The 72,089-nt window shown below is 35.9% G+C and overlaps 1 pseudogene; it reads right to left on the reverse strand.

Moving 5' to 3' along the window:
• Positions 1–16,266: 16,266 nt before the first annotated feature.
• On the reverse strand, positions 16,267–23,424 carry LOC139844223 (benzyl alcohol O-benzoyltransferase-like; annotated as a pseudogene).
• Between the last annotated feature and the right edge of the window lie 48,665 nt (positions 23,425–72,089).

Raw genomic sequence — 72,089 nt, forward strand, 5'->3', positions numbered from 1 at the left:
GAATCCTCTCTTCATCCTCTTCAATTTGATACCAACTTCATCTCATTTGGGTAACTTTCTAAAATCACTAATTTTATGTGTTCTTGAGATTTTTGAGTTATAAAGTTGTTAATTAGTGTCTATGGCTCATTGTGATGTCGTGTATGTAATTTGTATGCTCGATTCGTTGTTTTTGGTGTAACTAGTTCAATATGAAAATTACTTGCTAAATCCTTGATTTTGGATGATCAAATGTTGTTAGATTGTTAAAGTGCATGTTTTAAAAGTGTTACTAGTATCATTAGCTTCGTTTTGATGTATAGGTTGATTAAGGAAACTCCAAGAACATGATTAATGATTTTGTGAATTTTGGTTAGGGTTTGATAGACTTTGAAATGAACTTTTGTTGCGTTGAATGCTTGTTAATGTTGTTAGTAAGTGTTTAGACACATTGTATGCTTAATTACCTTCGGAACGGCATATCGTATGTGTAAATTGGATTCCCGAATCATAAAATACGTTTTACGAACTTGAAACTTTGAAAATGGACTTTTATTGATCACTTGATGAGATTTCGGCTATTGTAAATGATGTTTGTGATTGATGAATTGTGTTTAGTTGTATTCCTTGTAAAAATACCTTTCCGATGATGTAAGATACATGTTCTAATTGTTTGCGGATCATAAAATGTGATTGTTTGCATTTTGGTTCGTGACTTGGACCATTTTTCTGCAACTGCATGTTTCCCAGGTATTGCGCGCCGCGCATATACCCGCGCGCCGCGCAAAACAGAAATCCCAAATATTTACCCCCTTTGGTTAAGTTCTGACCAGAAATTGCACTGGGTGCGCGCCGCGCAACCCATTGCGCGCCGCGCATATGCCCAGCTCATTTTTTTTGTTTTATTTTTCCTTTCACAAAATGTTTCCCGCTTAACCGTAACTCCGATTAACATGAAACTTGGCCATTCTGCTCATAAATGATTTCTCATCATGGGAAAATTGTCGGATACCCGACCCGACCCCGTTGACTTTGACTTTGACCAAGTTTGACTTTTAGTCAAACTTAACCAAACAATTATACGATCGTTCTAACATGCTTAGTTACTTCTATCGTGCATGAAACTTGACTAATTGATTCGCATGCTATATTAATCAAGTCGTAACGAGCCATAGGACTAATTGAACATCTTTGACCGTTTGTGTTTACCGTTATTGATACCACCTATTTGTTTAGGTCAAGACTAGCATTGTTCTTTGCACACATTTACTTGTTGAAGTACTTTACTACTCGTGCATTCAAGGTGAGATCATAGTCCCACTTTTACTCTTTTTGAACTTATATTGGGATGAGAAAACATAAACGATTCTTTTGAACTAAGTGAACACAAGAACGGGAAAACAAACATTCTACATACGAGTTTAGAACAAAAATCCTCAATTCGATTATCATTAGTTACACTTGCCGGGTGTAAGCGAGAACTTATGTTATATGGCCATATGGGTTGACAACCCTCATCTCTGACGGTTCGCTACCGTCTACGGATGAAATATATTTTCGAGAATCAGTGTTTGTTCTAGCACTAAGTGATGGGGTATACAATGGAAGGAATGTTAAGCTTTGATAATTGGGTGCTCGTGAAACAAACTTTTGGAATGTATTACTATTATTTCATTGATTCAAATCTTGTGGTTCACTTGTACTTACTTACTTAAACCTATGATTTGACCAACGTTTTCGTTGACAGATTTCTATGTTTTTCTCAGGTCCTTGAACGATACATGATACATGCTTCCGCTCATTATTTGATACTTGCATTGGATGTCGAGTATATGTGCATTTCATGGAGCGTCTTTTGACTTTACTTTAAACCGTGTCGCCTAGATTTTCATTCGTATTATAACGTTGTAACTTAACTATTGGTTGAACAATTCTTGTAAACTTTGGGAACAATCTTTATTTTGAAATGAAGGCGACATATTTTGGTCAAACTTTGTCTTAAAGACTTATGACCACGTAACGGGACCTAAGTAGACGGCGCCGTCAAACATGATTTGGTCGGGTCGCTACAGATGGTATCAGAGCGTTGGTTGTAGGGATTTAGAGTTCATTTGTGTCCACCCCGAGTCATAGGGTACATAGGTGAATCTAGACTACAACCGGCATATAGACTGAAGTAGGAATTATTTGACTAATTGTGCATTTATACTCGAACTCTTCTATCATATCTAACTCGTATTCGATCTTGATATTACGTTGATAAATTTTGTTGATACGCCACCTTGACTTTATGAAGTAATGTTAAATGCACATGAGAATCAGGATAATATAATTTCCGGGATTATATTACGGTGATTCACATGGACGTTCCGACATTATGACATAGAGAATTTAAGGCGAGTCAAGGAAAATTTTCTCTCTATCCTTATTCCATGCCACGGTTAGTATTGTTGAAAATACTAACCAACGATATTCTTGTCTCATGAAGGAACAATGGCTCACCAAGGTCAACACAACACTCCTCTCGAAACTCTAGAACAAGCTCTTCAACGAATGATAACCACCGCCGTGGGTACGGCCGTGGCCAATCACTTTTCTAACAACAACAATCATGGAGCCGGTAATTCAATCGAAGGTTGCTCCTACAAGAACTTCATGAAGTACAATCCTCCCACTTTCGATGGAACCGGGGGACCGGTTACTCTCACCCGATGGTTTGAACAAATGGAGACCGTCTTTGACACAAGCGGTTGTCGAGACCTAGACAAGGTCAAGTTTTCCACCCTCACTTTCACCGGTATTGCTCTCTCATGGTGGAACACGTATGTACAATTAGTGGGAAGCGATGAAGCCCACACACTCTCTTGGACCGAATTAAGAGAAAGAATGATCACCGAATACTTCCCGCGCGACGAGACTCGAAGGCTCGAACAGGGTCTAAGGAATTTAAAAACGGTCGGAAATGACCTCGAAGCTTATAATCAACGGTTTACCGAACTAGTCTCGATGTGTCCAAATCTCATGACTCCCGAATCCCTAAGAGTCGAACTTTACATGGATGGCCTCCCTAAGAGCATTCAACACAAGGTAATGACATCTCAACCCACTAACCTACAAGAGACTTTAACAATGACCCGCCAAGCCTTAGAAACGGTGAATGAAATGGAAGCACCGGCACCAATGGTCGAGAACCACCCGAGTAACAATAAAAGAACATGGGAAGCCTCTCAATCAAGCAACCACAACAATAACAACAACCCCGCCAAGAAGCCTCTTACCTCCAACGACAAGAAACGCTATGCCGGAAAACTACCTTTTTGCAACAAATGCCACAAGCATCATTTTGGTGAATGTGGCAAGCTAATTTGCCATCGGTGCCAAGGTAGTGGTCATATTGCCAAGTATTGTGGAAGTACCGCCCCCATCACTCAAAAGGGGCCCGACACACCAAAGCCGAGTATTTGCTACAAATGTGGCCAATCGGGTCATTTTAGGAATGAATGCCCAAAGAATAAAGCAAAAACCAACACACGCCGTTGAACTTACAACATCGACACCTAGGATGCCCGAGACGATGATGGACTAGTCACGGGTACGTTTATTCACAACAAACCGTATATTTCATACTTATTCGATTCGAGTACCGTTAGACGTTTTATAACCAAGGATTTGACTCGTGCTCTTTATATTCCACCTCTTTCCCCCAGATACTACTTAGACGATTTAAGTGACCGACGGAAAATATTGTGTGCCTATAAATTTTATCAGAGGATATACGTTAAGAATTATGACTTGACACCTATAGAACTAAGGAACTCAAAACCTATTCATTAAGGAGAAATTGTTGCCCTACATTTATGTATAGATTATTGTGAACAAAGAAATTTTCGGTTGGAAACCGATACCCTCTCCCTCGCATCCATGACCTCATGATTATTTGCACGAATCCCGTATGTTCCAAATCGACCTCCGTTCCGGTTATCATCAATTGGGGGTTAAGGGAGACGATGTCTCCTAAGCCATTTCCGAACTCGCAACGTTAGTTGTAAATCTCTCTTAGTACCGTTTGATTTATTTAGGACTCCGTCCGTATTCATGCACCTCCTAAACCGCGTATGCAAATTCATATAGACTAATCTGTTATCGTATTTATAGATGACATCTTAACTTATTCAAGTAAAGAAGGAAAACGAACAACATCACCATCTTAAGCTCGAACTTTTGAGAAAAGAGCAACTCTATACCAAATTCTCCGAGTGAGAATTTCTGTTGAACGAAGTCCAATTTTCTAGACCATGATGTTAATGGTCAAGGCATTACAATCAATCTCGAAATCAAGCCACATGTAATCAGGAAACTCTCCCAACTCAGACTTATATTCGTAAAAATATTAGATCTCACCGGTTGTTACCGAAGATTAATTTCTGACTTTTCTCGTGTGTTATCGCCAAGAAAAAGCCGTGCGCCTGCGGGCAAAGCGGACAATATTGTGGTCATGTTAAGCTGGGGTGTTACAGAATGGTATCACACGGTGTCACACGACTTTTAAACTCGTTAACTCACTAAGGAAAACTCTAAACCTCTCCGTGTTCGAACCTTGAGCGTGATTCTTCACACCAACATTTCTAGTTAAAATCGTATAGCAACAGATGGAACTCAAACATGGAAATATTTCTACATGAACGCCGAAAGGCATACTCTCTCGACTCGAAATCAACGTAACTAAAAATTCGTTATTTTGCACGAAGAATTTGAATACTAAATTGTGGATCCGATCAATTATCTCGTCATCTCATACCACACTACATACCTCTGATATTTCACCGTTACCGTCTGATATTACGGGAATTTAAGATAACACACACTCCCAGGGATACCTCATTCTTCTTTGACTTAACGTCCTTGTGTTGCTGATAATTGGCCAACTACTATTCAACCCCGAACTATACAACTATGTGTACTATCTCGTTTCCTTTTTCAAACCTCAACTTTTGACAACTAGATGCACGATATGGCAACCTCGAGATGTAAACTCACTCTACTCTAAGTTCTCATTTCACTCCTATCTTTATCGCTCGCACTTCCGTATAAGGAAACTTTTGTAACATTTCTCAATGGATAGAGAAACTCTTCATATTACATTAGTATTCGCCACGAGGGTGAATAGTCCTAACGAACATTTTTGAGCCCTAACTAACTTGTTCAAACATATCTTAAGGAATTCTTTTTCTAATATGGTGTACCATTGCCAATGCCAATTACCTCGGATCAAAATACTCGTATCGCTTCTAGTTTTGCAAGAAACCTTGGGAACCCGCTTAGACATGAGTACCGCGTATCTCTCACAAACCGACGAACCGAGCAAACGAACGATTTACATCCTGGAAAGACATGTTTCAAACTCGCATTATCGCTTTTAGTTGATCCCTCATACTACGATAGTTACCGTTCTTGTACAAACGCCGCACTTCCGAAACCCTATATGACCGCAAATGTCATACCCCTATTCGTTGGACCAACGATGTGGCAAACAAACACCGAAATCTGAACTACATCAGGAAACAACAATTGAGATCATTCAAGTCCGAGAAGGGCCCGAGATGACCCGTAGTCGCCAAAAGAGTTATACCAAACTTAGATGAAAACCTCACAAAATCCCAGTGTGTAACCGCGAAATATTGAGAAACCGCACCTTGGAAAGGTGTAATCCATTTTGGGAAATCGAGGAGGGTTATATTCGCAATATTTAACCTTTTGAAACTTTGGGGCGTATTGGAACCGCTCCCTACCATTTAGAACTGCCGACTCAATTAAGTTTCCGTTTACCTTACATTTTGTGTAACAAACTTAGAAACGTGTCCTGCAGAACAGGAACGTGCAATCATTCTAAATGCACCAACTATTGATGACAAACTCCGCTTCATAGGAAAACCGGCTGAACATGTGGATCGTAGAACCAAACCTTACTACAACGTAACACCCCGACTATCCGGATTCGTGGAATGTCCAAGAAAGTACCTTCAATCATTCGTAGAGTTACTACACTAGGTCTCGAGTAAGAGACATCGACTATTACTTCCAACTAAATTTCGGGACGAAATTTCTTTTGAGGTGTGGATAATGTAACATCCCGCGTTTTTCCGTTAAATTTATTTTAACACCGTCTTTTTTTTTTTTATAATATCTTTCGTCATTTAATTTGGTATCTTTCGTTAACTAACGTTCATAATATCCTCGTTATTTAATTATAACGTCACCCGTTTACTCGAGCGTTTTAAAATATTCGTTTGGTTATTTCCCGCACCCGCTTTGAAACTAGAGGGACCAAACTTGCCAAGGGACCAAACCTTTGACTAGGTCAAAGAGGTCAAACCTCCCTCATCCATTCATTTATCTTTTCCTTTTTCCATTTTTGTTTAATACTTCCACAAATCCTCTCAAAACCCAATTCATAAATTCATCATCCAAATTCAATCAAGGAAGCTTACAACTAAACAAAATACATATTTGGAATCCTCTCTTCATCCTCTTCAATTTGATACCAACTTCATCTCATTTGGGTAACTTTCTAAAATCACTAATTTTATGTGTTCTTGAGATTTTTGAGTTATAAAGTTGTTAATTAGTGTCTATGGCTCATTGTGATGTCGTGTATGTAATTTGTATGCTCGATTCGTTGTTTTTGGTGTAACTAGTTCAATATGAAAATTACTTGCTAAATCCTTGATTTTGGATGATCAAATGTTGTTAGATTGTTAAAGTGCATGTTTTAAAAGTGTTACTAGTATCATTAGCTTCGTTTTGATGTATAGGTTGATTAAGGAAACTCCAAGAACATGATTAATGATTTTGTGAATTTTGGTTAGGGTTTGATAGACTTTGAAATGAACTTTTGTTGCGTTGAATGCTTGTTAATGTTGTTAGTAAGTGTTTAGACACATTGTATGCTTAATTACCTTCGGAACGGCATATCGTATGTGTAAATTGGATTCCCGAATCATAAAATACGTTTTACGAACTTGAAACTTTGAAAATGGACTTTTATTGATCACTTGATGAGATTTCGGCTATTGTAAATGATGTTTGTGATTGATGAATTGTGTTTAGTTGTATTCCTTGTAAAAATACCTTTCCGATGATGTAAGATACATGTTCTAATTGTTTGCGGATCATAAAATGTGATTGTTTGCATTTTGGTTCGTGACTTGGACCATTTTTCTGCAACTGCATGTTTCCCAGGTATTGCGCGCCGCGCATATACCCGCGCGCCGCGCAAAACAGAAATCCCAGATATTTACCCCCTTTGGTTAAGTTCTGACCAGAAATTGCACTGGGTGCGCGCCGCGCAACCCATTGCGCGCCGCGCATATGCCCAGCTCATTTTTTTTGTTTTATTTTTCCTTTCACAAAATGTTTCCCGCTTAACCGTAACTCCGATTAACATGAAACTTGGCCATTCTGCTCATAAATGATTTCTCATCATGGGAAAATTGTCGGATACCCGACCCGACCCCGTTGACTTTGACTTTGACCAAGTTTGACTTTTAGTCAAACTTAACCAAACAATTATACGATCGTTCTAACATGCTTAGTTACTTCTATCGTGCATGAAACTTGACTAATTGATTCGCATGCTATATTAATCGAGTCGTAACGAGCCATAGGACTAATTGAACATCTTTGACCGTTTGTGTTTACCGTTATTGATACCACCTATTTGTTTAGGTCAAGACTAGCATTGTTCTTTGCACACATTTACTTGTTGAAGTACTTTACTACTCGTGCATTCAAGGTGAGATCATAGTCCCACTTTTACTCTTTTTGAACTTATATTGGGATGAGAAAACATAAACGATTCTTTTGAACTAAGTGAACACAAGAACGGGAAAACAAACATTCTACATACGAGTTTAGAACAAAAATCCTCAATTCGATTATCATTAGTTATACTTGCCGGGTGTAAGCGAGAACTTATGTTATATGGCCATATGGGTTGACAACCCTCATCTCTGACGGTTCGCTACCGTCTACGGATGAAATATATTTTCGAGAATCAGTGTTTGTTCTAGCACTAAGTGATGGGGTATACAATGGAAGGAATGTTAAGCTTTGATAATTGGGTGCTCGTGAAACAAACTTTTGGAATGTATTACTATTATTTCATTGATGCAAATCTTGTGGTTCACTTGTACTTACTTACTTAAACCTATGATTTCACCAACGTTTTCGTTGACAGATTTCTATGTTTTTCTCAGGTCCTTGAACGATACATGATACATGCTTCCGCTCATTATTTGATACTTGCATTGGATGTCGAGTATATGTGCATTTCATGGAGCGTCTTTTGACTTTACTTTAAACCGTGTCGCCTAGATTTTCATTCGTATTATAACGTTGTAACTTAACTATTGGTTGAACAATTCTTGTAAACTTTGGGAACAATCTTTATTTTGAAATGAAGGCGACATATTTTGGTCAAACTTTGTCTTAAAGACTTATGACCACGTAACGGGACCTAAGTAGACGGCGCCGTCAAACATGATTTGGTCGGGTCGCTACACTGGTTTGGTCGATTTGTGGTAGAGTACAATTTCGGATAAATTATACTTATGGTTTGGATTTGAATCATCACCGAGGTGGTAACGTGGTAAATCTCGTTGAGAGATAATGGACGTGTTTGGCGAGCAAGGTGAAATCCTCCGGTTAAGGGAGGTGTGTGTCGGGTTCTCTTGTGGAGAATTATTGTTTGGTACCTATGTTTGGTATAGGTGGTTCTTGCTCGATTATGGTATGGTTATTTGATGAAGCATGATCTTTAGGGTCCGCTGACTTCATCATGGGAATACGTGATTGGTGGAGCATGACTTTCGGGGTTCGCTGACTTCATCATGATCGTGGTGTTATATCGGTGAAGCATGATCTTCAGGTCCGCTGACTTCATCCGGTGTTGAGATTGGTGGAGTATGACCTTCGGGGTCCGCTGACTTCATCAAGGGAGTAGTGTTATGTCGGTATGGTGTAACACTATCGGGAAATGCGAGTACCGGTGGGAAATGCGAGTACCATTCCTATGTTGATATTGTGAATCGCGTGTGGTTTCGGATTCACGATGACGCGTGTGGTTTCGGTCATCTTAACTAAATGAATCTCGTGTAGTTCGGATTCATGGTGACTCGTGTAGTTCGGTCATCTTATCGAGGTAGTAATCTCGTGTGGTTTCGGATTACTAAGGCTCGTGTAGTTCGGCCAACCTCGATGTTGTGGAAGTGAATCTCGTGTAGTTCGGATTCACAAATGACTCGTGCGGTTTCGGTCATTGTATTGAGGAGTGAGTCTCGTGTAGTTCGGATTCACAAATGACTCGTGTAGTTCGGTCATTCCTCCGGGATAGTGACTCTCGTGTAGTTCGGATTCACTATGGCGCGTGTAGTTCGGCCATTCCCGATTGTTGTTGTGGTGAAGGTAGTGAGTCGCGTGTAGTTCGGATTCACTAGGGCGCGTGTGTTTTCGGCTAGCCTTCGTGTCGTGTGATCTATTGGTTGTTTGATACACCAATGGTAGGGTCGTAAGGACCATGTTGTGGGAACTATCGGTCGTTTTATACGTCGATGGTGGGGTAGTGAGGACCATGTTGTGGGATTAGTGAGGCGATAGCCGTGTTTCGCTCACATGTTTGTTACGGGTTTGAAGATGGTTGATTTCGTACACCTTGGGTTTTGCGTTTCCATAGTCGTTTTGGGCGCTATCGGTTCTAGCCGTTGGATTATGATGTTACGGTAGTCGTGTATTGGTCGTATGGCGCACTACAAGGGATGTTTAGTGATTGGTGTAATCCGTAAGGGTTCGTTTGGTTCGGTCTTCATCGTTTCGGGTTGTTGACCTTAGGTTGAGACCTTGTTGCTTTTGGCGTTATACTCGGTAATAGTACGCTAAGGGATTGATATCTCGGTACGAGATTAGTTGAGTTTTTCCCGATGTTAGGGAAGGAGCATAGTTTTAGTGCTCGGATTGTGGATTTGTGAAAATCGTGGGTGACAGTTTTAGTTGTTGTAGGCGATTCGTTGGGAGAAATTGCTTAGGAAAGTCGGATTTGGACGTATGTTGAGGACCGTTGAGTGGGGTCCATTTGGTTAAGTGACGAGGATCACGAGGACGTGATCGAGTTTAAGTGGGGGAGAGTTGTAAGACCCGAATATTTATCTTGTATACTTGTGTACTTATGACATTCGAGAACGGGCTTTGTTGAATATTGTTATGTAATTAAAAAGGTAAAAGAATCTGAAACTGGCTACTTGCGCGCCGCGCGGGTCAGGGGCGCGCCGCGCCAAATCACGCAGACAGCTCTCTTCTTCTTTTTAATTGTTTTAAATGAAGGGCAATTGGGTAATTTCACTTGGGGCCGGATTTGTGAGCCATATTAGCTGGTTTGGATCAGTTTTGGATCATTTTCACATCCATTCATCATTCTCAAACTATTTTAGAGAGAGAGATTCTAGAGAGAGATTTAGGGTTTTGGTGAAGAAGGAGGCCGAATTGATCAAAAGCTCGAGTTCTAAAGTTGTTCCTTTCGTTCCTAGCTACGTTGTGGTGGTATTGGTAAGCTCAAACTCTGAATTTCATCTATTTGATTTGATATTCAAGTTAGGGTTTGAGTTAGTTTGATGAAAAACCCTTTTTGATGATGAAATGGGTTTAGTGATGCTAGTAATTGGGTTTATTGTTAATTGTTGGTGGATTTTGGGTTGGTGAACTAATTGGCCATGTTTAGGACTTGAAATTGAGGTTAATCACTTAAGTTAGTGATTATGGAAGTATTGAAACCCATTTAAGGTTATCCGGTTGACTAATTGTGACTTTGGGTCAAATTAGGGTTTGGTGGTGATTATGACCCATTTGGCGATTTAATGAGGTTTATAAACTTGAAATGGATTAAGTTGAAGTATAAAACCAAGTTAAATGTGTTTTGGTGTCAAAACTTGTAAATGGTGAGATTTTGACCTTATGGGTCAAAATTAGGGTTTAAGTGTCAAAATGGGTATGACACGTGTTTAACACTTGAGTTCGGGTTTAATTGGCGTATTAGGACCATTCTCACTTGTGTTAGTGATTATTGGTTAGTTTTGGGCACGGTTTGTGCTTGGAAGTGCATTTGGGTCGAAATTGCACTAAGTGACGAATTGGGTTGATTTGTAAATCCACTCTAAGTGTATTGTTGTAATTGTGATAATGGAATAGGTATTTTCCATTGGCGAGTTGCGGTTTACTTGGAAGCTTTCTTCAAGACTTCAAGGTGAGTGATAATATCCTATGTGCATATGTATGTGTAGGATGAGTGTGGGTCGGGTGAAGTGATTCTCGGCTATAGAGCTCACTTCACATGTAGGTGGACTTGATGGACTTTTGCATGAGTCCAATTGGCACGATTGTGCGTTTTGGTTGACCATCTTTGGCGAGGTACACGTTCGCGTGTACATTATCACACGTGGTTGTGATGTGGTTGATATAACCCCAATGGCGAAGGGTTTAATGTTGAGAAGTGAATCGCGTGTGTATTCGGATTCACGATGGCTCGTGTAGTTCGGTCATCTTATTGAGGTGGTAATCTCGTGTGGTTTCGGATTACTAAGGCTCGTGTAGTTCGGCCAACCTCGATGTTGTGAAGATAGTAATCTAGTGTGGTTTCGGATTACTAAGGCTCGTGTAGTTCGGCCAATCTTCATTGTGGTATTTGGTTCTCGGTATTGGGTTAAGGTGTTAACCTTGTTCGTTTATATTGTTATATATTAATGTATTGTTGTGTTGTAGCTAACCCTTCGGGTGTAGCTATTTGGCGTGGTTCACATCGTCGTTGGTGAACTTATATTTTGTTGTTGTATCTTAGCTCGTGCTTAGTGTTTGTACGGTACGCCTAGACTAGCTTGCCTTTATGCTTGGTTGTTCGGTATGCGGTATTTGATATTTGTGTGGCGTATTCATTTTATACATATATATGTATGTAGTATATTATCATTCACTAAGCGTTAGCTTACCCTCTCGTTGTTGACTCTTTTTATAGATTGCATGGATGCGGAGGTTCGGGTAAGCGGGGACTAGTGGACTCGCGTAGTTGCTTTAGAAGGCTTGCTTTTGGATTGATTAGGATGGGGTAGCGTATCCCCAATCGCCATGCTCGGCTTTATTTTGTGTTAATAGTCATGTGGTTGAAAACTTGTATTTTCGTACGAAAGTCGTAAAGCGGCCAATGTGGGCCCGGTCTTCGTAAAACAAATTTTATTAATGGAACGTGTTAGTTCTACATATATTAATGTATGGTTAAAAGCGTTTTGTCTAAATACGTCGGGAAGTGGTCAAACATTTTCGCATTTCATGACTTTTTGGACAGTCCACTTTGGCGCGCCGTGTGGCCTATATGGCGCGCCGCGCCATGTGCTGTACCAGCGAAATTTTTTTTTTTCCTGCCTTATTGGTTGGTTAACGGGTTGGGTTGTTACACATAGGCGACATGCACCACTTTTCCCAAACGCAACGTGGCCAACAAAGAGTGAATGATTAAAGACATCACTCACCACTATGCACTAAGTGGCCAACAAAGAGTGAACCTTTACAACCGAATGTCACTCACCACATATCATGTGGCCAACAAAGAGTGAATACTTTCGCTCGGTGTCACTCGCCACTTCACCTACAAAAAAACAACTTATATACATGCACATATAAATACTTCACTCACCTTGGAACGCAAACACAAGCCATGTATATAATACCATCGTCCGCATCCAAGCAAGGAATCACCAATATAAACATATGCATACCAACACATAAACAACCATTCTCTATAAAAGAATCTAACGCCAACGACCTTAACCAAGGGTTTCCACCTTGCTCTCTAACACCCGCCCATTCAGACACCTAAATGGACTTTACCAATTACCACTTTGGGTGGTAATTCCGACCCATTCAAACAAGCACAAACTAACACTTATTGCACTTGATCATATAAAACCAACCCATAAGTGCAACTTGACCTAAATTGCACTTAACCACTAAAATAAGTCAAGTTTGACACATAATCACCATTACTAGCGATTATGTCATCAAATCACCAATTTAAAACTTAACACAAAAGTTAAACTTCCAATTGACCAAATTAGGTTTAACTCACTTTGACTTAACAATTTACACCCAAAACACCTACAATCACCAACAACTAGTGATTGTGTCTCAAAATCATCATTTGACACCAAAAGTCAAGAACACTTGATCCACTTCAACACAAAACCCATTTGGACCTAAATTAAGTTTTACACCCAAAATCAAGTTAACACAACACCAAAATCACTAGTACACAAGTGTTCTAGGGTTTAAACCAACACATACAAGACCCAGACTTACAATTTTGTCAATCAAAACCCTAAGTCACCAATTTAGGTTTACTTACATGAATCTTACCAAAAAAACCCCAAAATCACAAGAAGTGGGGTTTATAACCCAACGCTAACCAAAACCTTAACCTTTTATCAAAATCAAAGTAAAGAAAATCGGAATTAAGACTTACCACCACTACCCAAACCTATCTAAGAACAACATGAACAACTTTAGTTATTGAGCTTTGTTGAGAATCAAGCTTCTTCCCTAAGATATTAAGCTTTCTCTCTCTAAGAGAGCTTTCTCTTTCTAGGGTTTGGAGAGGATGAGAAAGAGATGAAATGAAGATGTGGATGAGGTTTGGTCTGATTTGTGGCCTCAAAATCGTCCACAAGTGAAATTACCAGATTGCCCCTCATTAAACCTCTTTAAAATAGAAAAATTAGAAGTCCGGCCACACACGAGGCGCGGCGCGGCTGGAAGGGCCTGCGGCGCAGCTGGAAGGGCCCGCGGCGCAGCTGGAAGCACAAAAACGAAACAACCATTTTTCAAACGATCAAATATCTGAAGTACAAGGAGGCGCGACACGCCTTTAACTAGCCGCGGCGCGGCTTTGCTGTCCAACAGAATTATTACTTTTATTTAGAAGTTCAGGGACTGAGGTTGACTGATTCTGATTCTGATATAAATTCTGAAAATGCATAAGTGTAGGGTAGACTTTTAGTGGTAGTTTCTGATGAGTACATTTACTGACACTTTCTGATGCATAAAATTCAGGGTCTTACATGGCTCATCCACACGAATAAGGTTCCTTCGTGCGAGTGATCTGTCTATTGAAGTGTGTGAACTGTTGATTCTGTCATGTCTGATATACAATTAGTAATGTGATATGATTACTGATTTGATTATATCATTTTCCCTACCCTGGTCCTACACATTCACCTCCCTTAATTTTTGGCTTAAAATGCTTCCTCCAATTTCCTCTGATTTTGTTTTTTCCTCTTGATCCTACCAATATACGGAGTAGTAGACAGATTCATGACTAAGTAAATTTTTGAGTACAAACTGGATATGCAAATGCGGCCACAAATGATCATTCATCATATAGTGATGAATGATAAATTAATCATTCATCGTCGTGGATGAATGCTTAATTTATCATTATTTGTGGTCCATATTTGCTTATCAAGTTTGTACTCTTTTTAAGTTTAGTCATGGATATATATGTGTGTGTGTTAAAAGCATAAACAGAAATTAATTAATAATTTAGTAAATAAGTAAAAGTAGAAAAAATAAAGATAAAATAAGAAAATAATGTTCGAGAAGGAAAAAAAGAAGAATGATCACCTATTAAAAGAAACGCGTGAAAGCATTGAACAAAACGGCAATTTGCATAACTTAAACGAGACCCACTTCTTTCTTTGTTAATACGGAGTATACAATTGTACATATGCATAGATGTATGTATAGACGAGGTTACAAGATGTACAAAGCCCATATGTCATATAAATCGGGATGTAAATGAATCGAGCTCGACACATTAAAAATTTAACTCAAGTCGAGTCTAAATGAGTTCGAGCCCGAACTTGAACTTATTTTGAAGCTCGTTTGCTAACAAGCTCGAGCTTCTTATCTCGAGCTAGAACAACCTCGTGAACTTAAACGAGCTTTTCATTTATATAGACTAAATATTATATTTTTTAATAATATAATATAATTATAATATTATATATAACAACTAGTCCGGAGCAGCCCGCGCGATGCGGCAGGGGCTTTCGGCCTGCATGTTCGTATTTAACGTAGCGTTGTGTATGTACAGAGAGATAAACGGCCCCTGTGTTAAGACCCGTTTAGATGTCGTTGTGGTTAACGTTTTTAAAAAAGTATCCGTTTCAGACGTAGCGTGAACACATGGGTTGAAACGACAAATTTTTAAGTCACGGGTTTTAGTATGTAAAGGGTTTAATAATCACTATTATATTATACCAATGATATTTAAAAAAATTACATTAATTAAATCATATTATATGTGGATAAAAATTACAAAAACAATTAGAAATATAAGATTATGTAATTAACGAGTCGAGATCGTGCTCGAGCTTGAACCGAGCTGAGCTCGAGATCTATGATATTTAAACGATTCGAGCTCAAACCTAGACGAGCTAGAGCTCGGCTCAGCTCGTTTATACCCCTATATATATAAAGCTCGTTTAGGAACATGAGTTGGACTTTCCTTCAAATTAGTATTTGTTACTTTTGGAGTTTATCTTTGTTATCTCTAGAGTTTATTTGTTACCAACTATTTAAATCTAATTATATTTTAAGTTACAAGTAGTTTTTATTACGTTATTGAGAATAAAAAAATAAACTAAAAAGTTTTTTTGAGAATAAAAAAATAAACCGAGAAAGTTTTTTTTTTTTTTTTCTGTTCTTCTTTAACCAAAAAGGTTGAATTACTATCATATTTTTATTGTTTAGTCACAATCATTTATATTACTACTCACATAAACATAACATTAATTAATTTATATATCATTTAACAAATGTCATTGGTTACTATTCATGTTGTCTAAATGGATAATTTTTATACTCAGGTATTTTCATTCTTTCTTCAGCTACACCTGATATCTTCTCATATTTGACGGTGTTTGTTATCTCATCTCTTTCTTCACCACCTCTCTAGGGTTTCGGTTACCCTATTTGTTGCTAGTGATTGGTGTCTATTTATTGCTAATCGTGGCCTCTTTTTTCAAACGTGTTTTAATTCATTACTAAACACAAAAACATACAAGACAACAAAAGTAAAGAGTCGTACAATCACTTTACTATATTACAGTAGAACACGAACACAATTAAGAGCAATATATAATAGTAAAACCACTCTTAAAATCATAGATTGCATCAAGAAAATAAGAAACTTAATTATAATCTAGCGAGAACTAGTAACTTGTGCTCTTGAAGTAATTGTTCGTTATTGTCTTGCACCAACATCTTATTTAACTCTTCAACGAACTTATCCATGACCGCACTCGGCAAACATATGGGTACCACAATTCCAGACTCGCCTTTATGGTTTGTAAAAGGTACATAGAAACTAACGACACCCGGGATAGGATCTATACCCCCTTTTGCGGGTCCTCCATACGCCGCTTTCCCCCACCCAAAATCAACAACATCAAATCCAGCACGAGTTACGTCAGAGACAAGGAAGCTTCTAACAACCGTAAAATGAGGCCGTCCCTTGATTACCATTAAGTCGGCTGTTGATCTCACGTACTCCTCAGTGACATCAGATTTAGCTTTCATTATAAGCTCTAACGCGTGGCTTAATGGTTTGTTTGACAGGTTTTCGGCCGTTGAAATGGCCATTGGGAGAGCGAATCCATTCCCATAATATCCTTTGGGTAGTAGAGGATTAAACTTTCCACGCGCGTTAACAATCAAAATCATGCGCATCTCTTCTTCAGGATCTGGCTGAAGGGCAATGGTTCGACAACGCCATAAGCAAGCGGTTAAAACCTCAAAAGTGGAGCACTTTTCGAGATATGAAGGAACAAATCTTCGTAGCGCTGATATCTCGGAAGTACCGAAGAAAAATTATCTATGAGCCATGTCATCTACTGGTATGATTGTGCCTTTGGTGTCTTCAACTTCAGTATACTCGTGATGAGTACAGGTCACGCGTGGTGGGTCCCTTGCAGAAAGCAACTCTCTTTTCCATACGGGCAACGTTGATGGCCTTGATGCACCTCGTGTCATTTCACTGAGCCCTGTCATGAATTGAACGAGACCTGACGCGTCGCTCATGGTATGGTTTAGTCGCAGAGCAAAGATAAAACCTCCGCATAGCAATCTTGTCACCTACAATTAATATACACAGTTTAATTCTATGCTAAGATATACAGTATTATTATTATTATTATTATTATTATTATTATTATTATTATTATTATTATTATTATTATTATTAATTAATATTAATATTAATATTTTAATAATATATACTAATAGCGATGAGATATAGTTACTACTCACCATGGCATTGTTGTAATTACCCCCAACTTCGAGGGTAATTTGGTATAACTTTTTATTTTTTGAAAAATTATTTTTCTCACTTCGTTTTTTAACCTTTCCTTTTTCATTACTTTATTTTTGAACGTTCAACTTGTTAATCGTTAACCTTTTTTTTACAAACCTTTTTTTTAAACGTTCACTTAATCAATCGTCAACCTTTTTTTAGCCATTGAATTTTTCACTTCCTTTTCACCTTCCTTTTTCATTCCTATATTATTTAAACGTTCAACAAATCAACCGTTAATCATTTCTTTTTAACGTTCAATCAACCGATCGTTAACCGGCCAAAATCACTCCGCAGCGAAGCGCGCTTTATCCTCGATCTTTATCAAAGTTCAACTTTAGTTGAACTATTTTTCTCACTTCGTTTTTTAACCTTCCCTTTTTCATTACTTTATTTTTGAACGTTCAACTTGTTAATCGTTAACCTTTTTTTTACAAACCTTTTTTTTTAAACGTTCACTTAATCAATCGTCAACCTTTTTTTAGCCATTGAATTTTTCACTTCCTTTTCACCTTCCTTTTTCATTCCTATATTATTTAAACGTTCAACAAATCAACCGTTAATCATTTCTTTTTAACGTTAAATCAACCGATCGTTAACCGGCCAAAATCACTCCGCAGCGAAGCGCGCTTTATCCTCGATCTTTATCAAAGTTCAACTTTAGTTGTTCATGAATATGACACTATGATGCAATTATACTATTTTTGACATGTGAGAATAGAAGTTTTTCTTGTACATATTATGATGTGACATGATGGTCCTTTTTTTTATGGGACAACTGTGATATAAGACTATTTTTAGTGGTGATGGCGTGATGCTAACTCTCGGTGTGTAATCTACATGTTGAGCTGACAGCTCAGGCATAGCTTCAATAACGAAAAAAATTCTTTCTGATTTGAATTAAGAAAGACAATGAATTTATGAGATTTGTGTGATGAAGTGTTTTTGTGGATATAGTGCTGATATAACAAATGTGATGATGTGATAATGTTTGTAATGGTATGAGGTGATGGTAGTTTAATAGCGAGTAGGTCCCATCATTTTTATTTTCTTTTCATTTTTTAAAGTTATTTTATTATCTTGTTTAGTTAATTTATTTCGATTATTGTAATTTAAATACATATATAATATAATTTATAATTTATAAAGTCATATGTATTTATTAATTAAACAGAAGTTTAGAATTTAGTTTAAAATAGTTTACTTAGAGACTATAATATAAATAGTGTATGTTGTTATTTGTAAACTATAGAAAAAATCATGGACTAAAATTAAACTTTTAAATAAGATGTTATCTTCATCATTGTTGCATCGCCTGTTGTTCACCGAAAACCTTCAACGACTGAAGCATTCATTTTCATTTCAAGATTCAAATAAAAAATAATAAAAATAACAGATACGAAGCCATGTGTTTTCCATGCAGCATGGCAATTCCGGATCCGTTCACATCACCATCACACAACACCTAGAAGCGAAACTAGGATTTTTTTTACCGGGGCAAAAAAAAAAATTTAAACCGTAGCAATTTTTTGGACAAAATTTGAAGAATTTGGGGCAAAAGTTGAAGAATTTGGGGCAAAATTTGAAGGTTTTGGGGCAAAATTTGTAGGTTTGGGGGCAAAAAAAAATCCACCGGGGCCAAAGTCGAAAAACCCAAAATTTTTACACTGAAAAAAAAAATTCACTAGGGGCGGCCGCCCCCCTCTGCCCCTACACACTTTCGCCCCTGACAACACCTCTTCCTGTGAAGCTCCCATCGCGCCGGGCATTTTTTGTTTCCATCACGCAAGGCATTGGTACCATGGTGGCGTGATGGTGGTGATTTTCAGACGATGGCGTTGTGTTAAAAACCATCTAATGTATTATTTCAACTTCACGAACCTTTGACCTTCATATTTAATGTATTAATTAATGATACTTTATGTATGTATTATTTATTTTATATATGAATATGATACTCCATAAATACCAGAATAAACTGTATTTGCTTTATTTGATATATATATATATATATATATATATATATATATATATATATATATATATATATATATATATATATATATATCAAATAAAGCAAATACAGTTTATTCTGGTTTTTATGGAGTATCATATTCATATATAAAATAAATAATACATACATAAAGTATCATTAATTAATACATTAAATATGAAGGTCAAAGGTTCGTGAAGTTGAAATAATTAATTTCCTCGTAGTTACGGAGATTCACGCGCGTTGATTCCGGACTGTTTACAAAGCGTGTAGTTGTTCGAGAAAAGTCGACTTGCAAAAAAGTTCGACAACTCATATATACCAAAATTAAATAAATATAAATGAACATGAATTAGATAGCTATGATTATTCATGGACAGTGTATACTATATAGTTTTGTCCCGAATTACAATCGTATGTACGGGAACAAAACCCGTTTTTGTTATGTCATAGGTGTTCCTGACTTTTTTATATTACATTACGCCTCATGACCGAGTTTTGACTCCGTCTGAGTAATTTTGTTTGATAGTCTTCATTGTTTAAATGAAGATAACTCTCTATCAATTCAATTCATTTTTTCACAAAAAAAAAAAAAAAAAAAAAAGGAAAAAAGATGAAAAAAGCAAAAATTGAAGTATATAAATAACCTCACTTTGTACAACATTTACTATTATGTTTGCCTAAAACTGTTTAATATTTAATGTAGTAACTTTCAAGTCTCGATTAGTCTTCGGTGGGACTATGTAATAAGGTAGTGATCGATCTACTATCAACCAGGTAGCATTAATAATATAGTGATGGATTTAATATATTTGATTTTTTTTTTCCGTTAATATATATATATATATATATATATATATATATATATATATATATATATATATATATATATATATATATATATATATATATATAATCTAATAAAACTCTAAAATGATGATGTTATCATTAAGCTAATTACCCTTTAATTTTCATAATAATGATGTCATAATTATATATTAATTAATTAAAAAAGTAATACGAAATCTTTTATAAAAAGAAATACTAATCTCTTCAAAATTGTAACTTTAATTTTCTAAAAAAGTTTAAAAGGCATTTATTATTACTAATAATAATTATTATTATTAAAAATATAAATACTCAACTTTGAGCGAACTTTATTATTATTATTATTTACTTTTTACTTTTAATATAATAATTATAATTATAATTATTATATTATTAATATTAAAATATGGATTCTTTTTACGAAATTAATTACGTTTATGTATGCGAAAATACAAGTATCTATATACTTGAAAAAACAACTCAAACGGGTCATTAAATAAATGACTTTAGCATTTACATTCACTTAATACTTAAAACATGTCATTAAATTTTTTCGTTTAAACAAACCCGTCATTTCGGGTCATTTCACTAGTGTATATATATAGGGAGAGGATCTAGTGAGAACTATTTTAGTGTGAGAACTCTAGGAACTCCAAATACACTAAAATTCGAGCAAAAAAAGTGGCGAGCGAGCAAAAAAAGGAAATTCGAGCAAAAAAACAAAAAGACGGATGAACAAAAAATTCATAGTCGAGCAAAATTTTTTATTTTTATTTTTTGTTCGAATTTCAAAAAATGTAGAACACATTTTTGTTCGACTATCATGTGCTCTACATTTTTTTGTTAGAATTTCAAAATTGTAGAACACATTTTTGTTCGAATTTCACAATTTTTGTTCGCCCGCCTTTTTTTTTGTTCGAATTTCAAAAATGTAGAACACATTTTTGTTCGACTAGAATTTCAAAAATGTAGACACCATTTTTGTTCAAATTTCACATTTTTTGTTCTCCCGCTACTTTTTTGTTCGCCCTTTGTTCGAATTTCCCCATTTTTGCTTTAATTCCTTGTTTTTTGCTCGCTCCTCACTTTTTTTGCTCGAATTTCAGTGTATTTTGGTGTTTTTTGAGTTCTCAGGGTTTTCACACAAAAAAGTTCTTATTTAATCCCTCTACTATATATATATATATATATATATATATATATATATATATATATATATATATATATATATATATTTATATATATATAGGGGTAGGATCAAGAGGGAAGTAACCAATCGGGGGGAAGCGGGGGGAAGCAAATTTTTTTTTTTTTCGTTTTTTGAAAAAAATTTGTTCACAAACATTATAGATGAGATGAAAATATGAACATTTAGTAGAGACACTTTGTGATAAATGTTTTTATTTTGGCGGGAAAACGCTCGAAGAAGTAATATATAACAATTATCTTGTTTTTCGAGCGTATTTTGAGGTTTTAGCTATTGGGGTTTAGATATTAGGGTTTATAGGGTTTATATATTAGGGTTTAGAAATTTAGGGTTTAGGGTTTAGATTTAGGATTTAGATTTAGTTTTTAACACGAACGGTTTAGGGTTTAGTGTTTAGGGTTTAGGGTTTGGTGTTTTGGGTTTATTCCATAAACCCAAAACACCAAACCCTAACCCCTAAACTCAAAATCGGGCTAAATTTTACTTCACAAAACATGAAGAAAAAAAAAACGTTCATATTCTTCACGAACAATATTATCTTAAATGTTATTTTTGTTGATAATTTTCCCGCTAAATAATAACATTCATCACGAAGTGTCTCTTCTAAATGTTCATATTTTCGTGTGATCTTGATGCCGGAAAAAAAAAATTAAAAAAAAAAACGAATTTTTTTTTGCTTCTCCCCGATTGGTTACTTCCCCATTGATCCTGCCCATATATATATATATATATATATATATATATATATATATATATATATATATATATATATATATATATATATATATATATATATATATACACTAGTTTTATGAGCACGTGCATTGCACGACATTTGTATAATTAATAATCGATAACGTTAATATTATTATTCTTATGAAAAGTAATAATACAATACAATTATAGAAAAAGGGATATGTTTGATCACAAAAGGCTATCTTTTTTTTTTTGGTTAGTTGCTCGATGTAATCGCAAGTTAAATTGTAATAGGACTTTATGGCTAAGTCATCCTTTGTAATTCTCTAGCTTCTTGCTAGTTCTTTTTTTTTTATTATTAATTTTATTTTTTTATTTTTTTTTTATTTTATCCGTTCGAAAAAAAAATACAATACAATTACATGTACAATAAAAAATCCTATATTACTAATAACATATCTATCGAAAACATTAGTATTGTATACTAACTCATAGATATAATATTTTATAAATATTATATTAACGTAATATTTTAAATTTATTAAACTGTAAATTAATTTTATATTATATAAAATATTATTCATAAAAAATATATAATATTAATAAAGAAATATCAATTTTATGATTTTTATTAGAATAAAAGGATTGAAAATCGTTTCCAATATAGGGATGGAAATGTAAATTAGATTTGAGTCGTGGCGTATCATCACTAAAACATGTAAAATGTTTTTTAAGTGTAAAGTTATAATTTAACAGAGAATTTGATGTAGTAAGTTTTTTCTTCAGTTTTGTGTTTATATCTTATATAGATTTTTGTAACTCAATTTTCACCTGAATCAGCAATAATGGTGAATCTAGAACATTACTAGATCCTGGAACATCATAAAGGAGCTCTTCCAAACAAGGAAACGGCGGTTGAATAGCATCACCAAATTGTTTCAACGTGACATCTGCTTCCGCCTCAATAAACAGTACACCTTCACCAGTACAATCTACCATCAGTTTTCTCGCTAACCCTTCTTTGAGTCGGCCTGCAAACGGATAGTAAAACACCAATACCTTAGCTAAAGCCTCTCTAATCAAACTCGCTGGATTCTTATTTTTCATTTTTGGGTGGTTACGATAAAATTGAATCACTGGGATTTGAAACCGAAGGCTATGTTGATCATCAATGTCGGATAAAGGTTTTAGTTCTCGTGGTGTAGGTTTGGCTGGACGAATGAGCTCGGGTGCTCGTCTCCGGACATTGAATGTTAATGGAGTGCTGATTTGTTCCATGTTAGTGTTTGTTGTGTTTGGTGTGTGTTGTGTTTGTTGGTTGCTGTGTTTGGTGTTTGTGATTGAATTTCAAAAATGAAGGTGAATTTATAGAGGTTTTTGAGTGGTGATGAGTTTGTTGTTACAAGAAGCGAACTCACGTGCTAGTTTGGGCCGAGAGATTCCTTGCATTTGGTGTGAAAAATATATACTCGTATTTCTTCAATTAATTAATTATACTTTATTAATTATAGAGAAACAATATGGACGTATGGTGAATCTTCATTATTAAGGTTTGATCGAGAAAGGTGTAAGACCAAAAAAGTTCAATCGGGTAAAGAAATTCACCGGGAATGTACTCCTAGTTTACACGAAATTTAATGGAGTAGAATGATAATTTAACGGAGTAGAATGATGTAATCACTTTAACTCTTTAAGGTTACGTTTCTAATATAGTTATTACACTACAAATATTTATGCAGAAAGGCAACTTTTATCACAACTTCTATGTCTTTATAAGGTTTCAAGTTAATGTATATAAAAAAATAGGATTTTTTTTTTTTTTAAATAGTAGATTTTGGAGAAGAAGTTACAAAAATAGACCAACAATATTTTTACATAAATAGTAAAACCGAAGTTTCAAACTTCGGATTTGGTAAAACCGAAGTTTGGAACTTCGGTTTCTCCCTTTTTGGTCAAACGAATATGATACATGGCAAAACCGAACTTTGGAACTTCGGTTTTGATTCAAATGCTTCAACCGTGATTTTAATGCTCATTTAACCACTTGATTCGAGTAAATAAAAACTGGCGAATAAATGGATGCCACGTGGAAAGCGAAGTTTCAAACTTCGGTTTCTTTGTTTATAAAATTCGAAGTCTGGAACTTCGATTTCACACACATCAAACAAAAATCAAAGTTGTTCTCAAAAAAAAAACCCCGAATTAAAAAAAAATGGCTCAAGTGAATCAAGTTCGTGCTAGATCGGTCCCGATTGATATTGATTTGACAAGCAGAAAAGAGTCATAGATCATTTTCAATATTTACCAAGAAGATGGAAGATGATTTGTTAATAAAACCAAGAAGATGTGATCTTAGCTTTTGGCAGCATACTACGGGTCTTGAAAACGAAACAATACACGCGGGGGTCCAGGTGTACCTTGATAATATCGGGTTAGGTTTAGTTTAAAAATTAAGTAAACAAAGACTAGACTGGTCACTTATTACTGCTATAGGGTTGAAAGATGGCGCCCGGAGACGCATACGTTCCACTTACCGATTGGTAAAAAAAATCTTACCTTATATATTAATAATTATTTGTTTCAATATATATATCTATATATATATATATATATATATATATATATATATATATATATATATATATATACATATATATATATATATACATATATATATACATATGTACATATAATCCGTATTAATATAGTATACGCCTTAATATATATGAATATAATCTGAATATATATATATATATATATATATATATATATATATATATATATATATATATATATATATATATATATATATATATATATATATATATATATATATATATATATATATATATATATATATATATATATATATAGTCCGTATTAATATGTGTAGGAGAAGCAACTGTAACGTTGCAAGACATTCAGATTTTTTGGGGTTTACCTACCAATAGACTGAGAAGTTGTATCCGGTATTTGGTATGAAATGAGTGATGCGGACTGGTTACCATTAGTCATTACCTACTTAGGGATCTTTGTTGAACATATTGGTACTAAGGGTGTACATGGATGGAGGATATTAATTTTTGTATTAAAAGCAGAGTTGGGTAGAAATGTTGGAGACACTGACAAGTCTCACCAACAACGGGCTAGAGTATACATGTTAGCTCTAATGGGCAGCGTTCTATTTTCTGACTCTAATTCCTACGATGTCCCATTGTGCTTTCTGTATAACATCATTGACTTAAGTCCAAGTAGACGTATTAGTTGCGGTAGTGCAGTTCTCACACATCTTTATAGAAATTTGTGTAAAACAGCCACAAACGATCAATGTAAGGGCATTAATGGTGCGCTACTTTTACTACAACAGTGGGTGTCCTCGCGTCTACTATCAGAAATGATATACGCATTATTCCAGAGTACCTCGCACCGCAGGATATTCCAGCCATTCGTGGACCCTATGGTTCGAGGTATATTATTGTTACTCTATACCCTTAGTTATTGGTAACTATATTCATTTGTATACGTTAATTTATATGTAGGTGGCATGGTAGACGGACAAACACAACTACGCCAGCACATGTATTGCCTACATGTCACGCATCACTTGCGACGTTACAACCTCGACATGTAACATTTATTTGGTATTCTAATATGACGCTATGTTAAAGTCAAAACATTTATTTGGTATTATAATATGTTGATGCAGTTTATATGGCTTCCATATGATGATGTGTTACTGAGCCGACTTCCCCGTCTGTACAGATGATAAGGCTAAAAAGGAACATATATTTCATAGCATTATCCCCCAAGAATGACAAGTTTTTAGTTGCAATTGTTCCATTTTCAAGTAATATTCGTTTATATTTAATAAGTGCGAAGACAAAAGGCGAAAACGAAGATTTGAAGACAAAAAGGTCCAAAATGCTAAAAAGTACAAGATACAATCAAAAAGGTTCAAATTATTGATGAGGAACGTTTAAAAATGACAAGAGTACAAGTTACAAAACGCAAAGTACACAATATAAAATTGTACGAAAGGACGTTCGAAAATCCGGAATCGGGACCAGAGTCAACTCTCAACGCTCGACGCAACGGTGTAAAAATTACGAGTCAACTATGCATAAGAATAAAATATAATATTTAAATAATTCATAATAAGAATAATATTAAATAATAAAAAGTTATTAATTGAGCATAGTTCAGGAGTCATAAATGAAAATTCAAATTTATAATTTGCCTATAAAAGGCTATGTAATTCGATCGATAGAGGGATACCTTTTTTCGATCATTTTTTCTATCTTTTTCTTATTTTTCTATCTATCAATATCAATATCTATAATTTATATCTATAATTCTCTATCATAATGTTAATGTAATCAGATATAACAATAATCTTAATTTTAATTTTAAATTATGATAATAATAAGATTTATGATAGAGATCGTTTGAGTGTGTAAGTCGAAATTCTGTCCGTGTAACGCTACGCTATTTTTAATCATTGTAAGTTATGTTCAACCTTTTTACATTAATGTCTCGTAGCTAAGTTATTATTATGCTTATTTAAAACGAAGTAATCATGATGTTGGGCTAATTACTAAAATTGGGTAATTGGGCTTTGTACCATAATTGGGGTTTGGACAAAAGAACGACACTTGTGGAAATTAGACTATGGGCTATTAATGGGCTTTATATTTGTTTAACTAAATGATAGTTTGTTAATGTTAATATAAAGATTTACAATTGGGCGTCCCTATAAATTACCATATACACTCAATCGGACACGATGGGCGGGGTATTTATATGTACGAATAATCGTTCATTTAACCGGACACGGGAATAGATTAATAGCCACTAGAATAATTAAAACAGGGGTGAAATTATGTACAAGGACACTTGGTATAATTGATAACAAAATATTAAAACCTTGGGTTACACTCAGTCGACATCCTGGTGTAATTATTAAACAAAGTATTAAAATCTTGTTACAGTTTAAGTCCCCAATTAGTTGGAATATTTAACTTCGGGTATAAGAATAATTTGATGAGGACACTCGCACTTTATGTTTATGACTGATGGACTGTTATGGACAAAACCAAACGGACATATTAAATAATTCAGGACAAAGGACAATTAACCCATGGGCATAAAATTAAAATCAACACGTCAAACATCATGATTACTGAAGTTTAAATAAGCATAATTCCTTTATTTTATCTCTTTTTCGCATTTTTAATTATCGCACTTTTATTTTATGTCATTTAATTTATCACACTTTATTTATTGTTATTTACTTTACTCTTTAAATTAAGTTATTTTTATATTTTACATTAGGTTTTAATTGTGACTTAAGTCTTAAAAATCGACAAACCGGTCATTAAACGGTAAAAAACCCCCCCTTTTATAATAATAATACTACTAGTACATATATATTTTTTTGTATTTTTTTACAAATATTGTGTGTAAAAATATAGCGTTAAACTTCACTAGCTCCCTGTGGAACGAACCGGACTTACTAAAAACTACACTACTCTACGATTAGGTACACTGCCTATAAGTGTTGTAGCAAGGTTTAAGTATATCCACTCGATAAATAAATAAATAACTTGTGTAAAATTGTAGCAAATTTCGTCGAATTTCGTATTAAAAATAAACACTATTTCGTACCCCTCGCGACACACATCAAGTATTTTTGGCGCCGCTGCCGGGGAACGCTGAAAAACGCTATATTTTTGTAAACTATGTTTGTTTAAAAGTAATTTTTATTTTTAATATATTGTAATAAGAGAAAAAAAAATTGTAAAAAAAAAACGTTTTTTTTTAAGAAAAAAAAATTCGTTTTAAAAAAAAAAAATTAAAAAAGAAAAAAAAATCTCGTTTTAAAAAAAAAAAAAATTTAAAAAAGAAAAAAAAATCTCGTTTTTTTAAAAAAAAAAATTAAAAAAAAAAAAATTTACACTAAAAAAAAAAAAAAAAAAAAATTTTTACGAAAAAAATAAGGTTTTTTTTTAGTGTTTGCCCCCCCCTTCGATTAGTTTTTTACCCCATTCAATTAGTTTCGCCCCCTCTCGAGTCGGAGTCAAGTTCCGCCACTGTTTGTAGTTATTCAATCAAACAATATTTTAAACCAATAATTGGTTGTTTCTATTAAAAAAAAAAATCACAAAAAAGGATTTCAATTGGCTTGTTCCAATTGTGGGTTATCTCGGCCAACATAAAGTAGAAAGCAAGTAAGAAGCAATTTGGTGACAATTTTTGATTTCTAATTCTTTAAATTGTCTACATTTAAATTCGTACAATTTGGTGACACCCTATGGCCAACTACTCTAAAAAATCTACCGTAAAAAAAAAATTAAAATAAAAATAAAAATAAAAGAGTGATAGGATCAGTAGGCTAGCTAGTTCACTAGGACTTGTGACTACCTACACAAAATTCAATGAATCACACACAAAAACCAATATTCAACCCCATGTGATTTACAAGTTCAAAGCATTCAAAGAAAGATTCTGCCAACCCATTTTTGCCTACTCCGTAATATTTTCTTTTTATTAGTTGTAAGTATTGTACTAAAAAAAAAATTTTAAAAAAAAAAAAAAATTTAAGTTTTATTACCGTTAGATTTTTAGAATCTAGTTACAACTTTTAGTATTAAGTATAGTTTTTGCCTTAGTATTTATTTTTACTTCTAGAATTTTTAGGCTTTGCCGTAAAATCCCTTAAGTGCTTTTTCTTTAGACTAAGATTTAGGTGCCTTAAAATTTTGCGACGCTATTTTTCGTGCTACTTTCTTATTTTTATTTATCTTTCGACGCCGTTTACCTATGTATCAATTACAATTCCAATTAGTGATCTCTATTTGTAGTTTTAATTTTAAGATAGTGATAGTTATAAGGTTGGATTAACCGCGTGTTTACAAACCACTCTTCGTCTTTTTCATTTTTCGACACTTTTCGACGCGCAATCTTTTTCTCTCTTATTTCTCGCCATTCTAGTTTTTAGGACTTAGAATTTTTTCTACTTCTTCTCTAAATTTCTTAAAATTACGAAAATTTATTTTAAGTGGTTAAATTGATAAACATCAAAATTTTCTGGTTCGTAGTAATAGTTGGATTTGTACGTGGACCGGGTTATTGGAGCCAAACAGTCCTCAATTATATTGAGACCAAACGAATCCTGCCCCTCTGCTGCATCTTTTGGCTATTCGAAACGTGGGCAAAATCAGAAAAGTCTATTGATTGGATAACTTATATAATTTTTCTTTCCTTTTTAAAAACTAATAGGATATTCAGTGAATGCACCGAGCAAGACGTTCACCGCCGGTCATACGTTCACCGCCGGTCATACGATCAAGACATCGTTTATCAAATATCGCCGCCGTTGATTTTTCTTTAGAATCGTCATCTAGTCGACCAAGTACTCCAATTCAAATTTCCGATAATCCATCTTTTGAACCCGATTTCACAACTAAGAACCCGGAAGATATTCAAGGACAATTCCAAGATCCTGAACACCAAACCGTTAAATCAGAATCCTCTAGTGATTCGGATACAACAAATCCAATCATGGAAAATCTAGAACCTCTAAGTATGGAAGAACGAATGAGAGCTAAGCGCACTGGCCAAGGTCACGCCATTATTAAACCAGAAGTTAATGCTCCAGATTATGAAATTAAAGGACAAATTCTACACATGGTAACTAATCAGTGCCAATATAGTGGTACGCCGAATGAAGACCCAAACGAACATCTTCGTACGTTTAATAGGATCTGTACACTATTCAAAATCCGAGAAGTGAAAGACGAACAAATTTATCTCATGTTATTTCCCTGGACTTTAAAGGGAGAAGCCAAAGATTGGTTAGAATCGTTACCTGAAGGGGCGATTGATACATGGGATGTTTTAGTTGAAAAATTTCTTAAACAATTCTTTCCGGCATCTAAAGCCGTGAGACTTCAAGGAGAAATTGTTACGTTCGCGCAAAAGCCAAATGAAACATTATATGAGGCGTGGACAAGATTCGGAAGGATGTTGAGAGGATGTCCTCAACACGGATTAGATACTTTTCAAATAGTGCAAATCTTCTATAAAGGCGTAGACATCGCTACAAGAAAAGACATCGACATAACAGCTGGTGGTTCCATTATGAAGAAAACCGCAACTGAAGCTTACAAAATTATTGATAACACAGCCTCCCACTCACATGAGTGGCATCAAGAAAAAGATATCTTTCGATCATCTAAAGCGGCTAGAGCCGATTCTAGCCATGACTTTGATTCCGTTTCCGCAAAAATAGATGCTTTCGAAAGACGAATGGAAAAGATGAATAAAGATATTCACGCAATACGAATCAGTTGTGAGCAATGCGGTGGACCACACTTATTGAAAGATTGTCACATTGAACCAACATTGGAACAACGAGAGAATGTTTCCTATATGAACCAAAGGCCTGGAAATAATTATCAAAATAATTATCAACCGCCAAAGTTAAACTTCAATCGAAATCAAAACATTCTTTACAATCTAAACGGACCCAACAACAACTCGTACAACCAACAAGGTCCGAATAACCAACCAACTCAAAACAACACTTTCAATCAACAAAGACCTAGCTTGTATAAACCACCACAACAAACCGAAGAGAAAAAGCCAAATCTAGAAGAAATGATGGCAAAGCTAGTTGAATCTCAAACACAATTTATTACATCTCAAATCCAAACGAATGAGAGGTTTGATCAGTCATTAAGAACTCAACAAGCTTCCATTTTGAATCTAGAAAAACACGTAGGTACTCTTGCTAGCATGATGAGTGAGAGGGAACAAGGAAAGCTACCGAGTAATACTGAAGTAAATCCTCGAAATGAGAATGTTAATATGGTGTCAACAAATTCTGAAAAACCAGCACCAGAAGATGGGAAGATTTTAGATGTGAGTAACAATGAAGAAGTTACACCACCACCACCACCACCCGAGTATGTAAAGCCAGTGGTGACACCATACAAACCACCCCTCCCGTTTCCAAGAAAAGGAGTTGAGTATGAGCAAGTAATAGGTAATAAAGTTTGTGATACCTCTGGAAAGAAGAAGAAGAAGAAGAATAAGAAAGTGCAAGAAACAAAAATCATAGAAGTAAACCCGGTAAAGACAGTTCCACCAAAACCTCCACCTAGGGTAGGTGATCCGGGTGAATTTATTGTTCCTTGTCTACTTAGTGATTGTGTCATGTATGATGCACTAGCAGATTTAGGTGCGAGTGTGAGTGTTATGCCTCTTTCCTTATATAAGAGATTAGGTGTAGGTGAGTTAAGTCCAACGGATATGAGTGTTCGACTCTTTGATCAAACCATTAAGCACCCAGTTGGAATTGCCGACAACCTACCCGTTCAAGTAGGCAATTTAACCTTTCTAGTTGAATTCATTGTCATTGACATAGAAGAGGACCCAAACATTCCTCTAATTTTAGGTCGACCATTCTTAGCGTCCACCGGGGCGTTCTTTGATGTAAGAAACGGTAGAATGACACTTAGTAGTGGTGACAAATCGATCACCTTTATGATTCGAAAGTCTAAATCTCCACCAACCAAAACCGTTGAACCAGCAAAAACGATTGGTAAGAACCATGTTGTTTTACCAACTCCAACGGTAGTGCTTAACAATAATAAAACGCCTAAGTGTGGGGAAAATGAAGTAACACCTAATGATGACATGATAACAAAGAACCCCGTTGTTGATACGAAATTAAATGACCCCGTTATTAATAGTTCAATGAAGAAACTTATTAAACGGATTCGCGATGCTATAACCAAGGGGAACTTTAAGTTATGTAACCGGTTAGTATCCAATCTATCGCCTAAAGAAAAGGTGAAGCTAGTTGAAATTGTGGATATTACACAGGAATCCGACCAATGGCTTAAAGAGAAAGTCACAGATATGCAAGTTGATTATGGACCAAGAGAAATTGACGATGAAGTTAATCACAATTTTGACACCACAGCTACCTAAGTGTGGGGAGATTCAAGTGTTCTAAAAAGAAAATGCTATCTAGAGTTAGTTGTTCTGTTCTCGTGTAGTTCCGAGAATGGAATCCGAGTGGTCTTTTCCACTAGCAGACACTAAAGAACTAGTTTTCTCCCTCCATTCTGAATTTTTGTTTTGTAGGTTTTATATAAAATTAATATGTTTTTTTTTTTAAATTTAAGTTTTGTGTGAATTTTAAAAACAAAATTTACTTTAATTCATTAAGTTGAAAAAAATGATTTCTAAAATTCGTCGTGAGTTGAAGACTAGGTCATTAAGCCGAAATTACTTTACCCGAGGGCGGGGCGACAAATTTTGTTATCATTATTTTTAATTTTATTGATTTAAAGTATGCCAAAAATATTATACTTTATAAATTTTTGAAAAGTGGGGTTATAAACCAAACTTCAAATATATATATATATATATATATATATATATATATATATATATATATATATATATATATATATATATATATATATATATATATATATATATATATATATATATATGTTTGTATTTTATCTTATGTATAAAACAGGGTAAAACAACGCACTTTCAAAGACTGTCATTAAAGTTCAGCAAAAGGTACTAATTTTGACGACAAGACGCAAAACAACAAATATGATATAACAAATGAAGGAATGAACGATGAGGCGCCATCTATCATTCGACGAGCTTTGTAATTACAAACTCAGTATTTTTAATCACTTTTCTACGCTAATCACCCTCATGAATTTAAATTATAGTCTGATTTCATGCAAATGAGGGCATTGCATGATCTTAAGTGTGGGGAAGGGTTATAAATTCTCTCAGGTTTATACTTGGTTTATTTGCCAAATTTTGTGAAAATTTGAAAAATTTTCAATTAAATGAAGTCAAAATCATGTTTATACATATTTATGAACGGTGAAAACTAGGTGATAATACCGAAATTATCGTTACCTCGGAAAGGACATAAATTGAGAAACAACCTAAAATGCTTGAATTCATTTAAAATGGAATAAAGGAGAATAAAAAGGCAAAGAAAGAAACTAAGTGTGGGGAGAATGTACCAAGTTATTCAATTAAAAACTATCTATCACATATCTTTGTACAAGATTATTGCAGGTACTTTTGTTTTGGATGATACTAATCAGTTTTCCCCGGTTTACTGTAATATATTTGAAAGAAAGATGGATCTACACGATGAATCAATTCCATCATTAAAAGGAAGTAAAGTCTTCCGAAAAAGACACGCGCTTCTTGATTTAGGTCAAGAAGTTGTCGTCCAGAGAAAAATCTAGAAAAGTCATCTCTAAAATCAGCAGGAAATCCACGGACCTCAGCATCAAACAGGGTCGCCAAGTGGTCAGATTTATCCTAACCATGAGAAGGATTTATCTCGTACAATGGGGAGGCACCGTGCAAATTAGCTTGATAAGACTAATGAATCAGATCCCCAGAAAGGATAATCTCCTTAAAGATTAAAAATCAGCTTTTAAGACTGATATTACTCAATCCTTGAGATTGACCTTAAAGATTGAGAATTCAAACTCATGGAATTCAATGATATCTAAACTCGAGCTTGAACGAGAAAATATTTTGATCAAAAATACAAACCGATTTGTTTTCTGAAAACCCATTTTCAATGCGTTCATTACCATTGAACGTAAAATCCTAGGAATTCACCTGGAATTCATTAGGTCACCTGAACCAAATCGGGTGTCAACCGTAAGAACGGTGGTTGTATAGCATGGTCGGAGACAGGACCTTGTGCTAGACCGAAAAATCATAAGATGATCTTTACTATCGCTCCTACCAAGGATAGTTCTAGCATCCGACACGTTAAAAGACCATAATCATCTGCATGTCACGGGACATTGCCTTAACAGTTTCTTGTTCATCGCTTTCCTTTACAACCGGACGGTAGTTTGCCGAAAGGTAATATACGGAACAAGTAAACTGGATGTGTGCTTTCCGATACCGGAATAGCAGTGGATTACACGAACCTAAATGTTTTTAGCCAAAATATTGATCCACAAATATATTTTGCAACACCAATGGTGGATCAAATCAGAAAACTTATCTAGGGTAAAAGCTAGATTGAATTTTCAAAAGATCAAATGTTTTCATAAAGATCCTATTTCCTAAAGGATCTAAATTTTTATAGTCATGTGGGACTGTAAACCACCTTTCAAATGTGCACTTTGCTTTGGAAACCGAAAGTAAATCGGCTATTTGATTGAAAGTGTCGTTGACCTAAACCCGAGGCAACTGTGGATGACACACCCACCTTTAACCATGGTTCTATGGTTACTACCATTGTTCATACCGCCGTATTGAAATCACTGATGTACAAAGTGTGAAGAATAAAGAAGTGATTCAAGTGTTTTTCAAGACTGTATTGCTTGAGGACAAGCAACGCTCAAGTGTGGGGATATTGATAAGGCTAAAAAGGAACATATATTTCATAGCATTATCCCCCAAGAATGACAAGTTTTTAGTTGCAATTGTTCCATTTTCAAGTAATATTCGTTTATATTTAATAAGTGCGAAGACAAAAGGCGAAAACGAAGATTTGAAGACAAAAAGGTCCAAAATGCTAAAAAGTACAAGATACAATCAAAAAGGTTCAAATTATTGATGAGGAACGTCTAAAAATGACAAGAGTACAAGTTACAAAACGCAAAGTACACAATATAAAATTGTACGAAAGGACGTTCGAAAATCCGGAACCGGGACCAGAGTCAACTCTCAACGCTCGACGCAACGGTGTAAAAATTACGAGTCAACTATGTACAAGAATAAAATATAATATTTAAATAATTCATAATAAGAATAATATTAAATAATAAAAAGTTGTTAATTGAGCATAGTTCAGGGGTCATAAATGAAAATTCAAATTTATAATTTGCCTATAAAAGGCTATGTAATTCGATCGATAGAGGGATACCTTTTTTCGATCATTTTTTCTATCTTTTTCTTATTTTTCTATCTATCAATATCAATATCTATAATTTATATCTATAATTCTCTATCATAATGTTAATGTAATCAGATATAACAATAATCTTAATTTTAATTTTAAATTATGATAATAATAAGATTTATGATAGAGATCGTTTGAGTGTGTAAGTCGAAATTCTGTCCGTGTAACGCTACGCTATTTTTAATCATTGTAAGTTATGTTCAACCTTTTTACATTAATGTCTCGTAGCTAAGTTATTATTATGCTTATTTAAAACGAAGTAATCATGATGTTGGGCTAATTACTAAAATTGGGTAATTGGGCTTTGTACCATAATTGGGGTTTGGACAAAAGAACGACACTTGTGGAAATTAGACTATGGGCTATTAATGGGCTTTATATTTGTTTAACTAAATGATAGTTTGTTAATGTTAATATAAAGATTTACAATTGGGCGTCCCTATAAATTACCATATACACTCAATCGGACACGATGGGCGGGGTATTTATATGTACGAATAATCGTTCATTTAACCGGACACGGGAATGGATTAATAGCCACTAGAATAATTAAAACAGGGGTGAAATTATGTACAAGGACACTTGGTATAATTGATACCAAAATATTAAAACCTTGGGTTACACTCAGTCGACATCCTGGTGTAATTATTAAACAAAGTATTAAAATCTTGTTACAGTTTAAGTCCCCAATTAGTTGGAATATTTAACTTCGGGTATAAGAATAATTTGATGAGGACACTCGCACTTTATGTTTATGACTGATGGACTGTTATGGACAAAAACCAAACGGACATATTAAATAATTCAGGACAAAGGACAATTAACCCATGGGCATAAAATTAAAATCAACACGTCAAACATCATGATTACTGAAGTTTAAATAAGCATAATTCCTTTATTTTATCTCTTTTTCGCATTTTTAATTATCGCACTTTTATTTTATGTCATTTAATTTATCGCACTTTATTTATTGTTATTTATTTTACTCTTTAAATTAAGTTATTTTTATATTTTACATTAGGTTTTAATTGTGACTTAAGTCTTAAAAATCGACAAACCGGTCATTAAACGGTAAAAAACCCCCCCTTTTATAATAATAATACTACTAGTACATATATATTTTTTTGTATTTTTTTACAAATATTGTGTGTAAAAATATAGCGTTAAACTTCACTAGCTCCCTGTGGAACGAACCGGACTTACTAAAAACTACACTACTCTACGATTAGGTACACTGCCTATAAGTGTTGTAGCAAGGTTTAAGTATATCCACTCGATAAATAAATAAATAACTTGTGTAAAATTGTAGCAAATTTCGTCGAATTTCGTATTAAAAATAAACACTATTTCGTACCCCTCGCGAAACACATCAACAGATGATAGAGCCTTGTGGTCATACCGTAGCCCGATTATATTATGGGCTACTATTGAGACGTATCTACCAGATAGGGTCTGCAGACAGTTTGAATGGACTCGGAATATTCCAAGTGATGAACACTTGCTTCCCGCTGAGACGCATCATTATATACACAAAACAAGCCTTTGCATGAAACAAAGTGCTGATATGAGGACTATTTCCCTGCATCTCTAGTACATCGTACGTTGGAATGAGCGAGCGAATATGGTATTTCTTGGTACGCCGGGGATAGGCGTGAGTAGGGATTACTTTGACCGGTAAAGCGCACGCACAATTGTGCACATTACATATCCTGGTCACGATGACGACGGCAACACATATCCTAATTGGCGGGGACTACTAATATATATGTAAGTAACAATAGTCTAATATTTTTATTATTTAAAATTAATAAGCATACGGTCTAAATACTTTGGTTACAATATTGGTTTACTTTTAACTATATGTAGGAGGAAGGGCTTTCGAGGATGAAAGATATGGCGTTTGCTCAAATGCAACCAAACAGTCAACCTAACTTGCAACCATTTTATGACATTCCACAACAGTTATTTGCATACGTGCATCATAATCAGCCAGTAGTTCCATTTGAGTTCTATCAGTCATAAACCTTCGAGTTCCTGGCTAATGATTACGATGATCAGACGCAATATCATGATCCTTGGCAAACATATCATAACCCGCATAACACATACAATACCCCTCGAAACACCTACAATACCCATCAGAACACATACAATAACCCGGTGAACACATACAATACCACTTGAAACATATACACTAACCCGGTGAACACATTCCAATCCCCTCAACAAACATATCATGGATCATCGTCTCGGACCCCTCAACAAACATATCATGGATCATCCTCTCTGACCCCTCAACAAACATTTTATGGCTCATCCTCTCGGAGCCCTCTTAACGTGTGATTACCAACTTGAGGATGACCATATCGAGGATTTACCAGGAGGTGGTGATGAGAACCAGGAACAAGTACCGCGGAGGAGTCAAAGGCCAACACGCCCAACAAAGTGTGGAACCGGTCATCACCTACAATATATACGTGGGGGACATCATGGTCATTGATTAGTTGTGTAAGTAACTAGAAGGGGGTGAATAGTTACTTAATACGTTTTTAATACTTTTTCGGTTGATCACCATATTTGATTAACTATGATCAACCAATTCAACTCAAACTTGATGTGTGTGGTGTATATGTTCAAAATGATAAGTAGAGTAATGTAAAGAATATAGACACAATGATTTATAGTGGTTAGGGTGAATGTCAACTAATCCACCTTAATCTACTCCCCGATTACACTAATCAGGATTTCTTGCTTCACTAAGCACTTTTCTCCGAACCCGGTGGAGATCCGATTTATAAGCCTTCAACTTCTTTGGTAGACAACAAACTCAATCTTTCTATCCCTTTGAAAGACCAACTCCAAACTAGCTCAACTTGTCTTCAACTTGGACATGCATTAATCTTCAAATAAGATCAATCGACTTCCTAAGTCCCTTTAAGAAAGTAGATCATTAAGCTAGCTTATGCTTCTACTAATTGAAGTTACAAGACTTATACAAATTGCAATGATGATCCTAAGACAATACTAGGACATACATCACACTAAGTAAACTCACAAGATAAATAATTTTGATTAGTAAGTTTACAACAACCAAATTCTATATCTATAAGGTCATAGAATCTTCTCTTGCTTGATCACATTTGAGTAGTAATTAAAGCCCTTGTGATCTCTGGAAATAAGCCTTTAATATATGCAAGAGGTTCAGCTTCAAATTCTCTTTAATGCTTGCTATTTATAGTGAGATTCAAAACTAACCGTTGTCACACGGTCACAGGCACGGTCGACCGTGGTTTGATCGTGCGTACCCCAGTACAAAATAAAAATATGTATCCGTTGTATATCCGTTTGACTCAGATTTGAACACCACATTTTGGAATCTTTACTCCATCTAGCACCTGCAAAAGAAACCTAATATCCTATACAAGTACTATATGCATTAAGTGTGTGAGATTTGGTCTTATTGAGTGAAAATGACATAACACTCCAAATGTGGTAAACCCAACATTCTTGGAGAAGTGTCTTGATTGACATTTTGGGTAATCTCAGTTTGGTCAAGACTTAGTTAGGTTCATTAATGCATTTGGTTCAATCCTAAAGACTAGTCAACATGTCATTAACTTCCTAGTTTCAATTAATCACAAGTTATATTCATTTTTAGACTAAGTAGAGATTAATTGGATGATGTCTTTCTAAATCAAACATTAAGTGTGTAAAGATATCAATGTTAAGTCATACTTGGACATGTTACACAATGTGTTACTTAGACAAGACCAAATAAATTATTAACCATCATCCATTTGTGAACCATTTTACACTTAATTCATTGAAGTAAACTAGTTACTTGAATCCTAGTATTCTAGCTAATAACACATAGCAAGCATGTTAATCAAGTTGGAAAATTAATGAGTATTAAACATATTAGCAAGTAGCAAGTAATACTCACACATAGCAAGAGATAGTTATTCTAAAATCAATCATATGGATATTTGCACAACACTGTGGTTCAAGCTTTAGCAAGCTTACTTGCAATACAACATATTGCATGATTAATGTGTAAGCACACATTAATGTCCAACACATGCACAAGGGAAGAGTAATCTCTAGTTGAGACTTGGTGACCATCCGAAATGTATCTAAGTGTATTTTAGGATTACAAGTATTTACTAGTTACACTCAAAAGTATTGTTCTTCATTTAGCCTTAATTTGTCACTAAGTGATCTTTAATTGTAATTAGTGTTTTAGTGACATTAGCTTATGTGTGTTGGTACTTGGTGATCATCCTAAGAATGTCTAGATAAGTTTTAAGATCACAAGTTATTGATTAACACTTATGTGTTATGCCTAATCATGGTTAATTTGTCATTAAGATGTAATTAAGCGTAATTAAGCAAATTAGTGTTTTTATGACCAAAACTCAAATGAGTATAGAGGGGGCATCTATTCTAAGCGTGTTGAGAAAGGTTTCATGAATTATAGATGTCGGGAAGTGGTCAAACTAAATTTGATCAAAAATGGTGACAGAGAATTCTGTGGTTGCACTACGATTGACCGTGGTTGCGACCGTGCAACTTGTTATTCACAAAAATGCGTTGCAGATTCAGTCTGGGCTTCAACGGCTAAGTATACGGTCGACCGTACTTTGACTGTGTACTTCAATGGTCTTTATTATTGTTTTATAAGTTTTGTTTGATTTGGTCATTTGCAAGATTGAGTATGGATTAGTGAACTTGCGTATTTTATGTTAAGATGTCGATCATCACTTATGCATATGTATGTGTCATCATCAAAACATATTTTTTGGTTAAACATCATACTTAACTTTGTCGGTTAGTCCATTAACCAACATTCAACCAACAAGTTGTATTTTTTTTATTCGTTGTAATATATAGCTTTGAACTTGTTTAAATCTCTCTTGCGTTTGTGATTTAGTTTTGTTATCATTTTTTAAATAACAATAACAATATTTTATTTTAAACAACAATAACAACTAATTTTTTTTAAACAACAACAACAGCATAAAAAGAACACAATTAACACAATTCTCTACGTAAATCAACCGTCTTTAAAGAACACCTTTATTAAACTCTAGCGTGTAATGTTAAGGATTTTAACCTTAACATTAAGGCAGAAGATAGAACAATTTTGTAGCACCAAAACAACTTCCTCGTGTATGCCTTTAACACCTTCATACTTACCTTGAACACCATCAATGATCTTGTTATGAACTGTTCCCTGAATCATACCCGTAGTGTCCTATTAAACAAAAATGAAAACTTACATTAACCTGTTTTAGTGAAAGCAATACAATTATGAAATAAATACATAAGTTAGTGATGTAAAGTAACTTTCAGCGTTATAGACAGATCGCCAACACTATTTTGAACACAAGTCTTAACAACACCAACAACTTGATCAGCAGGTAAAAACCTACGCTGCCTCAGAATGCTTGCTATATCAGATCTACTTGCAGTTACAAAAATGAATATACAAAATGTCTTATGGTTACAAAAATGAATATACAATATTGTTGTTTACCTCTGTACGAATATGCAAACTCCATCTCGTGAAACCACGGAGCTAGTGTAAACGAATCATCAACTTCTGGTTTGTTTATTATTTCTCTTATAAAATCCTGCGTACACATGTCATCCACAACGTTATTCTCGTTATTTCAAAGTTCATACGCATCTTGGAAAATACCAGCGGGTCCAGGGATTCGGTACGATAATTGGTTCTTTTTGTTAGACCCGGAACCGTGCAAAGTAGGCCGTGGTGGTGACATAGGGTTGCTTTTGTTTTTGACCGTTACGTTGGGGGGACTGTAACCGTCGGGGGGTGGTGGCGACTGAGTCGGCACCAAAATAGTTTCAGTGGGACTTGTAACTGATACAGATTGAGTAAGGTCGGAATCATCAATATTAAGAAAGTATTCTCATCCATCATTTTCAAAATTGGCCATTTTTTTAGAATGTGATTTAGTGTTTTTTGTAGTTTTCAACTAGTGATTTTGTTGATATATAAATCTCAGTTTGATGTGATTGAAATCTAGTTGTGTTGTATGTAATGTTGTTATTAGGAATGAAGATAATGGTGGTATATATATATATATATATATATATATATATATATATATATATATATATATATATATATATATATATATATGTAGAAAAGTATCGATTATGGCCAACAAAAGTAGAGATTCGGGATACACATTAAAAAAGTGGGAGGAAACAGAACCGAAGTTTCAAACTTCGGTTTGCTGAAAGCCTGCAAAACTGAAGTTTGAAACTTCGGTTTAGGGCACGGGTGGCAAATTTGAACACCATGTCAGCCATGTCAGCCTTGTTGGTCAAAAAGGGTAAAATTCGAAGTTTTAAACTTTGGTTTTACCAAATCCGAGGTTTGAAACTTCGGTTTTACCATTTGTGTAAAATTTTTTATTTAATTTCTATGTGTTGCTACACAGTGCTGTTGAAAAAAAAAAACTAATAAAAATTTAAATTCTTAATACCTATTTATATCTACCATTTCCAAACCAAAGTACACGCAAATTTAACTTCAAACACTCAATACTTCTAATTTTTTTACAAAAAAAAAAAATGTCTAACACCCCAAACACTCTACGAAATGAAGATGATGATCTTTACAACACCCGTCCAATATCAAATCTATTAGCTTTCGGGCATCCAAATACTCCCGGATCATCAACCCGACCTATCCATACACCTAGTCCACAAAATTTTGTCAACATTACTAAAAATTTGTTCGGGTTGTCTCAACCGTTGTCGCCGTTAACTTATCAACAACAACAACAACAACAACAACAACAACAACAACAACAACAACAACAACAACAACAACAACAACAATGGGCACAACAAATGTTTTATCAACAACAACAACAAATTTATCAATCCCAACCGCAACAATCGTTTCCAAACCAACCACAACAAATCTTTCCAAATCAACCACAACAACAAAGGTTGCAAACACAATCGCAAGAAACACAAGGTTAACAATCTATGAAAACACAATCGCAACCACGGGCTACCCGAAAACACTTCAAAAAGAGTAAAGGTATATATTTAATTATATTATTATTACTGTATGTTTTAGTATATATATTACTTATATGTATATTACTTATTTAATTTTAGTAATATATTTGTTATTTCAAATGTTATATATATTTATATTATTAGTATAAATAATTATTATTTTTTATAGTATAATGTTTATACAAATTTTATAGGTAAAGAGGTGGACGAAGGAAGTTTGAGGCAAAAATCACAAAAAGCATGGTCTCCAAAAGAGCTTGTATGGTTGTCCCAATGTTATTGTGATACTTCAGAGAATCCAATTGTTGGTCGATCCCAAAAGGCTAAAAGTTTTTAGGGCACGGTAATGGATAAGTTTAATGAAAATGAATATGGATGGTCACGAAATGAAGATTCTTTATCTTCGAAATGGCGAAATGTGAACAAGAATTATACGGAGTTTTTACCAATTTTTAATGATATAAAGGATAATTGGCGTAATGGTGTGAATGACGAAGATGTTTACACAAATGCATTGCAATCATATTACGATGCATACTAGAAACCTTTTACTATGAAGGATGCCTTTTTTTTCTTGAAAGAACATCCATAGTGGATTATGCCAAAAGAGCCGGTTGTTAACCATCCGAAAGACTATCATGTTGATGTTTCGGGTATTGGTGAAACTCAAGGAGACTCGATAAGCCTCCCGCAAGACTTTGATGCAGAGTTGTTTGGAAACGTACCGACACCGCGTCCAATGGGACGCGAAAAGGCAAAGAAAGCACAAAAGACTACGGGTTCTTCGGACGCGGGAGAGTCTTCTCATGGGAATAGTTTGAATTCTTCAAGGGTCGACGAGTTTATGGAAAAAATGGAAGTGGTGGCATAAAAAAGATGGAGTTGCTTAAAAATTTCAATGAGTATGTTCATATGGCAACCACGTTAACACATATTGATTTGTTGGGGAGATCGTCGGCCACAATGGAAGACCCGGAATACGTGGTTCGTCTTCAAAATCTAAAATGGTATGTTCGTAGCAAGATAACGAATTATGACTTCCCTCCGCAAGAGTAGGATTAAGTTCAAGACGTATACGTCTTTATTTTAGGAATTTAATAAATGTAATTTTCTTACTTTAGGATTTTTAATAATGTATTTTTTAGTAGTAATGGTATTAATTTAAATACGTTTTTATTTAATTTATTATATCTGTAATTTTTTTTTGCATTTTGAATTACATAAGTAAAAATAAAACAAATAGAAAAATAAAAATAAAAATAAAATGCTACCTCAGCATTCCACTAAAAGTAACAAAAAAAAAAAAAAAAAAAGAAACACCACCACTACTCCACTAAAAAAAGAAACACTTCCTACTAATTCAAAAAGTGCAAAAAAGCAAGTGACATGAGCAAGAAACGCCTTAACCAATACAAGTGGTCTAATAACCGTTTCTAGGTCACCGGTATATTTATTTGGTTTGTAACTCTTTGGACCTAAAAAGTTTGTAAAGACATTCGTACTCATAATTCTATGATTCTACTACATTTTTCATGTTTTAACGATATATTTTTCAACAATTTTCTTCAATATTACACGAGACATTGATGTTAAAGCTAAGGGGTATATTTTACTAGAAAATACTATTAAATACGATACAATTTTACACAAGATATTTATTTATTTATAGAATGGATATACTTAAACCTTGCTACAACACTATAGGCAGTGTACCTAATCGTAGAGTAGTATAGTTTTTAGTAAGTCCGGTTCGTTTCACAGGGAGCGGGCTTATTACACACTATATTTTTAAACAATTATATTTGTACAAAATATATATAATTATATATAATAATATATAAAAGGGGGTTTACCGTTTAATGACCGGTTTGTCGATTTATATTTTAAGCGAAGCGTATAGTAAATGACGATATTTAAATAACAATAATTAAAATGACAATAAATAAAAGTACGAGGAAATATGAAATAAAATATATTATGCTTATTTAAACTTCCGTAACCATGATGTTTGACGTTTTGATTTTAATTTATTGTCCTGGGTTAATTGTCCTTTGTCCTGGATGTATTTGAAACCTATCTGGTTTTTGTCCATAATAGTTCATCGGTCATAATTATAAACTGCTCGGCAAATTTAACCTTATACCCGAAGTCAAATATTCCAACTAACTGTGGATTCGAACTGTAACAAGGTCTTAATACTTTGCTTAATGAATACACCAGGTTATCGACTGTGTGTAAACCAAGGTTTTAATACTTTATTAACAATTACACCAATTACCCTTGAATGTAATCCACCCCTGTTTTAATGAGTCCATTGACTATTAATCCATCCCCGTGTCCGGTCAAATGAACAATAATTCGTACTTATAAATATCCCGCCCATCGTGTCCGATTAAGCGTATGTGGTTATATATAGATACATCAAATCATAACCTTTATATTAAATTAACGAGGTATCGTTAATTTAATATAAAGCCCATTAATAACCCATAGTCTAATTTCCACAAGTGTCGTTCTTTTGTCCAAATCCCAATTATGGTACAAAGCCCAATTACCCCGTCTTTAATATTTAGTCCAACATCATGATTACTTTGGCTCAAATAAGCATAATAATAACTTAAGTACGAGACATTAATTTAAAAAGGAGAACATAACTTACATTGAGTATTTATCGCGTAGTGTTACACGGACAGAATTTCGACTTCAAAAACCCGTAAAATAACCTTTACATAACCCGAACTAATCTAATATAACACTAATCTATACTATACTATATATATATATATATATATATATATATATATATATATATATATATATATATATATATTATATTTATTTATTTATTATCTTACGGAGTATATTATTGTTATTTATATTTTTATCGAACGAATGCATGGCCTTTTATAGGCGTTTTGATTTCTGACAGCTTCGCGAGTCGTGGAGTTTTTGGCCTTCAAACTCCGCGAGTCGTGGAGTTTGATTTTCCAGCTCACATCATTTTGGATCTTTGCTTGTCGACGTTATTAAATAATATATATATATATATATATATATATATATATATATATATATATATATATATATATATATATATAATTTTTAAGAATTATTTATATATTATATTTTATTTATGTGCATAGTTGACTTGTAATTTTTGGTCCGTTGCGTCGGGCGTTGATAGTTGGCTCAGGTCCCGGTTCCGGATTTTCGAACGTCCTTGCGTACAATTTAATATCTTGTACTTTGCGTTTTGTAAGTTGTACTCTTGTCATTTTTAGACGTTTTTCATCAATAAATTGAACCTTTTGAATTGTATCTTGAACATTTGAGCTTTTTGGACGTTTGTGTCTTCAAATCTTCGTTTTCGCCTTTTGTCTTCGCACTTATTTATTTAAAAAATTACAATGAAAATATAATACAATTACATATGAAAACCTATTATTTAGGAGGGATATTGCTATGAAATATATGTTCCTTTTTAGCCTTATCAAACATCCCCACACTTAAACGTTGCTTGTCCTCAAACAATACATAACTTGAAATAAAAACATACATGAATCACTTTTTTATTCATCACACTTTGTACATCAGTGATTTTGATATGGTGATATAAACAATGATAGTAACGATAGAACCATGGTTAAAGGTGGGTGTGTCATCCACAGTTGCCTCGGGTTTAGGTCAACGACACATGCAATCAAATAGCCGATTTACTTTCGGTTTCCAAAGCAAAGTGCACATTTGAAAGGCGGTTTACAGTCCCACATGACTATGAAAATTTAGATCCGTTAGGAAATTGGATCTTTATGAAAACATTTGATCTTTTGAAAATTCAAGCTAGATTTTACCCTAGACAAGTTTTCCGGAATAACCCTTCACCGGTGTTTGCAAAATATTTTTGTGGGTTTTGTGGGTTTCAGATTTAAAATTTTAGCTCAAAACTTGCGGTTTTGTGTCACCCACTTGCTAACCTTGTATTTAGGAAAGCACACATCCAGTATACTTGCTCCGTATATTACCTTTCGGTAAACTACCGTCCGGTTGTAAAGGAAAGCGTTGAACAAGCAACTGTTAAGGCAATGTCCCCTGACATACTTTTAATTATCGTCTATAACGTGTCGGACGCAATTACTATCCTTTGTAGGAGCAATAGTAAAGCTCACCCTTATAATTTTTCGGTCTGGCACAAGGTCCTGTCTTTGACCATGCTATGCAACCACCGTTCTTACGGTTGACACCCGATTTGGTTCAGGTGACCTAATGAATTCCAGGTGAATTCCTAGGATTTTACGTTCAATGGTAATGAACGCATTGAAAATAGGTTTTCAGAAAACAAATCGGTTTTAATTTTGATCAAAATATTTTCTCGTTCAAGCTCGAGTTTAGATATCATTGAATTCCATGAGTTTGTAATTCTCTATCTTTAAGGTCAATCTCAAGGATTGAGTAATATCAGGCTTAAAAGCTGATTTTTAATCTTTAAGGAGATTGTCCTTTCTGGGGATCTGATTCATTAGTCTTATCAAGCTAATTTGCACGGCGTCCTCCCCATTTTACAAGACAGATTCTCTCATGGTTAGGATAAGTCTGACCACTTGCGACCCTGTTTGATGCTGAGGTCCGTGGATTTCCTGCTGATTTTAGTGATGACTTTTCTAGATTTTTCGTCAACCTACAGCTGGTCTGGACGACAACTTCTTGACCTAAATCAAGAAGCGCGTGTCTTTTTCGGAAGACTTTACTTCCTTTTAATGATGGAATTGATTCATCGTGTAGATCCATCTTTTCTTTTCTTTCATCAGGTAAAATAGTTAATTTAGTCCAAAACAAAAGCACCTGCAATAAACTTTACAGAAACATGTGCTAGATAGTTTTTAATTGAATAACTAGGTACATTCTCCCCACACTTAGTTTCTTTCTTTGCTTTTTTATTCTCCTTTATTCCATTTTAAATGAATTCAAGCGTTTTAGGGTGTTTCTCAATTTATGTCCTTTCCGAGGTAACGATAATTTCGGTATTAACACCTAGTTTTCATCGTTCATTAATATGTATAAACATGATTTTGAATTCATTTAGTTGAAATTTTTTCAAATTTTCACAAAATTTGGCAAATAAAACCAAGTGTAAACCCGAGAGAATTTATAACCCTTCCCCACACTTGAAATCATGCAATGCCCTCATTTGCATGAAATCAGACTATAATTATAAATTCACGAGGGTGATAAGTGTAGAAAAGTGATTAAAAATACCCAGTTTGTAATTACAAAGCTCATCGAATGATAGATGGCGCGCCTCATCGTTCATTCCTTCTTGTTTTATCACACATGTTTTTCTTCAAAAATGGTTGCTTTTCTGGACTGTTTGCTAATTTTTGAAAATGCGTCTTTTACCCTAATAGTGCATTTTTATTAACTAGTTATGCACTAACCCGAACCCCTAATTTAACGTTAAGTGGGGTTAGACTTCCCCACACTTAGCTGACGACATGTGAAGTCGGTAGAATAAGTTCCACGAATTAGAATAGTGAGCCAGTTATTTACATCTCGGGTGGTGTATAATATATCAATGGGTTTAAAGTTTAGACTCTCCCGATCGTCACTACTTAATCCTTTTTTAAGTGTAGCTTTTAGTAAATGGATATGTCTCTTTTCTGGTTCTTGGTCAAATGGATCGATATACATCGACATACATATTATAGGGCGGACAATTCCTAACATTTCCTTCCGTTCATTCTCGGGATCAAAGGTTTCACCTCTATTATCCAATTGGGTGAAATTCGAGGTGTCATTATCTATTACAGCTCGTAGTTCATTTCCGATGGATGACTCGTCTATTGAGAATATTGGGTTGGAAGGTTGTGGAATGGTGAAGTTCGGTTTGGCCTCGGGGGTAAAATTTTCAACGTTATCGAATTCCCAAGAGTACCAATTTGTCACCCTTACTTCTTCTTTATCCATTGATGGATCGATGATTTTATCGGTAGAGGCTAATGTGTCGATATGTTGTGAAATTGGTAAGACTGAATAAAAAGTATCATCGGGATAGTTGGTGATTTCGGAGCTCTCGAATTCATCAAAATTCGATGATATGAGATTTTCTTGCACACTACTCCTCAGATCAACAGGTGTGTAGTCTGATAGAGTTTCAGCTTGCCGGTTTACAAACTCTCTCATTTGTTCATTTTGAGCATTGAGTTCTTCGAGTTTGATTTTCATATTGTCTAATAAATTTTCAGACACGTAATTTTCCTCGTCTACTGGTTGTTGAGTTTGGAAATATTCTTGGGAATAATCCCAATTTGAATTGTATTCTTCATAATCATTCCATTCAGGTTCCGTGGGTGCGTAATTTTTCATAGGAACGTAATAATAACATTCCCATGTTGAGTGATAATCTCCACAGATTTCACAACCAGTTATTGTTTCGTCATTCGTGATCCAAGATTGACCGAACGAATTGTCATCAACACCCGTTTGAGAGTATTGATTTAATTGATTTTGGATATCAAAAAGAGTCTCCATAGCCTTGTTTTCAAAATTTTCCATTTTATTGCGATGGCCAAATTTTAGCTACAATGTGGTGCATTTACTAATTATCCTATTAGTTATAAAAATAGAAAAACTTATATAAGTTGTCCAATTAATAGACTTTTCTGCTTTTGCCCACGTTTCGAATAGCCAAAAGATGCAGCAGGGAGCCAGAACCCTTTAAACCGGAAGCTCACAACTCAGCCACTAACAAATCCAACTATTACTACGAAGCAGAAAATTGTCAACGTCCATTAATTTAACCACTTAAATAATTTTTCTTTTCGTTTGAGATATTAGATAAGAAATAGAGAAAATTTCTAAGTCCTAAAAACTAAAGCGTCGAGAAATAAGAAAGAAAAAGAATGCGCGTCGAAAAACGTCGAAAAATAAAAATAAGAAAGTAGCGAGTCGTGACTTAAAAGGCACTAAAATTTTAAAATCGTCGCAAAATTCTAAAGCACCTAAATCTTAGTCTAAAGAAATAGCACTTAAGGGATTTTACGGCAAAGCCTAAGAATCTATACATATAAAATAACTACGGAAAAACTAATTTTAAAACTAATTGCGAACGAAAAATATATAAAATATTACGATTACACTAAATAAAAGGATACAAATTATAAAAAGTGATAAAATTACTTATTTTTATAAAAAATATTATTTTTATATTTTAATTTTATATTTTATAAAAGTATTAATTTTTTATATATTAAAACTAAATATAATTAATTATAACTAATTAATTTAAAAACTTAAACTAAATAATAATAATAATAATAAAGTAATTAGGGTTAAATAATAATAATAATAATTAATAATACCCCGTAATTAATGCGAAATAGGGTTTCTGGTCAGGCTGGTCAGGGCGGCTCCGCGAGTCGTGGAGTTTTAAGCCTGCAAACTCCGCGAGTCGTGGAGTTTGAAAAACGTTTTTTTTTTAATTTTATATTGTTTTTCTAAAAATATATATAAATATATTTATACAAAAATAAATTAAAAATACAGCGTTTCGCCGAGTCCCCGGCAGCGGCGCCAAAAACTTGATGTTAAAGCTAAGGGGTATATTTTACTAGAAAATACTATTAAATACGATACAATTTTACACAAGATATTTATTTATTTATAGAATGGATATACTTAAACCTTGCTACAACACTATAGGCAGTGTACCTAATCGTAGAGTAGTATAGTTTTTAGTAAGTCCGGTTCGTTCCACAGGGAGCGGGCTTATTACACACTATATTTTTAAACAATTATATTTGTACAAAATATATATAATTATATATAATAATATATAAAAGGGGGTTTACCGTTTAATGACCGGTTTGTCGATTTATATTTTAAGCGAAGCGTATAGTAAATGACGATATTTAAATAACAATATAAAATAAATAACAATAATTAAAATGACAATAAATAAAAGTATGAGGAAATATGAAATAAAATATATTATGCTTATTTAAACTTCCGTAACCATGATGTTTGACGTTTTGATTTTAATTTATTGTCCTGGGTTAATTGTCCTTTGTCCTGGATGTATTTGAAACCTATCTGGTTTTTGTCCATAATAGTTCATCGGTCATAATTATAAACTGCTCGGCAAATTTAACCTTATACCCGAAGTCAAATATTCCAACTAACTGGGGATTCGAACTGTAACAAGGTCTTAATACTTTGCTTAATGAATACACCAGGTTATCGACTGTGTGTAAACCAAGGTTTTAATACTTTATTAACAATTACACCAATTACCCTTGAATGTAATCCACCCCTGTTTTAATGAGTCCATTGACTATTAATCCATCCCCGTGTCCGGTCAAATGAACAATAATTCGTACTTATAAATATCCCGCCCATCGTGTCCGATTAAGCGTATGTGGTTATATATAGATACGTCAAATCATAACCTTTATATTAAATTAATGAGGTATCATTAATTTAATATAAAGCCCATTAATAACCCATAGTCTAATTTCCACAAGTGTCGTTCTTTTGTCCAAACCCCAATTATGGTACAAAGCCTAATTACCCCGTCTTTAATATTTAGTCCAACATCATGATTACTTTGGCTCAAATAAGCATAATAATAACTTAAGTACGAGACATTAATTTAAAAAGGAGAACATAACTTACATTGAGTATTTATCGCGTAGTGTTACACGGACAGAATTTCGACTTCAAAAACCCGTAAAATAACCTTTACATAACCCGAACTAATCTAATATAACACTAATATATATATATATATATATATATATATATATATATATATATATATATATTATATTTATTTATTTATTATCTTACGGAGTATATTATTGTTATTTATATTTTTATCGAACGAATGCATGGCCTTTTATAGGCGTTTTGATTTCTGACAGCTCCGCGAGTCGTGGAGTTTTTGGCCTTCAAACTCCGCGAGTTGTGGAGTTTGATTTTCCAGCTCACATCATTTTGGATCTTTGCTTGTCGACGTTATTAAATAATAATATAATATATATATATATATAATTTTTAAGAATTATTTATATATTATATTTTATTTATGTGCATAGTTGACTTGTAATTTTTGGTCCGTTGCGTCGGGCGTTGATAGTTGGCTCAGGTCCCGGTTCCGGATTTTCGAACGTCCTTGCGTACAATTTAATATCTTGTACTTTGCGTTTTGTAACTTGTACTCTTGTCATTTTTAGACGTTTTTCATCAATAAATTGAACCTTTTGAATTGTGTCTTGAACATTTGAGCTTTTTGGACGTTTTTGTCTTCAAATCTTCGTTTTCGCCTTTTGTCTTCGCACTTATTTATTTAAAAAATTACAATGAAAATATAATACAATTACATATGAAAACCTATTATTTAGGAGGGATATTGCTATGAAATATATGTTCCTTTTTAGCCTTATCAGACATCACGCATAATGCCACCGTGGCTATAGGTTTATATAAATCCATTAAAACAAGGGCAAATGATTCTAGTGGCGAATCTAGAATCGTAACTCAACGGGGTCCTAATTTTCTTCCGATAATTAATTAACCAAAAAATTAAATGTGTCGGGTCTGGTAGGGTCATTACAAACACCTTCAAACAAAAGCATATCATTGATACAAAAATATCATATATTCAATCTACTAAATACTAAATACAACTTCTACATTTAATTACGTGGTTTAATATAATAAAATTCATTCAAAATTGCATCATTACTAATATCATCTAACACATTTTTCTCAATATATGACATTACACAATAATTCATAACTATCCACACAACTTTCGCATTGCTATTATCAAACACTAATTATAACTTATATTATGTAAATTAACAATTTTTTTAAGTCTATAAGTAAATAAATAAGTAAAAACCCTAACTAATAACCATCTACACAACAGATTCCAAAAAGTAAATTATATATTAAAATTGAGAGTTGCAAAATTGGAATAAAAATATGGATAAGTGATCATATATATGAATGACCATTTAGAATTGTAGTTACAATATTGTCAAATATTGAAAAACAAAAGAGTAATTAAGTCTTATCGTGTTGAACAAAAGCATAAAGGGTGTGTATGTGTTACTGTATATGAGAAAACAAAAAAAAAGGTCTCACTTTTTCTTTATATATTTATATTTACACCTTTTCTAATGACACCCTTATGAATGTCATTTAAAAATTATTACATGCATATCACGGTTGTACATAGGAAAACTAACTTTAACCAATAAAATGTACCACAGTTATTTGGACAAGTTACTTTTTAATACTAGAGTAACAACTTTTTTATTATATTTATTAGTGGCTCATACCATAAAATTATAGTGAACTAATCTATAGATATTTTTAGTGACTAGTATTCTAAAATTATAAACTTTAAAAATATAGGGGGTCCTAAAATTATATTTATTAGTGTCTAGTAAATTTTTTAATGATCGTACGTAAACAATTTGTGTAACTAGTAGTGTCACATGACCCCATGAAGATATATGTAGGCTCGCCACTGAATGACTCGAAAAAGTAATATAAGTTACACAATTTGTCAATAAATGTAAAATGAGTTTTGCTTAACCCCGAAAAGAATTACGTGATTTAATTTTTGTCCGAAAAGGATTATGTTGAGTCCCCAAAATAATTAAGGATTTAATTATGACAAAACAGAATTTATTTGCACTAAAATGTTATGTGCAGCCAGCACAAGTTTGTTTATGTATAAACAGCAGATTTCGCTGTGTCAAGTGTTTAGTATGCTGCCTAGTCTACCAGCACAAGGTAGACAGTATTCTTCAATTAGCACAGGATGTGTACCCAGCAATTCAAGAATATCAAGTGTCTCAGCAATGAAGAACCAGCATAGCTGGAATGCAGCTTACTACACAAGACAGCTATGCTCCATTACAAGCATAGTGGTTTCTTGAGTGGTCTACATCAATTGTACTATTCAACAGAAGTCAAAGACAAAGTTGAATAGAAAAAGACACGTGTCGGCGGCTGACAAGTGACCTTACAAGACCATGTGGTAATGCAGAAGTTTAACGCATGTGCAGACATGTGTTATCCTTTGTCAATGCTTAGGGAACACGACATTCTATTTGTTTAATCAAATAGTGGTGCCAAACCGAATTGTGGTGTTCCTGCAAATAGTTACCAAAGAGGAAAGAGGAGAGCACGCTCTCTGATGCAGTTGTCTCCACAAGTACAGACATCCTATGTACCAGTGGACAATAGAATAATTACACGGTTAATAGGACTACTACAAATTGATGTATCCACTATTGTAACAACTAGTGGTGTGGGTTTGTTTATTTAGAGTTCAAAACGTGTAATAGCTTAGAACACCCTCTGTAGCTATACTTAGGTAAATCTGTATAAACTAACTATCATTCCGCCGAGGATAGTTGTAATTCTTTGTGATTTAATCAATAAAGAATAAACCGTTAAAAAATTACCTTTAACTTTATTTAATTTAATTGCTTGAATACTAAACTGTCTAAACTACTTAAGTTAATTAAAGAAGAATTGTATTCACCCCCCTCTACAATACTCCTGTTGTTTATCAAGGGACCAACAACTGGTATCAGACCTTCAGTCTTGATAATTTAATATCTTGGATCTGAATTCTCTTATGGCTGCATATTCAAATACAGCTTACCTTGAAAATGGATCATCCAATAGACCATCCAAATTTGATGAAGATGAGTATGAAACTTGAAAGGCAAGGTTCATGCTTCACCTGGAGTCTATTGACCCACTCATGCCTGGTATTGTCACAGATGGTCCATTTATCCCAACTGAGACTATTGATAGTATTCCAGCTACTGCTGACACTCCTGCCATTCCTGGCCGAGAGGTTGTTCTCACTCCAGCAAAATAGGATGCTGAGGACAAATGTCGTGTTGGACTTGACCCTAAGATCAGAACTCTGTTAGCTATAACATTACCTAACCACTTGTTCAAACTGGTTAAGGGAAAACTGAATGCTAAGCTCATGTTAGACTATCTAGATGTTACTTATGAGGGCATGGATGAGGTTAGGCAGAACAAGATTATTACTTTGAAAAGAGAGTATGAAATGTTCTTTACCTATAAGAATGAGACCCTTAAGCAAACCTTCATTAGGTTTAACTCCTTAGTTGCTGACCTGCTTACTTTGAAAATCACATATATTAATTTTGAACAAGTAAACAAATTCATTGACTCACTGTCTGCTAAATGAAAACCTGTGACTGACCCTCTAAGAACCACTCAGACTTTAAAGAACTTTAACATGTCTTCTCTCTACGGTACACTTTGGAACCATGAGAATGCAGAAGCTAAACTTGAACTGAACTTGAAAGAAAACTTTAAGTCTGCCCCCACCACTTCAAAATATTCTAAAACAGATGATACTGCTCTTATTGCTGCTGCTAAAAAGAAAGCTCAAAAAGCTTTACTGGTTCAAAAGTTGATAACAGAAGAAGAGTCAGCTGAAGATGATGTGGAGAGTGGTACTGGGTCTGAAGAAAGCGGTGATGATGAAAATGATGTGGAAGGTGTAAGACCCGATTATTTATAGTGTACATAAGTGTATATAAGTGTAATGTACGGTACTTGAAACGGGGTTCTGTTGCGCGTATTTAAAATACAAAAGGAGCTGAACTGGCAGGGTTGCGCGCCGCGCGGCCTTGTGGCGCGCCGCGCCAACTGTCTGTGACAGATCCCTTTCTCTTTTTAAATTAGATATTTTGGGGGTATTGTGGTAAATTCACATCAAGGCCGAGTTTAATGCTTGGTTCAGTAGTTTGGGAGCTCATTTACTCCCTTGTTCACCAACCTTATCACCTCCCAATTTATTTTAGTGAGAGAGTGAGTTTTAGAGAGGGAAAGCTCACTTTGAAGAGGAAGAAGAGGGTTTCTTGCTAAAGTCCAAGTTCTAAAGTTGTTCATCTCGTCATTTGCTACATTTTGATAGTTGTGGTATGCCTTAACTTTCAATTCTTGTTTTGTTTTCGTGTATGGGTTAGGGTTTGTGTTGAAGATGAACACTAAGACCCATTTGTAGGTAAATTGGGTGTTCTTGGGTAATTTGGGTCATGTAGACTCAATTATGTGTAAGCTAGGGTTTTAAAGGTATTAATTGTTGTTATGAAACCCTAATTGGCTAATAATTTGCTAGAACACCTTAGGGAAGTGTAAATGGGTGTGATTTGGGTATAAATGACCCAAAATGGGTGTATTGACTTTTATTGAGTCAAACGGGTCAAAATGGACCAAGATTGGTTAACGTTAGTGTTTTGTGTTAAAATCTAGTGATTTAAAGTGTATGAAGGCCTCGAGTGCCAAGAGTTAGGGTTTTTGGTGAGAATGACCCAAATTAGGGTTAAGTGTCAAAATGGGTCAAGATGACCTAGGATGATGTGTGTTATGAGTTTAGGCCAAGTCGATTGATTGATTATATGCTTGTGAAAATAGGTACGTTACCTCGGAACTCAAGCTTGGTTTAATAATCACCGAAGGCATAAGGTGAGTGGAATAATTATGCGTATGTGTATATAATGTATTTATTTGTGTTGCATGAATGTGGCATTGTCGCGTTGTTAAGACACCACATGGTATAGAAGTGGATGTCGCGTTGTTTAAGACACCACAACGTATTGGGGTGAATGTCGCGTTGTTTAAGACACCACCCATCGTATCGAATGGCATGTGGAATCGTCGCGTTGTTTAAGACGCCACATTGGAAAGGGTGAGTGAGTCGCGTTGTTTAAGACATCACCCGGGGGATTAGTGACTACGCGTTGGTTAAGTAGCACTAACGGATGTTATGAACTCCAACGGGCTCTTAAGCACCGTTTCCCTTGTTCGAATTGGTTAACCAAGGTTGCGTGAATTATGTATTGAAAGTATTTAATTATGAATCGTATGCTATTGTATTATTAGCTACTTGTGGAATTGCGGTTATTGGTATATGCATATTATTGTTGCATGATTGTCGAATTGTTGATCCCGCGTATGATGTTGTGTAAGTGATGCAAGTAGGTAGATTATATATGTATATGTATAATTATTGTGCTCACTAAGCTTTGCTTACCCTCTCGTTGTTTACCTTTTTATAGGTTCGTGTATGGATAAGGGTAAGGGCATTACCATGGATTGAGTTTCCCGCTTCGATGATTAGGAAGCACTTTTGGGTTATGGCTTGGAGTTTGACCGAGACTTGGGTAGTTTAACCCCAAACACCATGCTCGTGTGTCGTTTGGCAATTAAACCTTTTGTGGTCGAAACTCTAATTTGTATTAAACATTGTATTTTAAACTTAGTGGCGTTTTGGGCACGTGTGGGCCCCACTTTGTAAAACTCGCTCAAACCTTAGTTATGTGCTAGTTTTACATATATGAATGTATGGTTAAAAGCGTTTTGGCTAAAAATGTCGGGAACTAGTCAAACATTTTCGTTAAATAGACTTCCGGGGACAGCGGGCTGTCCAAGTGATTTGGCGCGCCGCGCGGCCATCTGGCGCGCCGCGCAGATGGCCTGCACAAGAATTTTTTTTTTTGTTTGAAATTTCGTCGTGTTTGGTCGGTTACGGTTTGGGTTGTTACAAGTGGTATCAGAGCATGGTCTAAGGGATTTAGGTGACTTGAGATAGGCGCCTAGACTTAGACTTTTGTGTGTGCATTGTGCGGACTTGTAGGACTTTGGGTCGGACCGGGTCTTGGTTAGCGCATAGGTTTATATGAACTAATCATGCGTTATTGTTTGTGTTGTATAGCAATCATCGAGCGAAATGAACGTTGTACTAGCGAGTTAACGCGACGAGCTCGCGTAGTAATGATTAGCTACCCTTACTACGGGTGCAAATCGTGTCAAGCAAGCGATGTACGACGATTGTCAAGCGAGATGGAGTGGTATGGTGTATATGTATATATGTGTCATGTCTTTAGTTTCGTTGTTTAATCTTTTCCGTTTTATAGAATGAAGATGAGAAACGGACACGACACCGATATTGGGGGCACGAGCGAGGACCCCGAGTTCACGGCCAAGGTTGAGGCCATCTTTCAACGCCAAAAGGCGGAGTTTCGCGAAGATGTTAAGAAGATGTTTCTCGAGACGATTGACGAACAAGTCGTCACTTTGGTTAAGGAGCAAATTAAGATTGCTCTTCAAGAAGAAAATGGGGGAAGGCGTGACTTTTTCTTCAAGAACTTTAGGGATGCTCAACCTCCTACTTTTGAGGGCGATCGGGACCCACTCAAGAGTGCCCGATTCATCTCCGATATGGAGGGGGCCTTCCGTACTTGTGAGTGTCCACCCGACAAGAAGACTAGGTATGGTTGTAGTATGTTAAGGGGTGACGCAAAATTGTGGTGGGATGCTAAGATCCAACTCTATAGTGAAGAACAATGTATGGACTTCACTTGGGAGGAATTTAAAGCGGAGTTCTTCGATGAGTACCGAACTTCGGCCGATCTTACAAGGCTTAAGGACGAGTTACGCACCTTAAGGCAAGGGTCGATGGACTTGAACACTCTCAAATCCGTGTTCTTGTCCAAGACGCAATTTTGCCCGGAGTATGTCGGGAATGATAAAATGTTGAAAGAAGATTTCTATCGAACCTTGAATGACAGTTATCAAGAAAAGATTAGCGTAAATGTGGTAAAGAGCTTCGATGAGTTGTTTAATATGGCGAAAGGGTTTGAAGCGATTGTGTTGAGGAAGAGAAAGTTTGAAGGTTCTAGTCATTCAAATTTTTCAAGCAAGAAGTCAAACTTTTCAAAGAAGGGTGCAACCGAGAGTGTCGGGAGTGTCAAGAAGAGTGCGCCGGGAGAGTTTCGTTATACTTGCCATAATTGTGGGCGAAAGGGACATATGGCCCGTGATTGCACCAATCCCTCTACTACGCCCAAGTTTACTTGTTTCAATTGCGGTAAAGAAGGGCACAAACGGCCCGAGTGTCCCGAGTTGCGTAATGACAATGCTAAGCGGATAGAGAAGGCAGCGGGTACGGCTAGGGGTCGTAACTACTTGATGTCTAATGAAGAAGCTAAACAATCCAATGAAGTCGTTTCAGGTACTTTCATGGTTAATTCTAATCCGGCTCGAATACTTTTTGATAGTGGTGCTAATTTGTCTTTCGTATCTCCAAGATTTGTGCCTAAGTTAAATAAACCGCTAGTAAAGTTGAGTCGTCCGGTAGAAGTTGAAATAGCGGATGGCAAGACGGCGCTAGTGGTTGATGTGTGTAAAAATTGCAATGTTGTGTTTGGCGCCGAAAGTTTCGAAATTGATCTTATTCCGATGACTTTGGGTGATTTTGATGTTGTCGTTGGTATGGATTGGCTCGATCGTTATAGAGCCGATATTGCATGCCACGACAAGTTTATTCGTGTAAAGACCCCAAGTGGGGGAGAGATGATTATTCATGGTGACAAACGAAGGAGATCGGTGCCGATATGCACTTTTGCTCGGGCACGACGTCACGTTATTACCGGTGGTATGGCTTTCCTTGCTCATGTTGTCGACACTCGTAATGAGCCACCACCTATTCGTGAAATTCCGGTAGTTAATGAGTTTGAAGATATCTTTCCGGATGAGTTACCGGGTGTTCCGGCGGAAAGACAAGTCGAATTTCGCATCGAGTTGGTTCCGGGGGCTACCCCCATTGCTAAAACTCCTTATCGTTTAGCACCAACGGAGATGCAAGAGTTATTGAATCAAATTCAAGAATTGCTCGAGAAGGGTTTTATCCGACCGAGTGCTTCGCCATGGGGCGCTCCGGTCTTATTTGTGAAGAAGAAAGACGGTAGTATGCGTATGTGCATTGATTACCGTGAGTTGAATAAAGTGACGATCAAGAATCGTTATCCACTACCTAGGATCGACGATTTGTTTGATCAACTTCAAGGCGCAACGTATTTCTCTAAGATCGACCTACGGTCCGGCTATCACCAAATGCGGGTCCGTGAGGAAGATATTGAGAAAACGGCTTTCCGAACGCGTTACGGGCATTATGAATTTGTAGTGATGCCCTTTGGTCTTACGAATGCACCGGCGGCATTCATGGATCTTATGAACCGGGTGTGCCAACCTATGTTGGACAAGTCGGTTATTGTATTCATTGACGACATACTAGTCTACTCGAAAAGTATGCACGAACATGAACGTCACTTACGTGAAGTTTTGAAGACGCTAAGAAAAGAGAAGTTGTATGCAAAGTTCTCTAAATGTGAATTTTGGCTAAGGGAGGTTCAATTCCTTGGTCACATTGTGAACGAAAGCGGTATCCAAGTGGATCCGGGGAAGATTGAGACGGTGAAGAGTTGGGGACGACCGACTACGCCCACGGAGATCCGAAGTTTTCTCGGATTGGCCGGTTATTATCGTCGGTTTATCCAAGACTTTTCTAAGATTGCTTCTCCATTAACAAAGTTGACGAGGAAGAGTGCTAAGTTCAATTGGGAAAACGAGCAAGAAATTGCTTTTCAATTATTGAAAGAGAAGTTGTGTCAAGCTCCGGTGTTAGTGTTACCGGAAGGCGTCGAAGACATGGTGGTTTATTGTGATGCTTCCTTAAATGGGCTCGGGTGCGTTCTTATGCAAAGGGGTAAAGTCATTGCTTATGCCTCTCGACAATTAAAGGAACACGAAACGAGGTACCCGACTCATGATCTTGAAATGGCGGCGGTTGTGCATGCGTTGAAAATTTGGCGCCACTACTTGTATGGTGTCAAGTGTACGATATATTCGGATCATAAGAATTTGAAACACCTTTTTACTCAAAGGGATTTGAATTATCGTCAACGTAGATGGATGGATGTGGTGAAAGATTATGATTGTGAGATACTTTACCATCCGGGTAAGGCGAATGTGGTCGCGGATGCGTTAAGTCGAAAGACTCAACATCCGGCGATACGTATAACATCGTTACGTTTGATTATCACTAACGACTTTCTTGAAAAGATGGTTGAAGACCAAATAGAGGCTTATGTTCACGATAAGCACACGGAACGAATTGTGGGCCAATCGGAGTTTATTACTATGGGTCCGCGGGGTTTGTTGTCCTTTCAAGGAAGGGTGTGGGTGCCTAAGACGGGTGATTACCGACGGGTGCTACTCGATGAAGCACATAAGTCGAAATATTCCATTCATCCGGGCGCGACGAAAATGTATCATGACTTGAAGAAAGATTATTGGTGGTCGGGCATGAAACGCGATGTTGTAAAATACGTTGAACGATGTGTTACTTGTTTGCAAGTTAAAGCCGAACATCAAAAGCCGTATGGTAAGTTGCAACCGTTAGAGATCCCGAAATGGAAATGGGAGCACATTACCATGGATTTCATCACTAAATTACCTAAGACGGCGAGAACTCAATATGATTCGATTTGGGTGATCGTGGACCGGTTGACGAAAAGCGCTTTGTTTCTTCCTATTAAAGAAGCAATATCGTCGGAGGCCTTGGCTAAGTTGTTTATCAAGGAAGTGGTCTCGCGACATGGCGTTCCTATATCTATTATTTCGGATCGAGATACCCGTTTTACATCTCGATTTTGGGAAAAGTTTCACGAAGATATGGGTACACAATTAAAGTTGAGCACGGCGTATCATCCTCAAACGGACGGTCAAACCGAACGTACGAACCAAACTTTGGAAGATATGTTACGGGCGTGCATTATCGATTTCGGTGGTAGTTGGGATGAGCATCTACCTTTGGTGGAATTTTCGTACAATAATAGTTTTCATACTAGTATCGGGATGCCACCTTACGAGATGCTTTATGGCCGAAGGTGTCGAACTCCCATTTGTTGGGGAGAAGTGGGTCAAAGAGAAATCGGAAGTACCGATTTGGTTTTAGAGACGAATAACAAGATTGATATTATTCGCGAACACTTGAAAAAGGCTCAAGATAGGCAAAAGTCGTATGCCGATAAACGTAGACGAACGATCGAATTCCAAGAGGGCGACATGGTTATGCTTAAGGTTTCGCCATGGAAGGGTATTATTCGATTTCGAAAACGGGGAAAGTTAGGCCCTCGGTTTATTGGACCGTTTAAAGTCTTAGCTCGTGTTGGTGAAGTTGCATATCGATTGGAATTGCCCGAAGAGCTTGCGGGGATCCATAACACGTTTCATGTTTCTCACCTCCGTAAGTGCCTTGCGGATGATTCTTCATGGATGCCTTTAGATGAAATTGAGCTAAACAATAAGTTGGAGTATGTTGAAGAGCCAATTGCAATACTTGATGAAAAGGTCAAGAGGTTGAGGCATAAGGAGGTTAGGACTTTTAAAGTTCAATGGCGGCGGAATAAGGGTTCCGAGTTCACTTGGGAACCTGAAGAGTTTGTGTTGGTTTATCTTCCCGCTTGTCATGCGGCATGGATTGTGAGGTCGCAATCCGAATAAGTGGGGAAGAGTTGTAAGACCCGATTATTTATAGTGTACATAAGTGTATATAAGTGTAATGTACGGTACTTGAAACGGGGTTCTGTTGCGCGTATTTAAAATACAAAAGGAGCTGAACTGGCAGGGTTGCGCGCCGCGCGGCCTTGTGGCGCGCCGCGCCAACTGTCTGTGACAGATCCCTTTCTCTTTTTAAATTAGATATTTTGGGGGTATTGTGGTAAATTCACATCAAGGCCGAGTTTAATGCTTGGTTCAGTAGTTTGGGAGCTCATTTACTCCCTTGTTCACCAACCTTATCACCTCCCAATTTATTTTAGTGAGAGAGTGAGTTTTAGAGAGGGAAAGCTCACTTTGAAGAGGAAGAAGAGGGTTTCTTGCTAAAGTCCAAGTTCTAAAGTTGTTCATCTCGTCATTTGCTACATTTTGATAGTTGTGGTATGCCTTAACTTTCAATTCTTGTTTTGTTTTCGTGTATGGGTTAGGGTTTGTGTTGAAGATGAACACTAAGACCCATTTGTAGGTAAATTGGGTGTTCTTGGGTAATTTGGGTCATGTAGACTCAATTATGTGTAAGCTAGGGTTTTAAAGGTATTAATTGTTGTTATGAAACCCTAATTGGCTAATAATTTGCTAGAACACCTTAGGGAAGTGTAAATGGGTGTGATTTGGGTATAAATGACCCAAAATGGGTGTATTGACTTTTATTGAGTCAAACGGGTCAAAATGGACCAAGATTGGTTAACGTTAGTGTTTTGTGTTAAAATCTAGTGATTTAAAGTGTATGAAGGCCTCGAGTGCCAAGAGTTAGGGTTTTTGGTGAGAATGACCCAAATTAGGGTTAAGTGTCAAAATGGGTCAAGATGACCTAGGATGATGTGTGTTATGAGTTTAGGCCAAGTCGATTGATTGATTATATGCTTGTGAAAATAGGTACGTTACCTCGGAACTCAAGCTTGGTTTAATAATCACCGAAGGCATAAGGTGAGTGGAATAATTATGCGTATGTGTATATAATGTATTTATTTGTGTTGCATGAATGTGGCATTGTCGCGTTGTTAAGACACCACATGGTATAGAAGTGGATGTCGCGTTGTTTAAGACACCACAACGTATTGGGGTGAATGTCGCGTTGTTTAAGACACCACCCATCGTATCGAATGGCATGTGGAATCGTCGCGTTGTTTAAGACGCCACATTGGAAAGGGTGAGTGAGTCGCGTTGTTTAAGACATCACCCGGGGGATTAGTGACTACGCGTTGGTTAAGTAGCACTAACGGATGTTATGAACTCCAACGGGCTCTTAAGCACCGTTTCCCTTGTTCGAATTGGTTAACCAAGGTTGCGTGAATTATGTATTGAAAGTATTTAATTATGAATCGTATGCTATTGTATTATTAGCTACTTGTGGAATTGCGGTTATTGGTATATGCATATTATTGTTGCATGATTGTCGAATTGTTGATCCCGCGTATGATGTTGTGTAAGTGATGCAAGTAGGTAGATTATATATGTATATGTATAATTATTGTGCTCACTAAGCTTTGCTTACCCTCTCGTTGTTTACCTTTTTATAGGTTCGTGTATGGATAAGGGTAAGGGCATTACCATGGATTGAGTTTCCCGCTTCGATGATTAGGAAGCACTTTTGGGTTATGGCTTGGAGTTTGACCGAGACTTGGGTAGTTTAACCCCAAACACCATGCTCGTGTGTCGTTTGGCAATTAAACCTTTTGTGGTCGAAACTCTAATTTGTATTAAACATTGTATTTTAAACTTAGTGGCGTTTTGGGCACGTGTGGGCCCCACTTTGTAAAACTCGCTCAAACCTTAGTTATGTGCTAGTTTTACATATATGAATGTATGGTTAAAAGCGTTTTGGCTAAAAATGTCGGGAACTAGTCAAACATTTTCGTTAAATAGACTTCCGGGGACAGCGGGCTGTCCAAGTGATTTGGCGCGCCGCGCGGCCATCTGGCGCGCCGCGCAGATGGCCTGCACAAGAATTTTTTTTTTTGTTTGAAATTTCGTCGTGTTTGGTCGGTTACGGTTTGGGTTGTTACAGAAGGGTTTGCTGAAGGTATGACTTTGCTGGCTAGGCAGTTCAAAAGGTTCAATCGTAATAGATCCAGCAAGTCATACAAAGGGAGTAAGAAGCCGAGGGCTAGGTATAGTTATAAATCAGTCAAAGATCCTAAATCTGAGTGTTACAATTGTGGGAAGGTTGGACATTTTACTGCTGAATGCATGTCCAGGAAACCTTCAATATCAAATGATAACTCCTTCTCAAAAGCTGATAAGTACAAGGACAAGTACAAAGCTATGAAGGCTCAGATGAAGGAGAGTGCAAAGACTGATAAGAAGGGAAAGAAGTCAGAAAACGTTCTAGTTGCTGAGCATCATGACTGGGATGAAACCATCTCTTCTTCATCCTCTGACAGTGATACTGATGATGATGATGCTGGTTATGCTTCTGGTAAAAAGCTGTGTTTGATGGCCAAGGAGGTCGAGGAGTCTGAAGAGGATAATAATGGTAGTACATTTGTGTCTGATATGAGGGAAGCTGACCTGAAAAAGGATTAACCTCAATGGAAAACTGAAATGCTGTATAAGGTTGATAATTTTTGAACTTATACTGATGATGAAAAAGCTGAAATGTTTGACTACCTAAGAGTTGATCTATGTAGAGGCAGTAAACGTGAAGAAGTTTTGAAAAATGATAACAAATCTTTAAATGAAAAACTTAAAAGCAAAACTGATGAAATTAAAATCTTTAAGGGTGAAATTTCAAAACTTGAAAAATAAAATTTTGCTCTAAAGTCCCTTCACGTTGAGGCAACAGATGTTAAGAACCAGCTAAACGACCTCAAAAAGGTTGTTGCTTCATGGTGTACATCCGCTCAACGCACAGCTAAATGTGTAAATGAGCATGTGCCTGCCCAAGTTGAAGCCTTCTTTGCTTGTGACTATGCTGCTGCTGCTGCTGCTCTTGCAAAAGTTACTTTTATGGACCCCATTCTTGAAACGGATCTTGAAGTTGTCTTGCCAAATACTTTTGCTAAGATAGTTAAGGGTAAAAAAGTCTTAACAAATAAGTTTGTCAGACCAACAGAGACTCCACCACCGTTCATAAAAGAAATCATGGAGAGTGAAGTAAAAGCCAAGGAAACCAGTACTTCAATTGATGAAACTACTGATCCCTCAAGCATTTACTATATGACTCCAAAAGAAAGACGCATTAAAAGGGAAATCAATGAAAACAATCGAAGAAAGTTGAAATCAATTGATTCCCCTTCGTGTTCAAACTCCACCAATGCTAAGCCAGCTGATGAAAATTATATTGGTCAACCAGTAGCTGCAGACAAGCCAGCAAAACGCAATAATGGTAAGTTAAATGCAGCAATCAAGATTCATACTAGTCGACCGGTATCAGCTGACGGGTCAGTAACTTCCCACACTGGCTCGTCGAATAAAAAAGACAAAGCAGTATATCATGATTATGGTACTGGTCCTAAGAAGAAAGCTGCTATTAAGGGAAAAGCTAAAGTGGACCAAATTGTGGAATCATGTGCTGGGTCATCTATCACTGAGATAATGACTGTCAAGCTTGACCAGCTCATAGCTGCCATATTTGAAAGCAGACCCGATCTTACTACCCCCATTTACTCAGTGTATGACCAGTCACCAATACTAAAAGTGAGAAAATGCTATAAGTGTGGCAGCAAGTTTCACTTAGCCAACCAGCGTACTCAAACCCTAACCCCATCTGCTGCTGCCTCTTCAAGCAAACCAGCAGATAGGAAGAGATCATCAAAGATGAACCTTCCAGAACCCATCCTTGGATGGGTTCCCAAAAAGAACTAATCTCTTAGCTACTGTGCATGGCATTCAAAACTAGCAAATCTGGTATCTCGATAGTGGATGTTCGAGACATATGACCGGATGTAAGTCCCTTCTAATGGACTATCAAGAAAAGGATGGTCCAGTTGTGTCATATGGAGATAATTCGTTGGGTTCCACAAAGGGTTTTGGTACTTTAACAAATGGGAATGTTACATTTTCAAATGTAGCATATGTCGTTGGCCTTAAACATAATTTACTCAGCATAAGCCAACTGACAAGCAAAAGTAAGATAGTCCAATTTAGAAGGAAAATTAGCACTATTTTTGATAAGACAGGGAAGCCACTACTGACAGCTAAAAAACATGAGAACATGTATCAAATTGACATGAACACAGCAGTCACAACAACTGATACTTGTTTTTATTCAAAGGCAGCATACAACCTTAAGTTGTTATGGCACAAGAGACTCTCACATCTCAACTTTAAAGATATTCACAAATTATCTAGTAAAAGTTTGGTGTCTGGGCTACCCATAATGTCTTATGTGAAGGACAAATTGTGTCCTGGATGTGAAAAAGGGAAGCATCACCATGCCTCATTCAAGTCAAAGCAGATTTCATCTATTGAGAAACCATTTCACCTACTTCATATAGATCTTTTTGGTCCTGTTAATATAGCCAGCTGTAGTGGGAAGAGGTATACACTGGTGATTGTTGATGAATATTCCAGATACACTTGGATATTTTTTTTGAAGCAAAAGAGTGAAGCTGCTGATGAAATTATCAATTTTATCAAAAGAATGGAATTACTGAATGGGCAACTGGTGAAGCAACTTAGAAGTGATCATGGTACAGAATTCAGAAATGTTATACTGGAAGAATTTTGTGCTGACAAAGGTATTTCCCAGAACTTTTCTGCTGTGAGAACACCTCAACAGAATGGTGTTGCAGAAAGAAGAAACAGAACTCTCATTGAAGCAGCAAGATATATATTAGCTGAGTCTGTGATGAAAATTTCATACTGGGCAGAAGCTGTGAACACTGCTTGTTTTACCCAGAATAGATCTTTAATAGTGAAAAGACATCAGAAAACTGCTTATGAAGTTCTCAAAGGCAGAAGACCCTCAATTTCATTTCTTCATGTATTTGGCACTCCCTGTTTCATTCTAAACAATATGGATCAGCTAGGCAAGTTTGATGCCAAGGCTGATGAAGGTATATTTCTTGGATATTCCAACATGTCAAAAGCATATAGAGTTTTCAATAAAAGAAAGCAAATCTAGCACCAATCCATGTTGCTGGGTTCTCTGATGATGAGATGAAACACTCTGTTTCATCTGTGTCTAAACCAAGTGGACCTACTGGCTCTACTGAAGTTTTACAACTTGAGTATAGGTCTACTGGTTCTAAAGGATCACAAGCTGGTACTGGTTACACTCATAATGAACAGTTGTCTCCTACTGCTGCTCATACCTCTGAACCAGCTGATGATCAAGATGATGTGTGTTTCACAACAAGCTCACCGGTTCATAACACTAGATGGAGAAAGGAGCATCCAATTGAACAAGTTATTGGTAATCTAGCTAGTGGTGTTAAAATAAGAAGACATGCAACTAGCAATTTTTGTATGCATGTAAACTTTGTATTTACCATTGAACCTACATGTCCTGAAGAAGCAATCACAGATCCAAGCTGGGCAGGAGCTATGCAAGAAGAGATCTCCCAGTTTGATACGAATAAGGTTTGGACATTGGTACCTAAACCTGATGATGAAGCTAAGAAGATCATTGGTACCAAGTGGGTTTTCAAGAATAAGATGGATGAAGATGGGATTGTGATCAGAAACAAAGCTAGATTGGTAGCTCAAGGTTTCAAACAGGAAGAAGGATTGGATTATGGAGAGACATATGCACCAGTGGTTAGGATGGAAGCTATTAGATTGTTCTTGGCATATGCTGCTAATATGAACTTTAGGGTATTCCAGATGGATGTTAAGTCTGCATTTCTAAATGGGAAGCTGCAAGAAGAAGTCTATGTCAAACAACCTCCTGGTTTTGTAAGCAGTAAATATCCAGACCATGTCTACAAGTTAGACAAAGCTCTATATGGCCTAAAACAGGCACCAAGAGCATGGTATGAGACACTTCATGTGTATCTCACTGGTATAGGTTTTAAAGTTGGAACAATTGATACCACTATATTCTCAAAGGAGATAGATGGTGATCTCTTTCTGGTACAGATATACGTGGATGATATTATTTATGGATCTAAAAATGAAAAACATTGTCAAGACTTTTCAAAACTTATGTCAAAGACATATGAAATGAGCTTACAAAGAGATTTGCAATACTTTTTAGGATTGCAAATTAAACAACTTGATGATGGAATTTTTATAGGTCAAGATAAATATATCAAAGATATGTTAAAGAAATTTGGTCTGACCTGTTTAAAAGATATAGGGACTCCAATGGCAGCATCTATCAAAATTGATGCTGATCCCAATGGTGAACCAGTCAATATCACTGAATATAGAGGTATGATTGGGTCCCTACTTTATTTCACAGCCAGCAGACCATATATTAAGTTTGCCACTTGTCTCTGTGCCAGATATCAAGCTAATCCTAAAGAGTCACATTTGCTAGTAGTAAAAAGGATATTTAGGTATCTGAAAGGTACTGCTAAACGTGGTCTTTGGTATCCCAAAGACCAGGATTTTGAGCTAATTGGGTATTCAAATGCTGATTTTGCAGGGTGTAAAATAGACAGGAAAAGTACTACTGGTGGTTGCCAGTTATTGGGTGGGAGGTTAGTCAGCTGGACGAGCAAAAAGTAAAATAATGTGTCCACATCTACTACTGAGGCAGAATATGTTTCTGCTGGTAGTTGTACTGCTCAAGTACTATGGATGCAAAGCCAGCTGAAGGACTATGGTATTCACATACTGTGACAACACCAGTGCAATTGCTATTACCAACAATCCTGTAATGCATTCAAGGACAAAGCACATTGACGTTTGTTATCACTTCATAAGGGATCATGTTCAAAAAGGAGATGTGGAGCTACATTTTATTTCAACAGACCAGCAGTTAGCAGATCTATTCACAAAGCCCTTAGATAAGAAACGTTTTAACTATCTCATCTCTGATATGGGTATGCTTGAAATCTAAAATAAAAGACAATTTTGTTGGTGTGTTGGTTCTACAACATGTAGGGCAAATCAGTAAGTCACAAATTCTTTACTTACTGCCTACATGAGAAACAATCAGCACAACAAGGTCTTTTATATCATGGTTATTCAATGTCTAAAATGAAATAATAAATAACTCACAACATTAAATGATACCTTAAAACTGAAACTCATATACTCCCAATGATTTAAATTAAATTCATGACATATTAAATGTAACAAAGAATTTTTGTATTTAATACAAACATTATTTTGTGGTCTTTAACTTCATTTTGAATTAAAACATGCTGCATTTAATGCTTAATGGGAGGTATGAGTGTTCAAGCCGATTATACGTCATGTCAACAATCTGTGTCCCCTCGAAAACATGCCAGTCTGTCACATCTGCCTACGCGCCTGCAGATGACAGTTGCCATTTTTCTCTCTCCTGCACCTTTTCCACCAATCCGAAAGGTTAAATAAGGCGGTCCATTTTTCATAATAACCTTCGGTTATTCAACTTTCAAAAACACACTCTTCTCTCAAAATCCCCAAATTTTCATATCTTCAAACATTCATCTTTACAATCCATCAATGGCAGACCAACAACAATCACCACCCATCGAACACCAACCTGAGGAACAACAACAACAGCAACAACAACCTGAGGAACAACAACAACAGAAACAACAACCGGAGGAACAACAACAACCAGAACAACGACCTCCACCGGCACCGGAGGAACCGATTGCACAGGCACCACTGTTCAATCTTCATCCAAGCCTTGTCAAGGCTGCTAATGCACCAGATCATGCACTCATTCGCCTATTCAAAGGCAATGCTACTCATGCTCTTTCAATCCCAAAGTCTAAAGCCAACATGGGCTACGATACTCTAATCGATTACATAAGGAAATCACCACTTGTTCGAGCAATCACCGGTGTTCCTTCTCGCCTTTATCCAGCCTACTTAGCCAAATTATGGTTCACTACCACCGTAGCCACCACTCAATAGAATGCTCCATGTATTCATGGAATGGTTAATGAAACCTTAAATTGTTCAATCACCGTTGATGCCATTCGACATGCCCTTCAACTGCCAGGTGAACCATTTGTTAATTCACCAACAAGTGATGAATTTAGGAAGCAGGTGCTCAAAATTATTAGATTTAATGGTCCAGTAGCTCATAGGCCCTTGAGGAAGCATATGCCACCACTTTGGTACTATTTCTTTGGATTGCTGACACAGTGCATCAGCTAGAAGTCTGGTAGTTTCAATCAGTGCTCAGATTTTGAGCTTAAGATTGGTCATGGGTTGCTGTTCAACCGTAAAATTGATTATGCTGCTGAAATCTTCTTCGAGTTAAGGGAAATGGTGCTTGCACCCAAAAGAACACATTTAATCCCCTATCCAAGGTTTTTAAGCCTTGTGTTTGAAAACGAGTTGGGTGATGCTTACCAGCAGATTACTGACGAATTGTTTGACCTTCCAATGAAACAAGGGGAAATGATGAAAGAAGCACCAGCTGCTCCATATACTGGTTTCACACCAGGAATGCTCGAGTATCTTGCTGCTCGGGGTGGAGTTCACCAATCAACTGCCTCTGGTATTACACCAGCTAAAGGGGAGGGACCTCAGCGTAAGCCAGCTGCTAAACGGAAGAAGCCAGCTACCTCAAATAGAACAGCCACCGTCTCAGATACTGGTAAAGCAGTAGTTGTATTAGAATCTAGTGCTCTCTGATAATAAAGAATAGCCCTAGTCTTATATACTGACTACCCACTTCTAGTGTTGGAATCCGATGCTCATCTATTTCTTGGTAACAGGCAAATCCAAACAGTCGAAAGCTGGCTCCAAGCATGCCACAGTGGAGATTGCCCCAGTCTCAACTACTGCTTCTGAAAAGAATGCTGCTATGGAACCTGGTGCGTCTCTAGACCAAACATCAGAAATCTCTACCTTAATTAAAACTATCTTAACTGCTGACTTGAAAAATGAAAGTGGAGTTAAAGGTACAACCTTGGCTCCCAAGCTGACTGGTTTTAAAACTAGTGTTAAGAAGAGTAGCAACCCATACTCTTCTAACCAGACACTTTCACATTTTTTAAAATTATACTTCAAGAAATATCCTTCGCTGACAGTATAACCAGCAGAGAACATAACTGACCCCCAAAGCAGAATTGAGCTGGCTCCTCATCGTGTTGAACTAGCTCAGGCTACTGCACAACCTAATGGTTACTTGGATCATGATAAGAGTCACACTCCTACATCATTACCAGTCAGAACTCTTATACAATCTGGGTCAACATGTGTTGCCAATGAGTCAGCAGAGTCACAGCTGCACTTACAGACAGCTGACTAAATCACCAGTCTATCCCAAGAGACTAACAAAAGATGCAATTATTGAGTCAGATATATTTGGTTCTACAGTTGTTAACATAAAATGTTCTTTTATTTCAGTTCTTAGCAGGGTAGATGAACAGGAGGAAGGGGAGCAAGAAAAGCATGTTATTGTTACTACTGATGAGCTCTCTGCTTCTGCTACTGGTTATGGTGCTCCTGATTTGCCTACTTATGGTGCTGATACTAGTGCTGTTACTTCTACTGCTGCTGGTGATACTGGGGATCACGTTGATGCTGGTTCAATTGTTCCTACTGGTCATGAGGAGATGGTTTCTGATGATATTGTTACTGCTATTCCCCTTCCTATTCCCAGTATTGCTACTTCAACTACTGATTCTGAGGTGGTTGATGAGATGATAACAGAACCTCCTCCTGTTCTTGAAAAAGTTATTGATAATATTGTTAAGGAGGTTCTTGAGAAAATCACTACAGGTGGTGACCAGGATAACGTGGTGCTTACTGATAAGCTTCTTGCTGCAAATACTGCCTATTCTGCACATGTCACTGGTTCTGTTGGTATTTCGGATGTTGCTGATCTTCAATCGAGATAATTTATTACTGTGGATCCTGCTGGTAATCTACAGATTTCTGAGTCAACATCGGATACTTTCTTTAAAGGTGCCGCAGATACTGCTTCTTCACCTACTGCACAGTCACCTACTGCTGCTACTAGTTCTACAGAACCCACTATGGATGCTGGTACCTCTACTACAGCTACTACTGACACTACTTCGGCTTCTGTTTCTGGAGAAAAGCCCAAGTATGTGTGCCAAGTACCACATCTAGATGAAGTTGTGCCCAACTTCATTTACAGGGGAGCCTCTATCACTCCCAAAATTGCCTTGCTGGTGGATCAGCTGACTATTGATCCTCAAAGTGCGTTAGTTTCAGCCAATAAGTTACCCCAAGAGGAGCTGACTTAACTACTATCTCAGCTTGATCAACCAGCCCTTGAAGAGGTATATGAGAGGCTGGCCACTATACAGCAAATTAATGAGCAGCCATACTTCCATTACTTTGGTATGGCTCCTATTGCTTCTCCATGGCTTGGTACATGGAGGCCTCTCAATTCATCATT

This window comes from Rutidosis leptorrhynchoides, chromosome 4 (genome assembly GCF_046630445.1).
Source record: "Rutidosis leptorrhynchoides isolate AG116_Rl617_1_P2 chromosome 4, CSIRO_AGI_Rlap_v1, whole genome shotgun sequence".
Lineage (NCBI taxonomy): Eukaryota > Viridiplantae > Streptophyta > Magnoliopsida > Asterales > Asteraceae > Rutidosis > Rutidosis leptorrhynchoides.